Source organism: Osmerus mordax, chromosome 13, assembly GCF_038355195.1.
Source record: "Osmerus mordax isolate fOsmMor3 chromosome 13, fOsmMor3.pri, whole genome shotgun sequence".
Taxonomy (NCBI): Eukaryota; Metazoa; Chordata; class Actinopteri; order Osmeriformes; family Osmeridae; genus Osmerus; species Osmerus mordax.
The window spans coordinates 3,286,975-3,358,593 of record NC_090062.1 but is presented as its reverse complement, the minus strand read 5'-3'; the positions used below and the strand labels follow the sequence as shown (position 1 = coordinate 3,358,593).

Below are 71,619 nucleotides of genomic sequence, written 5' to 3'. Positions count from 1 at the left end.
ATGCTGGCGCTGGGGAACGTGTGGCTGCAGACCCTGCACCAGCCCACCAGGGACCGCGAGAAGGTAGGCGGCCGGATGACGGGAGGAGGGATCGGGGTGCGTGTCGGTTCGTGGGGAAACGAGATGCGGATGACTCGCGCGTGCTTTCGGTTTGTGTCGTCCCGCAGGAAAAGAGACACCAGGACCGAGCCCTGGCCATTTACAAGCAGGTCCTACGGAACGATTCCAAGAACCTCTACGCGGCCAACGGCATAGGTGAGTTAGCCCCGCATCCTCTCGGCCCTGCCCCAGAGGGCTACCTCCGTGGTAGAAGCTGCTGTTGTGCTCCAGCCGGCCTGTGGTCCCAGTGTATCCCAGGGAGTCAGGTGGCTGAGCGGTGAGGGAATCGGGCTAGTAATCCGAAGGTTGCCAGTTAGATTCCCGGCCGTGCCAACTGACGTTGTGTCCTTGGGCAAGGCACTTCACCCTACTTGCCTCGGGGGAATGTCCCTGTACTTACTGTAAGTCGCTCTGGATAAGAGCGTCTGCTAAATAACTAAATGTAAATGTATCTCCCCCCCGCCCCCAGGCGCCGTGCTGGCCCACAAGGGCTACTACCGCGAGGCCCGCGACGTCTTCGCCCAGGTGAGGGAGGCCACGGCGGACATCAGCGACGTGTGGCTCAACCTGGCTCACATCTACGTGGAGCAGAAGCAGTACATCAGCGCCGTGCAGATGGTGAGACGGTCCACGGGATCAGCGATTTGCACCCTCCAGGAGGAACAAGGACGTTTTCGTATCACAGTCAAATGTGTTCGTCTTCTTTTTTTTGTTTGTGGTGCTGTCTTGTAGTATGAGAACTGTCTGAAGAAATTCTACAAGCATCAGAACACGGAGGTGCTTCTGTACCTGGCCCGGGCTCTCTTTAAATGTGGGAAACTGCAAGAGTGCAAGCACACCCTGCTGAAGGTAAGAGCAGGCATTCACATGGAGGGCTCCCCCTGTTCTCTGCAGCGACCGCCAAGCACACCCTGGTTAAAGTTCAGCACCGTGCGTGCTTTTAGCCCAGTTTGAGCGTGTGTGATTGGACTTGGGCTGACTGTGTGTGTGTGTTTCCAGGCTCGCCACGTGGCCCCCAGTGACACGGTGCTGATGTTCAACGTAGCGCTGGTGCTGCAGAGGCTGGCCACGCTGGTGCTGAAGGACGAGAAGAGCAACCTGAAGGCCGTCCTCAGCGCTGTGAAAGAGCTGGAGCTGGCCCACCGGTACGAGCTGCCCCGCTCTGGCCGCTCTGGCACCCCGCTCTGGCACCCTGCCCCCCGCTCTGGCACCTTGCTGCCCACAGTCCCACGCCCTCTCCACTCCCCTCCTCACACCTCTCTCTCTCTCTCCCTGCATCCACAGGTATTTCAGCTACCTCAGCAAGGCTGGAGACAAGATGAGGTTCGACCTGGCGCTCGCCTCAACAGAAGCCAGGTCTGTTTTGAACTCCTCATAATCCCCCTCGGATCTTTGAGGGATTTGGAAGAGGATGCGCCCGCCCGCACTAACACAAGCCTGGCTCGTGATCTGTATTAGTGTTATACTGGGTGTAGGCAGTTTTACTATGTCTCCGAAAGAAAAAAAAAGATATGGTTGTAGATATGGACCGTGTTGGGAAGGGGCTTGTTAGTAAGCTGTGTGTGTGTGTGTGAGGCAGGCAGTGCTCTGACCTGCTGAGCCAGGCCCAGTACCACGTGGCGCGGGCCAGGAAGCAGGATGAGGAGGAGAAGGAGATGCGAGCTAAGCAGGAGCAGGAGAGAGACCTGCTGCGCCAGCAGATGATGAAGGAGCAGGTCAGTAGGATGGAGGAGGGGGGGGGGGGGGAGACCCTCGTTGTTATATTCTAATGAGTCATACAGTAAGAGCGACGCAGAAGGTTTGTTCGTTTTTACAGAATGCACAGTTGTTTGACGGAAAACTGCTCATTTTCAAATAATTTTCTTGATTGATGTTGTAGTGACTGAGCTGTTTTGAGAATATATATTTATTTTCCCTTTATATTATGATTCCCCCCCCCCCCCCCCCTGTAATGGCACGGTCTTCACTGTGGTCTTTCCCCCTCTGGCTGCGTTCCAGGAGGACAAGAGAACCAAGGTGGTGGAGGAGCAGAAGAAGCTGCTGGAACAGAGGGCCATGTACGTGGAGAAGACCAAGAACCTGCTGTCCTTCGCTGAGGGGATGAAGGAGCCGGCCAAGGAGAAGAAGAAGGGCAGGGTGAGCGGAGAGGTGGAGCTGGGGGGGTCACAGGATCCATGGGTCTGTAGCGGAGAGGTGGAGCTGGGGGGTCACAGGATCCATGGGTCTGTAGTGGATAGGTGGAGCTGGGGGGTCACGGGATCCATGGGTCTGTAGCGGAGAGGTGGAGCTGGGGGGTCACAGGATCCATGGGTCTGTAGTGGATAGGTGGAGCTGGGGGGTCACGGGATCCATGGGTCTGTAGCGGAGAGGTGGAGCTGGGGGGTCACAGGATCCATGGGTCTGTAGTGGATAGGTGGAGCTGGGGGGTCACGGGATCCATGGGTCTGTAGCGGAGAGGTGGAGCTGGGGGGTCACAGGATCCATGGGTCTGTAGTGGATAGGTGGAGCTGGGGGGTCACGGGATCCATGGGTCTGTAGCGGAGAGGTGGAGCTGGGGGGTCACAGGATCCATGGGTCTGTAGTGGATAGGTGGAGCTGGGGGGTCACGGGATCCATGGGTCTGTAGCGGAGAGGTGGAGCTGGGGGGTCACAGGATCCATGGGTCTGTAGTGGAGAGGTGGAGCTGGGGGTCACGGGATCCATGGGTCTGTAGTGGAGAGGTGGAGCTAGGCTAACAGCAGGATGTCCATCAGGTGGACTGTGGTGGATGACCAGGGTTTTAACCCTAGCGTGGTTTTGTCTCGTGCTCCCCAGCGTAAGAAGGGAGGGGACTTTGATGAGTTTGTCAACGACGATTCGGACGAGGACCTGCCCCTCAAGAGGAAGAAGAAGAGGAGAGGCAGCGGCAGCGAGGACGGGGAGGAGGGCGAGGACGGGAAGTCCCGCAAGAAGAGGAGAAGGTGAGTCTTGTCGTTTTAGCACAGGTGTGGGGGGGGGGGCAGGAGGGAGTAAGAGGGGCGTGAGTTACGACCTTTGACCTTTGTCTTCCAGACCTGCCAAAGGAGGCGATGATGGCAGTGATGATGAAGAGGGCGGCTCCCGACCCAAGAAGCAGCGTAAACCCAGAGGGGGCAAGAAGATGGAAAGGGTCAGGGTTCACTTTTGTTTCCCTCCTCATTTTCCTTTCAGTGCAAGTTTGGAAGCTTTGAAACCGAAACGGTTTTCGATCGGGTTTGATCCCCCGAGATTTAACGTGTTTGTGTTTTTGCGCAGGCCAAGCCTGAGCGCATGCCACCCTCCCTCAAGGGGAAGATCAAGTCAAAGGCCATCATCTCCTCTTCCGACTCCTCGGATGAGGACGGGCTGAAGATAGCTGAGGACAGGTACGTACAACGTAGAAACACAAGTTCTACAGGAACGTTACCTGGGAAACGCTGGAATAGTGCTTGATCATTGTTGCCGTGCCCTGCTCCGTTTGTCTATCCAGGAACCCCAGAGACAGTGGTTCTGGTTCCGAGGATGAGGGTGGACACAGGAAGCGGCTGGGGTCCGACAGCGAATCGGACGGGGGCCGCGACCGCTCCGGTAGCGAGGCGGGAAGCCCCCAGCAGCGCTCCGGAGGCTCCGGCGACGACGATTCCGGGAGCGACCGCCCGGTGAAGAGGAGGAGAGCGCAGCAGCAGTCCGACTCGGAGCAGTCCGACAACGAGAGCAAGAGGAGCCGCTCCAACGTCTCAGAGGACGAGTCTCGGGCCGGCTCCCCCGCCCCGGCCTCAGACAGAGGCTCAGGCAGAGGCTCCGAGGCGGGCTCAGACAACGAGGGCTCCCCGCGTCGCTCCGACAACGCCTCAGAACCCGAGGGTTCTAACAACGGGGGCTCCAACCGCGGCTCCAACCGGGGCTCCAACCACGGCTCCGACGACGACGACAGCGACTGAGCCTGACTCTGAACAAACAGACTCTTACATCACATGAAAATATGTCCCTTTGACATGGATTTTTGTAGAGGCTCTTTTATTTTCTGTCTTGATTTGCGTCTAAAAGAAGCACAGAATTGTTTACGGGGTTGTCTTAGCTAGTATATGGTTGCCGGGCTGTGAAAAAGGTCTAACGTCGATTGCTGTACCTTTTTATATCCTCTTATGTTGTTGATGGCGAAGGACAATTTGATTGTTAAAAGTGAAAGTCTTGAGGATGTAACCCCTATTTTGTATTTGACATCATTTGAAAAGAACATTGAGAAAACAGCCCCAGATATGAGTTAAATGTATATAATAAACACTGAAAAATGTCTAACATTTACTACTTGTCATTTTAAGAAAACAAATTCAATCAAAACAGTCATGCCAAATGTCCTCTATGGAACTCTTATGGACACTAGGCACTACTGAGTAATTGGACAGCAAGCTTCGAGGTTGCGGTTATTAAAGTTATGCTTTATTTTTAGACTTGATACACATCCAGAGGCTTAGAACACACTGCCCCCATTCCAGAGGTGCCACAGTGGGGTGGACCAAGCACACACGGGCTTGTGAACGCTCCTCAGCACTGACAGCAATGTCCAGACCCCTGAATAGACGGCACAACTCCAGACGACACCAGTTGAGTAAAAAAGACGTTAAATGCTCTTAACTGCTCCTCACAGATACATGCTGATGTGCTGTGGCACTGCAGCCATAGCTGGAAAGAACTTAGACAAGACAGTCCTCCCACAACCTGGGTCTAGTGGGGCTGAATCATAAAGCAGAAGTCATAATAGCATATTCTCAGTATGGTGAGCTGAATAATGGCTTGCTTTAACAGGAACACATTCCTGAAACAAAAGCCAAAAACAGCTCTCTTCCATGGCAACCTGAGGGAATAGGAATTCCTGCTGGACATGCCTCGAAAGCAAGTACAGAAAAACTGTACATTTGCCACTGGAGCTGGGAGATTAAAGTCTAAAGAGCTTTATCTTACTACCTAAGACAATTATCATTAGTTCCTACTTGGACAGTACATTTAATAACCCTTATTCAGTGGCTTGGTAAGAGATGACCATCGAAAAAAGTAAACTCAAGTGTTTAACTTTATTGAAAGTTAAGCAATAGTGGTACACTGACATTCTTAGCACTTACAGTAACACTTGTATATATAAAGTTTCATTGTACAGATTCAGACCTCGTGATTTCATCAAATGGAGTTAAAATGGGAGATTACTTTGTATCATAATAAACTAAATCAATAAATATCTAGGTTAGACAAATATGGCAAACAGGCTTCAAATTTACGCACGAGGTATGGCCACATGGTGGAAAAGTAATAAATTCAAATCTCAAACTTTTGTCCCAATTAAGACCAGTAAAAAAACAGTTGAACTTGTAAGCACCTATGTTGAAAACAGTTGCAACAGAGACCAAGCTTGTGGTAATCTATGAGCATGCTGTGATGCCAAGGAATTCAAGTATCACAGAGTGTGACAGATACAAGGGGAGTATCAGGGATATACAGCAACAAAGGTCGAGAAACTAACAAGGCCGCATCATTTCATATCTCCCAGCAGATGTTACCATACATCTACAAAAAGCACTTAAAAAAAAGGGCAATTTTTTTTTTTTTTACAATCAGGGTTATGTTGTGCAAGTAAACCAGGTTTTTTTTGTTTATTACAGACTTGTGCATCAGTCCAGACTCATCTATGCATGTTCATCTGAAATGGGACATGAAGTAATTCAACTCTAGCACATGATGCCCATAACAAGGAGGTAGAAACACAAGCAATAACTATTAAAGTTATGGTAACCAATGATTACAGTTAAGGGTTCTTTGTAACAATCAAAGGGATGAGTGTGAATATATTGCAACGACTCAGCATGACGTTGAGCAAAGTGCATCTCTACAGTGTTGCTAGTCGGTTAACACAAAAGCAGGAGAGCAGCAGGAAACAGGCCCTTTGCAATACATTACTAATACAGCAACACAAGAGGCCCATGTTCAGAGCTGCTGCATTGATCTCCAACGGGCTCTTTGAACAGATGTAAACCGTTATACGCTTAAGACCTTGAGCTAAATCAGAGCCAAACACCCCCCCTCCCCCAAAAATAAAAATAAAGAGCTAAGAGTGAATATAAAACTAAACATGCATTGGCTAAACATGGCAAAAACTTGATAGCGGAATGAATTGTTGCAGTGGTTAGAATATGCATATCATAATGAGGGGTGAAGGGGGCGGGGGTCAGGTGGGGAAACAAGGAAAAACAAAAAGCTGTATCATATAGCCTCTTCACACCATAAGGCTTCCGCTGGTCTCTGACTCCTCCTCCTCAGTCAGACTCCTCCTCCTCAGTCAGCCTCCTCCTGACTCCTCCTCCTCCTGACTCCTCCTCCTCAGTCAGCCTCCTCCTGACTCCTCCTCCTCAGTCAGCCTCCTCCTGACTCCTCCTCCTCAGTCAGCCTCCTCCTCCTCAGTCAGCCTCCTCCTCCTCAGTCAGCCTCCTCCTCCTCAGTCAGCCTCCTCCTCCTCAGTCAGCCTCCTCCTCAGTCAGCCTCCTCCTCTGACTCCTCCTCCTCAGCTGTCTCCAGCCAGGTCAGCCACTGGTTCACCTTTACACACAGAGAGGCATAAGCTCACGGAGCACTTCATACCAGCAGCACCAGAGGCAGGTAGTAAGTAAGTAAGACTTTATTTATATCGCACTTTTCATACAAGAATTGCAGCTCAAAGTGCTTTACATAAAATCAACAAAAACAATAATACAAGTGTTGATCTAAAACGTTTAACAAACCAAACTAGCCGCAGGTGAGCTATGCGAGAAGCACCAGAGGAGAAAGGGATTTATTTACCTGGAATAATGCTTTTCCCTTTCCAGGAAATTCTTGGGTGATGTCTTCTTTCCATGCGAGGAAGGCTTCTTCTTCAATTATTTCCATATCATAAAAGTTGACAAAGTAGCGCAGTAGCATGCCTGGAGGGAAGCAGAAAAGGGAATTTAGACAGAACTACCTAACCTTGTTTCACATCAAGATCGGTGTGGCAGAAGTCTTCCAAGTCAAGACCATGAGACTCATGAGGATAGGTGGACTGTGGCCGCCAGCCCCCAGCGCTGCAGCGTACCTTTAGGGAAAGCTTTAGCATTGGAGTGGACCTGCAGGGCATACAGAGCGCTGACTTGCAGGTCCATGTGGTCATGCAGGAACTTCTGCATGACGGGCTTGAAGGCCAGCAGCAGCTGCTTCTCCTGCTCCAGCTGCTCCTTCGGTGGGGCCGAGAGCTGGTCCTCGTCCTCGTCAGCGTTGATCTCATGGGCGATGTACTGCAAGAAGCTGGGGGGGAGAGGAGACCAGGCGCTGAGTCAGTCTTCCAATGGCAGACGTTACTCAGCCCGAACGAGGACAGCTACAATTACGTTGGAAAATGGGACCATTTAAAAAGGGAGGGAGAAAAAAGGGGGCACCTGTAGCCGTTTGTACAACAACGTCCTCTCCGTACCTGGTCATGAGGATGTTGACGAATCCTTTGTCTGTGTGGAGCTTGGGGGAGATGTTGTCCTTGATCCACTTGTAGATGGACTGGGGGGAGGGGTCGGCCTGGATCTGCTTCAGAAGCTCCTTTTCCAGCTTCATCAGAGGGAACAGGAAGCTCAGCCCTTTGCCCTCCAAGATCTCCAGCATCCGGTCCTTGTTCTGGTCGATCTCTGGCAATGGGAACAGGCATCGATGAGCGTCACGATCAGTTATAAGGGACGGGCTCTTAAGAACACGGCCAGCACATTCTACTGCAGATTACAACACAACGCTTATTGAATGGATTTCTCATACCTCACTGAAAAGCTCAAAAGATCTGGCCATACATTTCATACTGGGGGCTTAACCACAGTGTATACGACATGCCGGCAAACTGGGGCACCTACCAGGCAACATCTTCTGCATGTTGACCTTGCTCTGCTGGAAGAGGTCGGTCAGCCACTCACGGTCCTTCAGCTTGGCCGCCTGCTGCAGGCAGAGCAGGAAGAGGGGGAAGTGGGTGCCGTTCTCCAGGGGGTGGGCCAGCTCCGCCACGCTGATCAGCTCAGCCATGATGGAGCGCGCCGCAAACTGGGCCAGGTAGGACTTCACCAGGGGGATGTCCACCTCGATCTTAGCACACTGATCCAGGACGCTGAGGAAAGCCTGGGGAAACAGCAGGAAGACGGGTGAATATCAAGGGAAGTGATGCACTAGTGGACAGCAAGATATTAGGTGTACTTTTGGTAGGGAGAGGCAACGTCCTGTACGATATATCCCAGAAGCCCTCCCACCTCCTCCATGGTAGTGGGTCTCACCTGCATGAAGTTCTCCCCAGTGATGAGGCCCTCTGAGTGGAGGTTGTGGATTAGGGTGCTGGCTTGCTCCTTGTCGTCGTCAGAGCGGTCCAAAGAACAGATCACAATCTTGCTCAACATCTCAGGCAGGAAGTGCTTGGGAGCCTTCATCTCCCTCACACCAGTCACAGCTTCATCAATGTTTTTGCCATTCAGGTAATCAGTCACTATGGTCTCCTGGGGGGGGGGGGGTTAGAGAAGTTAGATTCTCTCATCTCCCCCAGGGAAAAGAAACGTGTTTATAAAAAAAAAAAAAAAGGAGCTGAAAGAAGGCAAGAGTACATACGGTCATCTTTAGCAACTCTTCCTTTGCAGGAGGTGGTTTCTTGTTGGTCTTTGGAGGTTTTTCCTGGATAGGAGGAGGGTTGGTTTTCAGACCAAGCTGTGGAGGCTGAGACATGATACAAATTAAGGTTCAAAAGACCAGTTCAGAGACATAAGGACATGTGCTTACCAATAGTTATTTTAAGTGGATTTAAAATGTTAGTGTAATTGCATGTGCCGTTCCCCATACCTGTCCCAGTGGTGGCGTCTGTGTGCGTGGAGGTTGAGCGCTGGGAGGAATCATGGTTGGGATCTGCGGCTGCAACTTTGGCACTTGGTTTTTGTTCAAAAGGAATGACTGTGCTGGCCTAAGACTGATCTGGAAAGGGGCGAAAGACGTATTAAAAATTTCCAAAACGGTTTGATCTGCTTGTGAGTAGCTGGGGAGCGTGCTGAGCAGGGGCCGTACCTCATCAGCGTTGAGCTGTCCCTTCTTGATGAAGCGGGGAGCCATGTCCTTGGACTGGGCCTGCTGCTGCACAGAGTGGTTCTGGTTCTGGAAAATCGGATTCTGACCCTAAGAGGGGGAGAAAGTACACATAACCAACATTATATTCCTTGCTATACTTGTGCCCCTTATCGCAAACCTTCAATATTGAACTGAAGAGCGACGTATTTCTTACCGGGTTCGATTTCATAAATGGCTTGCCTCCCATGTCAAACTGGGACTGCGGGGCAGGGGCGGTGTGCCCACTGTGTCCGTTGAAGAGCGGATTTGTGCGATGACGCCCCATGGTTGGGGAGTAGCGGTCCTGAATCACCCCAGGGCCGGTGCCGATCCCACTCCCCACTGGACAGAGCAGGACAGAAACATTAGATGACACCAGCTAAGACCTGGCGTGTAGTCTAGGACAGAGGCAGTACAACAATAGATGAGTGGGAACAGCAGCACCCTCAATCATCCTAAGCCGGTTATTACTTGGCCTCACCTGGCATTTGTCCAAACATATCGGCCAACCCCCCAACGGTTTCCCTGTCAAGTTTCATTCTGGTTGGCATGAAGGAGCCATCCAGAAAGAAGTCCGTCCTCATTCCCTGGGACATTGGTGGAATAAAAACTCCCAAATCCTGGAAAGGTACAAATCCATTCAGACCCGAGCAGGCACTTATGAGTAACGTCAATTGCCTGCACAAGAGGAAAAGGTACACAAACCTTTACTGCTTCCTGACGAATCTGGTTAATCGTCTTTGGTCCGTTGTCGATGAAAGCTTTGCGAGGCACCCAATCGTTCTCTCGCAACTCCACCGTATCCTGCAGCAGGAAACGGATCCGCGCTGGCAAGTCCTTGTTGTTCATTAAGGACTGCATACGGCCAAAGTACTGATCCATTAAAGACTGGGAGAGAGAGCAGACAAACGTTAATGCCCAACTGGATCCTTGACGAGTGCGTTAAGACAACCAACAAAAAAGAGGTTCAAACGGTACCTTAGCTTTCTCATGATCTAGTCTAGGCCCCACTGTTCTCATTATCTGACAGAGGCACTCCAGATCCTCCCCCATATCTTTAAGTTGGACTCTCTTCTTCTTTTCCAAAAGCTGAAGGGGGAGACAGAAACTTTAAGAGGCGATTCCCTTCGATATCAAAGTCACTGAATGGACACTGCCACTTCCAAAGTCAACTTACTGTTTTGATGCACTTATGAAGGATAGATTCATGGATAAGATCAAGCTTGCCAAGTTCCCCAATGAATTTGATGTTGCCCAGCATTTTGATCTTGGCAATGGCACGCTGCTCCTCCTCCTCAGAGGTAAGAGGGTTGTCATGTTTGTCATAGACTGTGGCGAGACAAGCAAGTCAAGGTTAAGAGAAGAACATTTATTTTCAAAAACAAATCACAATAACCAACATTAAAATAAAAACAGAAACTTAACTCACTTTCAACATTTCTGGCACGGTTCTCAAATTCATCTTGGAGCTTAGAAATCAGAAGTCTCCTGAATGTCTGGGAAACAAGAAATGTCAAATATCGTCACACTTCCAAAAAACCTGATCAGAGACATGTACGCCACAGTATAAACAGTTTCTCATACCATCGTACGTGAGGCAGGTGGCCAATTGAAAAACCAGACACTTACGGTGCTCTGCTTTTGTGATGTTTGGATCTCCGGTGATGGGCCGTCAAAGTTTGGTGCATCCTCTGCCAATCGCAGACATAGCTGAGCATATAGGGAGCTATACTTGGGCTCTTCAAGGGCTTTGTCAACGATCTGTTGGACAGAGGGGCCTTGACTTGGTAAACAATGTTGTTGATCTTCACGTTTGAATAAATGGACAACTTGTGTGACAGTCTTGGTAGGCTGGATCTGGGGAGAGTTGGACAAAAGAACTCACCAGCAAGATGATTCCTTTTAGGACGAGTTTTGAATCTACGCCCACATTCAGGAGCTCAAGGCATAGCTTGTCAAACTTCTCGGGGGTCAGCTTATTAAGTATGCTAAGGGAGGGGTACAAAAATAAAATAAAATAACATTAGGAGACATAGTGCTCTCTTTGGCCGACAATAGCTTGCGTTTGTTTAGAAACCACAGAAGTGAATAAACACTTACAAAACAATCTGACCCTGGGCTCACAGACATTTTAAACGAAGGATCAACGTGCAGGCCAGACAATACATTTTGGAAACATGTATGAAACAACTCTAGGCCGGTTGACAGCCTTTAGGGGGACACATACCCTCTCACTTTCCTGAAGATTGCATCATGTCGTTCTTTTTCATTGGAGGCGTTGACATCTCGTCTAGTGCTTCGTGAAGGTACCCATCTCTGAACGCTAGATCCTGGGGGTTTCCCCAGGAACTCGCTAGAAGACAAACAAAAGGTGTAAATCTTATGTGGACGTAAACGGAGCTTGTGCCCCATAAAATTACAATTTTGTTAAAATCCTGAAAGGGGTTTGAAGATTCAGATTGTGGGGTACCTGTTGCCGACAGTCTTGGGATGGTGCTGAGGTGCACCCCGACCTCCTCCCCCTCCCGAAGAAGCACTAAAATACAGAATATACAATGTGACATGAGTGTCAATGGAATCTCAGTATTGTGATTATGACTGCAGGGATGGGAGGCATGGGGGTACATCATCAAACTGCAAATACCTGAAACGAGAAGCGCCCCCTTCTGCAATCACACTCTCCACTTTGGCGGCTGGACAACGAAGAATTACCAAAAAGAATAATATTCACAGGAAGGGGGTGGGCAAAAGCTACCTGTAGGAAGAAGATTGTCACTTAGAAAATTATGATTCTAATGACAATTTTGTTCAGTTGTATATTGTGTGGCTGTTTACCAAACTAACGTCAGACACTCAATATATAACAAAGTAATTCTGAATAATATCGGTAAACATCCCACACGAACGACTAGAACAACTAGCTAGCTAGACTGGCTAACAAAGGGTTGTTAGCTAGCTAGCAGGGACATGCAAGCTAAGAAGAAATTGTGTTAGTAATGGCTAACTAGCTGGTAAGCAAAAGTGTGGCCAAGCCAACCTTGGTTTGGCAATTGATCACGTAGCCAGCTAGTTAATCGTTTGTGGGGGAAATGGTAGCTTAGTATGTATAAAATGCGACACAAACGCATTTACTATGTTCAAAGTAAAAAACACCGGTTCAGTGAGAATTGCCATTTCTAAAAGACGCCATTTTCTGACCATGGTAGCTAGCTTGCTATCTGTTAAAACAGGTTTCGTTAGCTATGCTAGTTAGCTGTGCTACGCAATGTGCCAACCTCCATTGGAATGGCATTTAGATAGCTTGGAAATAGGATCGCTAGCTAGCCAGCCAGCTACTAGCGTGGCTAACAACCAGAAGCCATTTTAGAGGCGGCTAATAGCTAACGTTAGCTAGCTAGCTGGCTTAGCCAGCTGTCAGGTTTAAAAACTACTGAAAAGAATGGCCGTCCATACCTTGACAAAGGGAACTTCAGTTTGTTAGATGCTGTGGTTTCAAATAAGAAGAAAGAAAAGAAAGAAGAAAAAAGCAACGAGGTCGCAATTAAGTGAAAATCCTGAAACAGAGGCAGTGAGTACCAGGGCTAGACCTCGCACCGGTACAGAGAAGAATGCTGACTGTAATTCTACGTCATGCGATGATGGGATTTTATTTGCTGGGGGCTGCCCCGTTTTGGGACAATCTGCCTATGCGAATGAGCGTCAGTTTTTTATTCTAGCAACTATCAATCATACAATAAACTTTCTGACAAAATACGAAGAAAATGTTGTAACAAAGGTTGTAAAAAACTTGAACACAATAGAAAATGCGCGAATGCTTGGCTACAGTAATTAAAAAGGTGTGCAATTATAACGATACAAATATCTTTCATGTTTAATATGATATGCAACTCCTGATAAATGCAATTGGTATCTAAAGAAGGGAGTGGTCACGCTTACTGACATGCAAAAGTCAGTTCACATAAACTAGCCTACATTATTATTTGGATTATCATTTTAATTAAAACGGATAGGCTACCATCCTTTTTCAAAAGAGTGTCCCATCAAACAGATGGCAATCCTTTTGCTAAGCTCTCCAATAGTTAAGTCATTCATGGGTAGTGTACATGTGGCCAAAAATATTATGGAGGCAAGGCATCATAGTAGTGAATCAGTCAACCATGGAAATGGGCTCTTTGCCAGAGCAGCACATTGATTGACTGACAGAAGGCCTGTGCCTGGAGGCTGTGTGTTTAGGAGGCTCACTGGTCAATCTCAGATAACAATGTTCTATGTAGACTGTTCCTGTACCTCTCAAATTATAGTTGCAAAGGACTGCAGAGGAGTAACAGTGATTCAGTTAGATAGGTTGTTCTCCTTTCATGGAATATATTCAACTTTGTTCATGTGAATCTATATACAGACATTATTATACTATTGTACGTTGTCATTTGTCATATCATGACTACTACTGTGTAGAACAGATCTCTTACATAAACTGTAACTGAGTCTTCAGTGTCATCCTCACTTGTTGTAACAAGACGGACATAATTTATAATTGAGTAAATGTTTTGTCGTTTGTTCGTGTACAGAACGTGTTTTATAATTGGTTTGTGTACAAATTAGAACATTTCCTACTTGGGGTTGTATGGTTACAGAAGAGGGGGGACGTCCTTTTTGAAACACTGTGATAGGAAGTTCCAGGAACTGAGTCTTAAGAAAGTGTGATGTCATCTGTTCACGACACGGACCCTGTTGCTCACATTTGATCTGTCATGCTGAGTCAGATTTATGCCTCCAGCAGAAGACTTCTAGGACAAATGTAGACACGTTAAGAGTGCAGTGCAGGTTTCTATCTCTACACACCAAATGGTAGGTACTGGATAGCTTTGCCACTTTTAGCATTAAACTTTTGAAAAACCGAGGGGTCTACACTAATCAACACCTTTAACAAATCAATTCGTAGACTTCGTAGTTTGAATGTTCAACATGATTATTGTTAAATGTTGAAATTAAGATAATTTGTCCAAAAAAATCCTTTGATCTATTCTACCTTGTGTATTGTATGCATCCAATTAGTTTCACAGTATGCACTGTTTATGAATTTACATTTTGTGGAAGCAGAAGTCTACAGCCTGTATTGGGCAATTGGATCAGCCTGTACCTGTCATCAACTGTCTGTCTCACTGGAAATGTGTCATACCAAATCACCTCACTGTGGTGGAACAAGGCAACGTATACCAATTTCTCAACACTCACAAACACTGATAAATTAAACGTTTACTACTTGTATTGTAAATACAAACATACTGAACTCAGATTTCTCGACCACATTGGCTGTTAATTAAACCCATGCTCCTGTCAGTGGTAAGATATGGAAAGTGATTGCATGAGGTTGTAGATTTGGCTGATATAAAATATTTTATTGTGGACAGGAAGACCCTGGCACAGTGAACGGAGACTCCCGGGAAATTAAATTAGTTTAATCAGAGATTGTCTGTGGATTATTTATACACTGACAAACAATGCTTAATATCTACTGATATTCTCCAATTTCCTGTCTGTTGATGAACCCATCATTTTGAGTTGTGATAACCTTTTCAATAATAATAAATAAAGATCCCAAGAAAATACATTTGGAACAGGAATGAGAGGCATTGAGAGCTACTGCTATTTTAGTTAGTACTAGTTACTGTACTGTACACACACAAATCTATGTCATGGAAGACAATGGACAATAATGAGTTTAAAGAACACATGGCTTTCGCACATTAAACTCCAATGTCATCTCTCTCAAACCCAAATTGGGAGTTTGGTTGGCTGGCTTGTGCATGATCCCTGGCTTTGGAACTAGCTTTTTCATAATCAGTTCTCATTATCCGCCCCGTTCTTCTTCATTATCTGCCATCAAAGCAGTTGTATAGATTTTTCTATACCCCAAGACTCCTGCAGCTGTGTGTCTGGAGGGTGTTCTTTAATCATTCATCACTGGAAAATGAGCCCGGCTGTCTGGCTGTGAGCACCCAGCCACTCTAAGCTAATAAGGCCCTAAGTGACAACCATAATGGCATGTATATTAGCTCGTTACGAGAGCAGATTTATACATTTTCTGTGCGTGCTTGTGGTAAGTATTTGACAATCTGGTACAGGTTTTGATACATTTGAGTATTGATTTTAATCCGGTAAATATTTAAATCAGATGCCTACATCGTTCTCACATAAATCCAATAATGTGCATGTGCAGCTGTTTTTGTGTCTGAAATCACCACCTGCCTCACATCCTTTCTATCCCTCGATTTTATGCTGAATAGGACAGTGTATTTCATGCACAACTATTAGGAACTGGAGCAAAATCATACAGTTAAAGGATAACAAATTCTATTTTAACAAGTGAAATCTCCCGAGTGCTTTGGTATATCAGCTGACCGACTATGCAGTATGCATGTATGCTGAACAGGGAGTTCTGCTCTACTAGACATGAAGGTCAGAACTTATACAGCACATAGCAGCCACAATTTAATTTGTTGTCATCTTTGCGACAAACTACAAAAATCTGCTGTTTTACACATTACATTATACATTATATTGACCCTCATATGAGAGACCTTGCTGTTTAAAGGAGTAATGTGGGAGCCGAACATATGCAAATGTCCTTTTGCTGCAAGCCAAGAGGATGGAAGAAACAGGAAGACCGATGATAGAGACTTTTTATGCTTATCAGCAACATACATCAGTGCTTGGCTAGGACAGACGCTTTATCTTTACTCTCCAGCCCCAGAACAGACGTACTAGATTAGGAACATTAATGAATAAAAGTATAGTCAAACGTTAGATGTCTAGAACATCAGAAATACTTATTTGAAATAATCTCAAGCAAGAGTTACAAATTGTCTACATTGGGAGTTGTCGGAACACAGTTTGACCTTCTGAATCACCAGTAGATGGTGCTGCAGTGTTCTCGATGACTGTATGTAGCTATTGGTGACTGAATGCAGGCTTGCACTTGTATGAACACCTCAAGGACAAGAGGAACTCAGCAGAAATAGAAGTCACAAGATGGATCACAGACAGTTTGGGCACTTATGTCCTTGTAACCCGCTATGGTTTGAGATCTGGAGATGGAATGATTTTTGTGTGGAATGAGAGTTTGACAGTGTGGTGATGGGAAGGCTGTCTGACGGCCTGTGTTTGCAGAGGTGGAGATCCTGTCTGGGCCCCAGGTCAGTGGGTTTCACACTCCCCTGAAACACTTGCAGGGAGAACGTGCAGGAACACAGTTGTATTTTCCAAATCACCATGCCCCCCCCCCCCCGTCTTCAACACTCTTACTCTCTCGTTCTCTCTTCCTTTATGTCTCCATCCCCCGCTTTTCCTCTCTCAAACCCATGCACACAAATACAGTGTACACACGGCAACTCACAAATATGCAAGTAAACACTGTGCTAAACTTTGAATGAGTTTTTGTGGTGTGTGGTCATAGAGTAGTCAATTAATCCATGGCAGCATGGAAAAACACACAAAACCAAACTCCTACTTGACGAAGGTCTCAGCATGAATAGCATAATTACTTTCAAAACAAAAGCCAGTTGTGCTGTATAATTAATGTAAAACAGCTCATTGAAGTCCCTAGACATAGATTCGAAATTCACCTACACTGAAGTGGCCAGATTCAGTTTAATTGGCTTCTACTGTGGGTATAATTTTCTCCCTGGAAAGTCACCTCATAGCCCTGACCAACTTTTATTCAATGGATGTTTCGTTTGTGGGTCACCTTGCAGGGCATCTAATTGTCTCTTCTTTAATGGCATCTAGTGTCGCCCACACATGTTGAGTTGCAGGGAGGAGAGGAATTGAGGGCATGGGGTCATAGTTGACAGACAGGAGCAGTCGTCACCATGCTCCCACTGAGAGTGTGTTTAACATTCCACACACTCACACAACCACAGCCTGGATATGCTGAAACAGAGCACTGGCCAACATAAGATCTACAAATTGCGTTGGGGTTCAGGGACTGTCTGAGCCATCGTTGGCAAGTCTTGAGGCTGATTCATACTCTGCTCACACATACAGGAGCCCCCCCCACCTGATGGCAAGACTGGACGAGACATTTGCTGGACCTTGGCATCGAGAAGAATTACTTGACTGCACAGAGTTTTTGTGGCCTCCTTCTGTGTCCCCTGTGGGCGAGGTTAAAATGTTATAAAACAAAAATATAGAAAGCTGAGTTTTTCTTTTTTTGGACATTGGAACCCACTTTAATAGTGCCACAGCAGTAATTGTAATGTTATTTTCAGTGTTGTGCTACATCTCCAGAGTTGCAGTGAGGCCCATTTCACTTCCTCTGCCAAACACTGTTCCTGGCAATTTACCTGAACCAACCAGAAAAAAATCGGTGCCCTTGTACTGAAAGCAAAAAATCGGTCCTTCTTGCAGTAAGTCTAACATTATTATCAGGTTGTTACAAACCATTGATTCTAAACCACAGGACATGGAACACAACATCAACATCATTCATTGATGACTGCAGCAGTCTTAAAGGTCCATTCCTATTTGGAACAGGACAAACATGGTTGAGAGTAGATGCATTTTATCAAATGTTAGTGCTATAAAAAAAGAATACAGTGCCATTACCCAGTGTTATGGTCAAGCTATATTATACTAACTCCATATTATGGTCCCCCTGGGCCGCATACTCTGTTCCTACTGAAGTCCAGACCGATTCCAATGTTTTTTAAACTGAGAGTGTTTCACACCTCCGGCAGGCTCCAGCTCCTCAGCCTGTAGAGTCTGGAGTGAGAGATTCCCTCACCTCAGTGTCATTTCCACAGCACATGGCATTTAGCGCATCCTTGAGCACTTTATGTACTGTACCAGACCTTAAACGCCTTCAGCAGGTTGCCACTGTTTCAGCGCTCCACACTAGGGAGGTCTAGAGGGAATCCTCCCTGCCAGCTTGATCATTTTGTCGGCTCCCAGAAGTGAATCATCACCAGCGGTTCACATACTCCATGTGCCAGAGTAAATCTTTCAGGTAAGAATGATTCTAATTTCACCTTAGTATTACATGGAAAGCTATAATGCATAAAACTGGTTTAAAGTCAACCACCCGCTGTGACACAGGGTGACCACTGTCACATGACCACTGTCACACTCGTTAGTAAATAGTAAATACATAAATATCAGTATTATCATGATAAACATGCAAGATCCAATTTCGGTGTTAAGGAGAAAGTTATCAACAGGACTTCGACCAGTACAACAGCCAGGCATCTGTGGGTGCAGGCAGTGAAGCATCTGAGAACCGTGGTGGTCAGTATTCTAGTCTGTGCTGTTCACCCCAGCCACTGACCTCCTGTCATCTCTGACTGGGAGACGCACACCTGAAAATGCCCCGGACAACAGGCGGTCTGTGTTTGTGTCGTCCACAGCTCATCGATCAGATGTACAGCGATTTATCCTGCTGCCCAGGCACCGGCTGTGACACGCTCTGTTTCCTGACGATTATATTTCACTGAGGCTCTAAATCACTCAGCTTGAACTAATCTAGATGGGGGCAGAAGTTTTCCAACAGAGATGAGATTTCAGGCCATGAAAAGGTTCTCTTCTCTTTTTCACTTTCTTTCTTGGGCTGACGGCCCTTCTCCTTTTCCTAATTGCGAAATATTCATCATCCATACAGTGGGAAGATTAGAATCCCCAATACTGCTGATTCAACAATACAGCCAGGACTGAAATAGCCAGCATTTTCCATTTGAGTAATTTGATCTCTCAGCATTAAACCACAGTAAGCTTATATGCTCTGACATACCATTACCCTACAGTATTTCCTTAAGATTATGTTAGAAAGCGGTCTCTGCTTGTCGTCAATTAATACTACCATAAACACTCCAGAAATTCGGGTGATGTAGCATCTTTGTATCAAACGATTTCCCCATATACATATTCATCAGTATCTTAGTGACAATCTAAAAGAGAAATTAGATTATTTGACCACTGTGCTTTCTCTAATGTAAGTATATTTGCTGACAAAATGTCTTTGCCTTACGTAATATCTCCCTTAACCCCCATTCTCATTCTTTATCCAAGACACCCTCCACCTCCCCGTCTCAATCTCTCTCTCCCTGGTAGAAGCTTATTGCCGGTGATAGCTGGCTCCCACATGGCACAAGGTTGGGTTTTGTTCCTGGAGCGTGCTAAACATGTTGACAGATGTCACCCAGCGTCTGCCCAGGCAGGGGCCGATCCCCGCGGCACAGGGCGATAGGATGAGGGATCAGCTGAACGCTGGGGGCCATGGGCTCCAGTCAGCCTTGAGTAATGTGACCGTGTTTCCCACCGCCTGTTCACCTCTAGAGGGACTCGGACCACGTCCCTCGATCCCTGGCTGCACGGTGTCCAGCCCGGCCCGCTTATGGGGTCTGCCAGGAGAGACGAGCCTCACCCGTCCTGGAACACTGGTGCTCACACTGATTCAGCAGAGCCCAGACCCGCCTCATATTACGGAAGTGAAGCCAAGTTTCCTTTCTTCTGCCACCATTCCTATTTCAGGGTGAAACTGAGAGGCTCAGGTGGTACGACATGACAGTCATAAGGGAAGAAGAACATGGGAACAACATCTGTTAAATCAAGCTGCTGTTTTATATAATTCATCTCAGGTTGAGTCAAGCTAAGATGAAATATACATTTCAGAGTTGTTTTTCCCCTCTCTCGTCATCCTTTAAGGCTACGCCAGCACCGTGTCAAATATTTTTCTGTCACCGTTAATTGGTTGAGTCATCAAGGCCAGTCTGGGCATATAAGTGGCGTGTAATCAAAGAGCTGAGCGACTCTGACAATCAATCCCGCATCTTCAGACTCCGAAATCCGGGTCCCACTAGGTGACTGAGAGAGACAGTTCCTTTGATGTTCACTGCGGTTGGGAACGCGGCGGTTCAATATCTGCTACCAAGAAGGAGTGAGGCTGCTTAATTCTCTCCTTCAGTTCTCCACCATAACTCAATGTGGAAGCAGAGGACAGAACTGGAGTCAATGTTGCCTGGTGAGAGAAAACACTCTATTCAGTCTCTTGAAGACATAAATCACAGATGGCGTAAACAGAAAAAAACAGGGAAACATTAAACACAAAGACAATTGTTCAGCCAGAGGCTTTGTATCAACTCTTTCCAAAATGAGGAATGGACATTTCAGTAGGTAAACAAATCTTTGTGTCTTTGAAACTGTGATGAGGCTCTATCAGACGGTAACACTTCTGACATCATTATATTCTCCAGCCACATTGTCTGTTTATCTTTTCTTTTGAGGATTGAAGGTAAAACGCCAAACTATGCAGTACGGAGCATACATTTGTTGGCAATCTCTCTTTTGTTCAACAGAAATTGTTTGCTTCACAGTGAGAGGAATTTAACAGGTGCTGCTATCTAACATTGCATGGGGCTGTGAGGGGGAGAGAGAAAAGATAGAAAACAATGAAATATAACTCCTGAGAGTCAGAGAAGAAGGGATTATCCTTCCAACTATTATCTTTCTCCTGTCAGGAAATGTTCTTACATCGGTGAGCGTAACCAAGCAGCCTGCCACCTATCATGGATAAATGATTCTCTATTCAGGGCAAATTGTCATTCTGCGCCATAGTAGAACATTGCCTAATCTTAGAATCTTAAAAGCAGGTGTTGGGATTAACACTGTATTTTCATTACAGAAAATATGAATTGCCTGCACCTGATTTCCAGAATATGATGGTGGATTGTTCCTCTCATTTGTCTGTGTTATGCTCAATGATTCAATCTTTCCTGTTTGTGCTTTCATTCTTATCCCCTAATCAAAGTTTTCTTTTGGAACCCCAGTTTCACAGGGCACTCCACACAGAGTGCTCTTCTCTTTAATTATTAAGTAAGGTAATCAAGTTCCCATACTTTCCCTATGAGGAATGGAGAGGGCTATAGTGAGGGTCAGGTTCTGCAAGAATCTATTGTTGATAGTTCTTTGATTTATTTTCAGTCACTGAACACAAACTTCAAGCTTAGTGGAGCAGTATGCAAAAGCGAAGCAAAGCTTCGAAGACAATCTAACCCTCCTCTGATTCAATTTGGCTTGTCCGGTTTCGATTGATTTTGTTTCTCGGTGATAAAGACCGATGGGCATATACTGAGGTCGTACTCAGAGGAGATGGTTGTGGACAAGTGTGAAAAGTTTTTGTTTCCTTGGGTGGCATGTCTTTCACTTCCTGCTCGGCCCTGTGCAGTCACTGTTTAATTAGTTTTATTTACTGTGTCAGTTTCCTGAAAACAATATACTGTGGTTCACAGACTTTTAACAAAGTTGGTGAATCATCATAAATACAATTTTCTGTGAATCTCAAATAAATAGTTCTGAAGATGCTGAATTAAAGAACATTTAAATTTATTGGGGCATATTACTCGGAAGGCAAACAACCACAGGCTGAAAACTGAGAATTAAGCTAAGCAGCTGTTTTCTCAGACTGTGGTAGCCTTGGGACTCTCAGTGCTTGGCTGCATGTGAAGGACGCTAAGCATCCTCAATAATGTGTCTATGAATGTGACGACCTTGATATATGACACTTTGTTGAGTTGTTTTATTGATTTCAGAATTTCAGAATACAACATGTCTAGAAACACTGTTTCATTTGAGGTGCATTTTCCAGAGAATTTTTGTAACTCGTGTTCTTTTATGAGAAGCTTTTTGTGTCACTTTGATTCAGTTCTTTCATACACCCCCAAACTCAGACTCACTCATCTATTAGAGTTTATTCAGAACAGCACACATTGTTTGACAGTATTTGAAGTTGCTCTCAGTCGTGCTGATGTTGTTGGAGTGGTGTGTCACTGAGCTGTCACACCCCTGGCATTGGCCTCATTTTCTGGCTGCTCAACGGATGGTGACAGGCAAGACAGACTGGCGCTAGAGGAAGAGGAGACTGCCGCCTCCTTTAGTTGCAGTAACTACACACACACACACACACCCACACAGACCCACACACCGAACAAAGGCACGCACACACAGGAAGAAAGAGAGAGGGGGGAGAGAGAAAGAGGCAGAAGGAATACAATGTCTATCACAAAATATCAAAGCTCTGCCACAGGACAGAGATTACACCTTGCCCCTACCATCAGAGAGAGAGAGAGAGAGAGAGAGAGAGAGAGAGAGAGAGAGAGAAATAGAAATAGAGAAAATAGCCTTGAAGATCAATTTGTTTGGTAAACTGCTGGACCACTCAAATTGAGAATCTGACTTCTTTAAGGTTACATAAAATCCCCTTTACTGAGAGAAGTACTTTGAATATAACTCTTAGTTGATTGCCCCAAACAGTGGCCAAAAAAGTATTTCCTTCTATCATTATTTTCTACCATGTTGTCTGAGTGCTGAAGTAAGGTTGTGATGGCACTAACAGAACCGATTCTTTAGTCAATGTTTCTGTCTCCTTAACTCTTCTTTATATCAGCTGGCATGGATCAATGTTTTCTACATGTAGAGAGTGTGGATGTGTGGGTTTGCTTAAGTGCTTGAGTACAACTCTTTGTGTGTGACTGGATGTGTGGACTGGATGTCACCCTATAGGTAAATACATGTGTGTGGGTTTGATGTAGTCCCCTCCCCTGCAGTATCAAACTGTAGGTGAGACCGTCTGCGTGTGGATTTGACCTTGTCCCTTCCTCTGCAGCATCAAACTGCCTCCTTGTTTCGCTGCTCTCCCCTGACTCATATCATTAGCATATCAAACGATTCCTGCATCTGTCGCATCCATGTTTGCAGCCAAAGAAACAACATCAGAGATGCTCAGCGTTAATAGCTCAGCTCTCATGCTGTTCAGGTCAATTGTTTTCAGTGAGGAAGATAGTGTGAGTGGCATATCAAATAACTGACTTGTGAACACTTGTTTTTGACACGGGTTTCGATGACTCCTCCTACCTCACTCCATTCTGTAAAACAATGGAATGGTAAAAAGGTGCCATCTGAGCATGGTGAACAAACTGCTGCACTTGTTTCTGGACTCAAAAGAAATTGGTAATGAATCAATGCAAATCCATTAAATCCCATTGTGTATTTAAGATGTACACGCTCAGATGACAAACTCCTGCAAGATATCTTGATTAATCAGCAAGAATATCATGGGTAAATCTCTTCTGTGAATCAATCGTTTATGTGGAACAAATTTTGCACGTGAAAAAGGGCTTCATTAACACATGCCTATGCTTGCTCGCTATCATTCTGCTCTGTGGGTGTCTTCCTCCTCTCTAGGTGGTGGTCTGGAACAGTATCTGCAAGGTGCTAGTTTGCCTGCACTGCAGGTGTCCTAATCAGTTGTGCGGCCCAGTCGCATTAGCAGGGTGAGGTTGATAAGACCTGCACTGCGGAGGGTAATAGCATCCGCCGGGCGTGGAGCTGATATCACACCCAGTTCTATCAGAAATATTAATACAAAGGAAACTCAGGAGCGCTCGGTGCCCCAGTTTTCCCCATTGTGCTCAAGATAGTGAGCAACAGACATTTGTTGAAAGCCAGGTAAAACAATGGCAGGGCGGTGCACACACACACACACATACACACACACACACAAACGCACACACCCACACACACACACACACACACACACACACCCACATATACATACACACACACACACACACACACACACACACACACACACCCACACACACACACACACACACACACACACACACACTGCCTCTAGGATGAGGAATCTGTGGAATATTTGATCATGGAGCTTGACAGTGCAAAGTACAATATTAGAGTGATTTATGTGTAATGTGGCAATGCATTAGACAGTTTTCACAATTACTCAACGATAGTCACACGGGTAACAAGACGTAGAAAGTCCTACACAAAGGTGAACTGCCCTTCTCCGTATCGATTACGTATGATAGAACAATGTATTTTCTCATTGCCTGACCAGCAATTGAAGTCCAGTGTGGGAGGACTCGCCAGGCTCTCTTTCCACCTCATATCCCTGGCCCCTTTTTGACACCGGCAAGGAAATGTGCTGACAAACATTCTCCTGACATTTCCCTGTTTCACTTTCCAATTAGAGCACACCTTAGCTCAGCTCAGCTGTATGAAAACACTGGGTCAGAGACCAAGCTGTCTTTCCTTCCGCAGTGGAGAAAACTATCCTTTTTAATAGCAGGCTGCGCCTCCTGTAAATGTAAGTAGCTAGTAGCAATTTAAACTTCTCTGTTGAATAGATCACATGCATTAACCAGACCAGCCTGCAAGATTATACCTACAGTATTTTCCACATTGTTGACACCAATTCAGCTGTTTGGTTCCTCATGAATGAGATGTTTACCAACCATATCTTATCCTGGGAATTAACACTGAAGAGATAAGAATGATAACTGGTAGATGTGATAAAAAGGATTTCATGAAAGCATAACATCCTATTAAATATTGATGACTTCTGGACTGAATTCTAAAGCTAGAAAATGTTATTCTAGGCCTGTGAGACGTCTTATCTTTGGAACCTTGAAACAGCTCCTAATATTTTGAGGGATAACACTATCTCTCTTTCACAACGTGATATTTCAGTGTGGTTTGGCAGGATTAGTTATATTTTTGGATGATTTGACCAAGAATCAAGCAGACGAGAATACTGGAAACTGAGTGAAAACAGATAAACAACCCTCATTCTAGAGAGTTAGTTTGATAATTTAAGGATTTCATTACACAGACCAATAAAGCACACAGAAAAATAATTTAGGCTGAGACACTCTTTAAAAGCATATTAACAAGCCTAAGAAGGGTACAAATATGACATTTGGTCATGCATCTGTTATTGCAAAACTGATGGGGTTCCTATTTTACAAATGAGAAATATAATTTTCACCTTGTTAAAAAATATGTATATAACAATGTACTAAACCTCAAAGTCAAAACCCCACTGTGAGTGAGTTTTAATAGCACAAGAAATCTCTTTTATGAGGCATATCTAATTAAGTCATATTGGCCTTCCAAAGCATTGATGGATTCCTACTGCAATATGCTAAAGCTTACCTCTTTTATTGTGTGTGCACCACTGAGGAAAGCTTCCAACCAGGTGCTAATAAAATGAGTCTTTCTTGCAACGTAAATACCAGTGACTTCAACTTTAAAGGTGCGGTTTGCCTGTGAGGTAATCTATGCTTAACTTGTATTTAGGTCAGTGTCTTTGATAGCAGGTTTAACATCAAACAAACCTCGGCAACATCAACAAACCTCCCATGAGATATTCTGCATATGAAATATTCAGTTCTACTAATTTGAATTAAAAATATCAATTCTGTTGAGAGGTTTCTCCTAAGCTGTGTGTACGTGACGTTTTATTCAAATAAAGCACTGTACTGTTTTAATAACTATTTCGCTCAGGCCTCTGAGAGAGTCTAGCCCTCTCTAGCTTTGACAAACTGAGTCTAATCACAGAATTGACTCTCCTCATGATTACTCCCCTTAGTGTCTAATGAACAGACTCATTTACAGACTTTATTCCAAAACTGCTGGGGTCTTTTGATCAAAACGCCTGTGTAGATACCAGGTAACTTGAGAGAGGGCATTGAAGGAAAATGGACAGCAGAGGATATTTTCACAGCCATTATAACAGCCTGAACCTATGGAGCTTTTTATAAGAGGGAAGTCAACACTCTTGAGAGTTGATCTGTGTTCTAAAAACAAACGTAAACTATCGGAAAACATGGCCAAAAATATACCAGTCGACTAAGAGAATGGCCGTTACGTAAGAAAAATACAGGATGGACTATCAAATAAAAAGGATGGTTGTTAGTGATGACAGTCAGTGAAATGGGTAGTCACTGTAATGGGTTCATCATTTTAGCAGGCAGTAGCCATTAGCAAAAAAGGTGATATGTGTGTTGAGGGCTTGTCCTACGGGAATATCTGGGGTCAGGGGGTCAGATGGCTGAGCGGTTAGGGAATTGGGCTATTACAGTTTTTCTCAATTGCTAAAACACTAACACCTAACCCTACCCCTATCTCACTTAGACTTTTCAGCAAAACTCTAAACACATTCTCATTCTCAAAACACATTCTGCACTCTAATGCACATGTCATCCATACTGGTAAACACAAGTAGCAACAATCAAATACAAATAGAGAAAACATGTCATTGATTAAACACAAGCACTCAAAATTGATCACTTGTTTCAAATGATGTGACACAACCAATATAAGCCAGTTCAGAGAGCAAACAGGTTGTTGAAGGTGGGAAAATATTGATTGTGATGTCGACCAAGTGCTCTGGCCTGACCCAGCCCAAAGACAAGAAGAAGCACATTGATCACATGTTTACTCCTTTGATTTTTGTCCCTTTCAGTATTGTATACTGTAGTACAATGCATTGTAGGCTGTATACTGTACAATGAACAAATTGTATGGCCCTGAACATTGTGCTTTCCATTTGTTACAGTAAAAGTACAGACTGCTCAATAGATTTTGACTGGTTGCAGGTTCATATCAACAAAGAACAAGAATTACAGTATCAGTCCCTGTACTTACTGTAAGTCGCTCTGGATAAGAGCGTCTGCTATATGACTAAATGTAAATGTCTGCACAATTGGTAAGAGCTCTTGAGGTCTGGTTGCTGTAAAGATCATTCTGTTGATGTTGGAAGCCACATAGAAGATTAGTGTATAGGTTTGTAAGGAACTATTTGCTATAAAAAAATAAAATAAAAAAATAAAACAGTTACCATCCTTTTCATCTCTAGAATGTTCTATATAAAACTGTGTTCAGGTCAGAATGAACCATTCGGGGTTTGCTGTTTACAGTAATAAGGGTTTTGTCTAAACACGGAACCCTGACGTTCTCCCACTGTAACAAATGGTTCTATAAAGATCACCTCATTTTAGGTCAGAAACTGGAACTGACTGGCTCAGTAACTGGATGAATCAATCATGAAGCAGAATCCTTCTAACATCACTTGGAGTTGGTTTGATATTTCAGCAGTTGGACTCCACTGAAATGAACACAGTCAAAAAAAGAGACTACGTAAATATGAAAAGAGTAGAATGACACTTCACATATTTAAGACTTCACATACGCATGCTTGGATGAATCAAGCCAGAGAAAGAGGTGCCTCACTGATGTTTCCCCCTCAAGCTAAACATTTTTCTGTCCTTTGCAAACCTCCGACTAAATATTCTGTGTAGATTTCCAGGCTATATTTAGTAACAACAAAGACTAGAACACATGCAAGCAGATATGACGGTATTTGTCACATAGTCCTTTTGCATGACTCAGAGCTCTCAAGCGTGGTATTAAAAGGTCAGAGATTAATCTTGCATTTGCAGGAAATTAGATTTTGTCAGCCCTCCTCTGTTTGCACGTGCACCTCTGCTAGGACTCATGGGAATGTTTGAAAAAGCTGTGACTTAGTAATACACATTACCATGGCAACGGGAGAAACGTGGGTTACAGGAGAAGCGTGCTAACATATACTCTGAATCTAATAAAACAACTAACGGTGACAAGTAACACAAATTGTGCTTGTTTGTTTTAGTAAAGTAAAACACAACATACAGTATATGTGTTAGAAATTAATCCATGGCTTTAGCACAGCAGTGGTATCGCTGGGTACCATGGATACAGGAATGATGAACTTTTTTTTGGGGGGGGGGGGGGGGGGGGGGGGGGGGTAGGATTTTGATTGCATTTTCTTTCGAGCTGGCTGGCTGTCACCAGGCCCAGATTCATATGCCTGGGTCCCCGTGGGGCCCTCTAGGTTAGGGCCCCCTGCTTCCCTCTGCCACCTTCAGTTCACATGCAGGAGAAAGAACAGACCCAAGCTCCTGTGGGACATTCACACAATCTCAATTTGAGAGTAAACGAGAATCTGACTGCCTCCGTATGCTATCCCAACCTCTCCTGGTTCCCTCGATCATACCAAGCTTGTTTTCTGCCTCGGATATATATATATATAGCTATATTCCCCCTCTCTGTTTTATTGCTGTGTGTCTGGGAAGGGAGGAACAGTGAATGTGCATGATTATTGAGGCGCTGCCTGTCTCCTTGCCTTTCTCTCCTGAGACACCTGAATTATAGATGTGGGCAAGGGCAATGGGACCCTCTTGCACACACACACTTTCTCTCTTTTTCTCTCATACACACACACTTTCTATATCTGTCTCTCTCTTTCTCACACACACACACACACACACACATCAAGGACACTGGTGCATTGGGTTGGTGATTCAATTTTTTACTGAGAACTCAGGAAAACATACAGTATTAGGTGTGTTCACTCAAAGAGACAATCCTGAGAATTTGAGAGTGTAGGAACTTCTGTGTCGCTTTATGAAAGACTTCTAAAAGCAGGTGGTGTCCTGCCATTATGATAATCTTGACGGTCCGTACCTTTAGAACCCTGGGTGATATGCCGCGGCGTCCTGTGAGAAGGGCTATGAATTTCCAATTCTCTAAACAACACCTTACATGATGTGATGTTGGCCGAGACAGGAGGAGACACTGAAGCCTGTTCCTGGCTGTCCAACCAGACACAGCTCCGCTGATTTGAACTTGGAACACTGTAGTGAGTGTGTGTTTGCTTGTGTGTGTGCTTGTGTGTGTGCTTGTGTGTGTACTTGTGTGTGTGCTTGTGTGTGTGCTTGTGTGTGTGCTTGTGTAACTGCTTGGAAAATTGACATATGGCACATATGAATACTGAGTACGAGTCTATCAAATGTCCTACCAAAAAAGAATCAGAATTCAGAATGTGAGCACACACAAAGGGGCCCATATTGCGCATATTTAAAAGTGTTGGTGCAGGGAGCTTTTTGATGAAAGTGGGTTTCCAATGTATATTTAATGCCATGTGTCCCCTGGCCCAGCATGAATGTGGATGCTAATGAGGACTGGCATGTTGAAAACAGAATGTGCCACTCGTCTCCTCCCCTGGTACACACAGCCATCAGGAACACTCGGCCCACGCCACCACCACTCCTGCTGCCGCCTCCATCAGGAGAGACTGGGACCACACTCCCCACACTGGTCCTCCATCAGGAGAGACTGGGACCACACTCCCAACCCTGGTCCTCCATCAGGAGAGACTGGGACCACACTCCCCACACTGGTCTTCCATCAGGAGAGACTGGGACCACACTCCCCACACTGGTCCTCCATCAGGAGAGACTGGGACCACACTCCCAACCCTGGTCCTCCATCAGGAGAGACTGGGACCACACTCCCCACACTGGTCCTCCATCAGGAGAGACTGGGACCACACTCCCCACACTGGTCCTCCATCAGGAGAGACTGGGACCACACTCCCCACACTGGTCCTCCATCAGGAGAGACTGGGACCACACTCCCAACCCTGGTCCTCCATCAGGAGAGACTGGGACCACACTCCCAACCCTGGTCCTCCATCAGGAGAGACTGGGACCACACTCCCCACCCTGGTCCTCCATCAGGAGAGACTGGGACCACACTCCCAACCCTGGTCCTCCATCAGGAGAGACTGGGACCACACTCCTCACACTGGTCCTCCATCAGGAGAGATTGGGACCACACGCCCCACACTCCCCACTCTGGTCACACTAACAGGACACACGGTTGCCTGTCCATAGGACCTCTAAGCAACGTATTGTATATGCATAAAGAAATTACAGTTCAGTGCAAAGACAGCCTTAATTGCATAACATTACATCCAGGACATTTACAATTAGTCACCGTACAGTAGGACACACCAGCATGATAGTCTGCTGGTGTAAAAGAAAGATCACTCAAGTCAACAAAATACACTTCCACACATTTATTTTATCATCAGTTCTTTTACTTTCATATATTATAAATATTTGGAATATTTACATTTAGAAAATAGGTCATTATTTTCAGATATTCCAACACGTTGGCATTTTCACCCAAAACTGTGCAGCCGATTCTCATAATAAACTTAACCTACAAACCTGAGACACTAGAATAAAACCATTACAGCAGGGAACAGCTCTTAATTATCGCTACACAGTAGCAATCATGTACAGAGTACAAAAACGAACATGTTGGACCCAGTAATACCATCAAGTCAACGAAAAACAAAAACAATATAGCCTATTGACCCTACAGTTCACAAAATATACTCCATTACATTGTAGTATCTCATAATGCACATTATAAACCAACCAACTATGGCTGATCCCGTAGGCGAAAGAAAATGTTTAACATTTATCATGTGATGTCAACTGGTGAACAAAAGACATCGTGGTGCAGCAATGACTGTCATTAACCATGCACCATCAACCCCTCGCTCTCTCTCTCTCTCGCTCTCTCTCTCTCTCTCTCTCAGGCTGTCAGTCCAGTGTGCTACCGTGGAAAGGGCCAGTGTTCTCTCTGAAGGTCCATCAGAAGGAACTGCCAGGCAGTACGTTGGTGATGGACCATTTCTGTCCAGTGCATTTTTGGAGGGCTAGCTGGTAGCCAAACTCATTGTCATTGCTCGCCACAAGCTCAAGGCATCGCTTCGATTTCCTGTTCTGAATGGAGCCTCCCTGGAAAACACAAACAGGTAGATCAGATTATATAGCGAGGGAACATGGCACCGGGGATGCGCTGTGTCGTTTCACCTCCTGAGACCCATTTCGACTGCAAACGGACGGACGGGGATGTTTGTCCACAATGACAATTAATGACTCTCTTAGTGAGCATAGAATCCATGATTCTGGAATATGGCAATGTTAAAAGTGAATGAGACAGAATTCAAAGAAACCACTATTCATACAACTGAGGATAAAACACGGCAGGTTTGTCATGGCAACATTCTAAATAGGGCCTCCATGATATATTTCTTCTTCTCCTCTGCTGCACGGCATATCTCTCCATCTCTTCTCCTCCTCCGCTCAGTGAGTTTGGAGTGTGTAACATTGCTATCAGATAGCCGACTGTCTGCGTTTGACTTGCAACAGAAAGCCATTTCCAATGGATCTCAGAGATGCGATCCACGCAATAACACGCACAGCGCTCATGTGGGCCTTGTAGCGTGGGTCTGAGGCGGACAGCAAAATTCAGCTCAACAGTCAACACGATTCCCCAAAATAAACCTATTCATTAGATCACACTTTAGATTACATCTACAGATTAAGCATGTACTTTATGTAAAACCACCTTTAGGCATTTGTGATTACAGTCACTGTTTAGTGCATACCTCACATTGGTCAGGGTAATCTGGCAGGTCATTAATCTAAATCATAACAAGAAGTCTGGTTGATGACGCTGTCTGATTGAGATTGTGATAGGATTCCATTAGTTCTAAATGTTGTCTGTTTAGTTAGATCACCTGCCAGGTCTACCATGCCTAAGAGCTATGGAATGAAACAATTATCTGCTTGAGTGCACTGTGTGAAATACATGAGAGAGTGCTACAGTGTACATGCTCCCAGTAATTGTTTTCATCAGTAATTAACGTCTCCTTTTGTAGTACAGTTGTCAGATGTAGCATAAAATGGAGAAAGTGGATCCAATAATTTCTACCCAATTAAAAGAGCATTAGCTATTTAGATTTGATTTACACAAAATATGGGTCTAGACAAGCCTAAATTGTTCCAACAGATAGAACATGCATGAATTCATTTGGCATTGTGTTGTTACCACAACTTGCCAGAGGCACTCTGAAATATTGAACAGTTTGAACTGAGAAAAAATGTTGCACTAAAACATATTTATTCACTGACAATATGCAAATGTTCAACCTCATTTCATTTGTGTTTGCATTACCAAGAAAAGAAGGGACAGGCCTTAACCAGCTGACGTGACCTCATCAGAAAGGCAAACAGTCACATTCCTGTGGGTGAGTTGGAAACTTTGAGCATTTTCACACAACAGTGGATATCCACAAAACTTTTTTGCACTTGAATCTAACAAGTCAACGCCAAAAGGTTATCTGAGGACACAACAGGAATTACCATATGAAGCCCCTTCAAAGTCTGATGTGTTTTTATATGAGTCGGCAGAGGTAAGTCAGTATACTGGCAGTCAGCTGGCTTGATATCATGAACGGCTGCCAAACGTATCGATCTTCTGTACTGAATGAACCGTTGAGGCCGGATGATAATGGCTCTGGGTTCAGAGCAGTGGTCGGAAGGTTAACTAACTTGGCATAGTCCTGTCATCTAATTGATCCATCAGGATTATATGAGTGTGTGTTTGTGTGTGTGCATGTGTGTGTGGGAGGGGGGGGAGAGAGGGAAGAATGTTGTATCTGCTGTGTAGGGCTTTTCCTCAAGCAAAACTAGTAACAGATTATTGTTCTCTATTCGTGCAGGCAGACTTCCATTCTTTTCCCCTCCGCTACATCAAAAACAATTTCCTTGCTCTGCTGTGGAGAGTGGATAGAAATTCTACTATGACGAAGCTTTTATGCAGAGGAAAATCACAGAATTGTCACGGACATTTACACCCTGACAGCGATTCATTTATTGCTGAATCCTTCCACATCCTCATCCCAGGTCGGCAGCAAAGATTGTCTCTCCTCAGGACTGGGCTGTTATCTCGTTCATGCTTGAGTTGTCCTGATGCAAACTATTCCCATAAGGGATTTCACATACTTCAGTGTCAAGCTGAAATCAAATTCATAATTGATCGAGTTTGACTCCACAGCAGTAAAATGCCAAGTCTCTTCCTTGTGGAATTGAAGCAGGTTAGTTGAATGTACAGTAGGCACCATCAGAGGAGAGACGATGAACACGGAAGAGACAATGAGAGAGACATAGCACAGAAACCTCATCCTCAATACACATGTACAGTCCAGGGGCGTAGCCACGGGTAGGCCTGGGTATGCACAGGCCTAACCAATTTGTTCTAAGGCCTACCCAAAGACAAAAATATCTTTGAAAAATTATGCACGAGTGCACATCGCAAAGTAAATAAGTAAAAAAAACTGAAAAGATGCCTATCCATATTTTTCTAGGCCTCTAGCCTGGTACAGTATAAAATACATGCAGTGTAACACACACACTGCAAATCTGCAGCCAGTAAAATCCTGTACCGTCACGTCAAGTTCTCAAAAGCATATTGTCTCCCCAGCAGTTTCATTCCCCTAGCATAAAGCGGTCATTAAAAATCACATATAGCCAATGATTCTGGAATTTCATCTCCAAATCATAAAACATTTATCCGGCTTTTGACAACGAATAGAATTTGGAGCTTCTGTAATCCCAAGTCCTTGAAGTTGGTCCCATTGCATACCCATTGATGAAGATGTGAGAATATTTCTATTCCCTTTCCCCTTTGTCAAGGGTTTTTTGAAGAGTGTGCTCCATGCCCAGAACTGTACATATATAAAACGTATTAATAAAAGGTGGTAAATGTACTGAAGGTCAGGAACACTTTTAATGAGTCCTTCCAAACCCAAACTTTTTGTGCTTTCAATGCCTCTCTACGCCACTGTGTGAAGTAACCTGGGTTATGGGGAGGAGGTCCCTGGTAATGAAGACAGAGCGCATCATTATAATGTGTTTACTGTTCACGTCTAAGGGCTGGAGGAATGCGGCGAGTTCCATGCGCCGTGAAACTCCCCGCTTTCTAAGTGTCCTTTGACACGCCCTAATGAGCCTACCTCCATCACACGGAGCAGTCAGCCATGGATCTGAGTACCAATGAAAACCCCTTCGAGTGGACCCTGGCTACCTGCACCCTCCCCATTACTGCCGCGCTTGCTAATGACCTCACTCAATAGCTACACATAATGACTTTGATCTGTGAACCCCTCTGTTTCCAGTCCTTTGTCATAGTTCTGTGTGGACTAGGTGTGTGTGTTTGGCCTGTTCTTTTACCTGAGTGAAAAGCCAGTGGAGCTTCATGCGCTTGGCGGCCGCGTAGCTGCACTCAATGAGGCGGGGTCTGCTGTTGACATCCACCAGGCACTTGTTGTCATCGTCGTCGATGGTGGGGCTGAGGACTCCGACGTGGAGCTGCTGGGTGCTGGTGTAGTACACATTCTGGAAGAAACACACCGTCATGGATTCAGATTAGTAAGAACTCTGAACCCGGGGCTAAATCAGGTATGCAGTGATGTATACCTCTTATGCCTCGCAACTGAGGCATAGAAAAATGACTCAGACAATATTGAATAGGTCTTTGCCTTACTGTACTTCATCCGGCCTGAGGCAGTTAGATAAGATATATTGTGTAATAAGTTCTCTGTAACCTACTGAGAAATGGCAACATTTATAGAGTGTGACCCAAATGTGGGTTTGTTTTTGGGTTACCCTAGAGCAGACATTTCCAAGGCCGACACAGAGCAGGATAGGAGGATGTAGCCCAGTGGAGGAAACGGCTCATTGTTTATGGAGAAGAAGGGTGGATATGAGTTGACCAGCCAACAGGAAACTCTACTAATTGCACTCTCTAACGCAATCCCTACAGCCAACTTATTCCAAGGGCACTTCTGTGCCTGTACTTAGCTAACAGGCCGTAAACACCAGCGGCAGGAAAAAGCATCTGTTTGAACAGAGTGGAATCCGTGGGATGTGTGTGTGTGGGTGGGTGGGTGCGTGTGTGCGCGTGTTAAAGAAGACAGCTGCATTTGCTGGCAGCTGTAATACAGACTATTGAATTGCCATGTGGGTTGGAAAAGGCTTGTGCATGCAGGTGTGGGAACCTGAGACCCAGGGGGCTGGGGTGGTGCGGGCTGTGGGGGATCAGCTGGAGGGGATGGGTGCATCCCAGTTGGATGGAGCTAGGTAGGGAGGGGGTGGGAGCAGGACTTTTGGTTGTGCTGGGAGGAGTTATTTATGTTAAACATGATGGAACTGTTGAAACAACCATCATTCTCATAAACCTCTATAGTGAGGGAAAGGCCTTTATAAAGAAAAACGAGGATGCTGAATTCAAAAGAACCTTAGAAATCGGTTGACCACGGCTTTGCTGTGTAGCAAGTGAAGGTTTGAGAGCTCCAATGTTGTTCCTTCATCTAACATTGTTGCATTCCTAACTAGTAAGCTCTCTGGATGCGCGACTGGGTGTTAACAAGCTTGTTTTCTCCGGAGTTGTTTGTTAAGGAAAATGTGAGTGGTCTAGGGAATGATCCTTTTTAGAGATCACGGTTTATTTGATGTGTTTTCTGGAGATCTCTCCCCAGATTTCACGTGTAAAGTGGCATAAAAATGAAGGTGCAATGAATGTGAACTGGTAACCACAGAGTTGGTCGAAAATCAAACTTTCTAGTCACTAGTAAGGATAAGATTACACTTACTTAACATATTAGGTGAGAATTTGCTAGGGCAAATTATTAACACAGGGAGTCAGGTGGCTGAGCGGTTAGGGAAGCGGGCCAGTAATCTGAAGGTTGCCAGTTCGATTCCCCGGCTGTGCCTAATGACGTTGTGTCCTTGGGCAAGGCACTTCACCCTACTTGCCTCGGGGGAATGTCCCTGTACTTAATGTGGGTTGCTCTGGATAAGAGCGTCTGGTAAATGACTAAATGTAATTAAAAAAACATTCAGAAAGTGCCTTAAGATATACCAGGTGCAAAAAGATAAAAGTTGATATGCAATTTGGAGAGAGAAAATAATATACAAATTGCAGAATCAGCTCTGGAAAGTTACGAGATCTTTCATTTGAACCTAATATTGACTTTTGCCTGGTTTTCAATATTACCATACAAAACGTAAAGACATTCTACTTGTCAAAACATTATGGTAATTGCCAGTGCAAGTCTGTACAATAGTGCCGAGCCAGCACATTGTGCAGAGATCGTCTTGTATCATGCTGGCAGCATGACCCAGATAGACACGGTTACTAGAGTTGCTGTTCATAACTCGAGTCTACTGCACCCCCCAGGAATGAACTCCTAATGGCTGCCTCTCTGCTGAAGTCTTAAAACAGTTTGTAAACATTCTCTAATAAATAATCTCTCCCTCTCTCCCCCCCCAAAAAAACTTGAAAAGTTATTTCCAAGGAAACTTGAAACATTTCCCTTCTCTGACTACAGGTATTGGATCGTACTGAGCTGTCCATGCTGGGTCAGAGCAGCATGAGCCGCGCACACAGTGAAGAGACAACTTGGACAGTGAAGGAAAACAGTTTGGAGCTGTTCCACCGCTCATCTGTCTGTTGACGACTCGGGGAAGCTGGTGGTTTTAGTCGGTGTGATTCACCGTGTGAAAGGCGTCCACTTCGTACTAGATTTCCTACTCTTTCGCCGAGTCCATCATGACACATGAATTTCACTGGTGGAACCAGACCAGACAAGGAGAGGAGAAGAGGCCTGCAGTACACATACATGGACGGGAGGACAGGCGGATGTTTTGAGAGGATGGAGTGAGCAGGGCATGGTGGTCAGGGGGGAGTGTGCTCTGACCTGAGGTGTCATCCCATGACAGAGGTACAGGATGGGGACGTTGTCAGTGTCAGGGCCCTGGTCCAGACACAGGTCATTCTTCAACGAGTTCTTCAGCTGGAGGATGACAGAGGAAAACAGGATTTGAATTGATCTGTCATTCAAAAAGGGTTCAGGGTTAGGTGAGCAAAGTGACTGCTGATTGACAAGGTTGTGATATTATTATGGCACTACTACGTTCACGATCTGTGGTAAGCCCTCTATTGGCTTACCAAGGATAATCTTACAGGAATGTTCAAACAATGACAAAGTCTGACGGTAAACATAATTATAAGTTCTTTCAGGTTTCATGCTGTGTGGTGAGAAATAATAACGCAGAACACTCCTCTCTCTCTAGAGGAGAAGAAAACTGTGGCCTGGCTTGTGACCTGACATGCTGCTCAGAACATGTAATGATTTCTCAGACCTTCATACATGACTGACAAGTTCATCAAATGCACCTAGCACATACTGAGTAATGAGGACAAGTTATTTCAGAACCCCCTAACTCCTAGAATTAATTTTAATAAGGCTGACCTATTTTCTCTCGTTAGCCATCTAGCCTTTGTGGTTTTATGGAAATACATGGTAGGAAATCAAGCGGAAAATGAAAAAAGCTCACCAATGAAACCTCTGTTTGTGTGTCACTGTAGATTTAGGCACACTGCACTGATGTACGGAGGCCTACATAAATAAAGCTGTTTGGGCTGAACATGAACAGCGAATATAAATACTGCCGGTATGTTGGCGTTGACTAGCATGCAAATACAAAGCCGTTTGTCTTGCATTGCGGAGAATCCCATTGAGCTACAAAGCCAGCTCTGTTCACCAACCTTACCCCTTAAGAATAAGGTACGGCATCCATACAATATGTGCATGATACGGAAAACATACAGTAGCTGCTGACACTGTATGTGCGCAGATTACAAACCGGCCTCCTTCTTTGTGCTACAATTTATGCAGAAACGTACATGGCTCCTCATGTGGAGGGGGTCGACAATAGATTTCACGCTAGATGTGCATACACAATAGAGCTCTCCCTCCTGTGCGTAATCAAAGCTTTCACACTTGGCCAGGTGTCTGTATAATCTCTGCCTTATCCCTGAGTCAGAGCTCTCGCTCTGCTTGCTCCATTATCATATCATGCCCTGGCTGTAGGGAGCAGACAGCCTGGCCACAGGGATGGGTACTGGGCTGGGGCTGGGGTTAGATGTGGGGCTAGGGCTGGACGTGAGCCTGGGCTTGGATGTGGGCCCGGAGCTAAGGCTGGGCTAGCGAGCAGCACTGTATCCAGGCTGCTACAGGAACTCCCAACTGTCGTCAACCAGACCATTATACGATGCATTGTGATGATCAAGCGGTGGTTTATTCAGTGGAGGCTTTAAAAAAGACACAGGGTTCCTCCCAGACGGAAGTGTGGGGCTTACCACTCCGTATGCCACGGTGTCCGTGTACATCCTCATCTCAGGGTAGATGTTGACCAGATACCAACGGAACGTCTTACACTGCAGCCTCTTCCTCAGCGCCTTCCTCTCTGAGATGTCCCCGATGTCTATCCCTGAGTCCTACACACACACACACACGCACACACATAGACACACCCACATAGACACACCCACATACATTTAGCCTGTAATAGCATTGAAGATACAAAGCCGTGTTGATCTCGCGCACAGGAAGTGAAATAAGTGCATGGCTCGGTGGTGGAAAGGGAAATCAGATAAGCCCTAGAATGGATTCCCTGCCTCTTCGATGAAATGATAGAGCAGGCCACTTGGGAAACACTTCCCCCCGACGTTTTCGATGTGCCAAACCCCTGCGATCCCTTCATGTTCCCTGTACAAAGAACCACAGGACTCTAGCACCATCTGCCAGTCCCTCTCAGTCCTCTGAGCGTCGTCCTCGCTCTCTGGCCCCGGCGCTCGGCAGCAGACCGGCCTGCCTGTCCACTCGCTCCCAATTATCTTAATTGCTGCCTCCCTTACTGACTTAAAAGGCTGAGCCGCACCTGATAAACTCAAGATAAACGGCAATGCAGGCGAGCAACAGGCCACCGAGGCCCTGTGAATGGCCTAATGCGAGTTAAAGAGGTAGAAACAGCAACAGCTGTGGATTTAAATGAAGGAGGTGGGTAATGCGTTTGGACAAGGCAAATTCATGAGGCTAATCCTGAGGCCGAAATAATGCCTCCAGCTCTGTGGGTTGAGTGGTTGCAATCGTTGCTTTGTTTTTGGATTCGATGATGCAGCTACTGGTGCTCTTTTGGTTCAGGTTGAGTCTATACATATTCATGCAGTTTATGCAACAACAAAAAACATTTACTCGACCAAGCTTTGACCCATCCAACATCAGACGTTGGGCATCTGAGTCAGTCTGTTTGTTTATCATTCAGGTTATGTGCTTACATTATTCATTAAGCCTACACTATTTGCTTATCTATGCCACATCCACTTAGGATCTGCTAATAAATTGGACGGTCTTCAAACAGAATGCAATATTCTACCAATCTTTATTTATAGATTCCACACTAAAGACCCTTATCATGCCTGCCATGGTTCACGTTGGTCCAGATCCCCCCCTCCTCTCCTCTCCTCTCCTCTCCTCTCCTCTCCCCCCTCACCTCCTGAGGAATGTTCCAGGCCATGTAGACGTGGCTCTTGAACTCGTCCATCCACACTTCTGCCACCCTCAGGGCGTTGCGTCTGACGTGAGATGTCAGATCCTCGGTGTAGGGCTTGTGGGCACGCTCTATATGGGCTATGCGGGCACAGGGCAGAACCTCCACACTGCCCCCACACTGCCACACCTGGTGTCACAGAGAGAGGAAGGATAGAAGGGGTCGATAGATGGAGAGAAATAGAGAGAGAAAGAATGAGTGGGGGAGAGAGAGTAAGTACATGTTGGACAGGTGAAAGCATAAACACAGATCCAGGCGTCTTCAGGAAAAAGGTCATTGTCTGAAGTCTCTTTCTCAGAAACAGATTTCCGGCAAAGATCTCCTCCACTCCTCCATTCTTTTATCTTATGCTAAGAACCTGTCAAAGCAAGCAGATAGAGACCTGGGCATTGAGGACAACTTCACTCTAGTTCCGATCAAAATATAAAACTCACATTGGATGGTGTCAAGAGAACCTTTCTAATTGGGGGATTTGAGAGAATAGAATAGAGGAGAAAGACCAGAAGGGAGAGAGGGAACCATATTCTTACAGTCTGAGACGTGTTCCATGTGCTCAGCCTTCACTGAGACTGGACTGTTTGCTGTCAGCTAAAGTTGAGTTCCAAGAGTATATTATCTCACAGATAGACTCTCTCTGTACCTAAAGCTTTCACCACCCCTTTCTCCCTTGAAAGGTCAGCTGGCATCAAATCAGAACTTCTCTTCTCTTCTCTCAATCCATCCCAGCTAACTGGACTTTAAACAAGTCAACACATACAATCCTTTCCACTCCGGCACACACACCAATGAAGTAACTTACACTTCAAAAGCATAATCTATTCTGGCCAGGCACTGCTCATTCCATGTTGCGGTTTCCTCTCTGGCTGCCCACAGCTGTGTGCAGAGGCTGGTCTGACATGGGGAGTCCTGTTTATCTGCTACTGCTGTGTGTGAGGAGACTGCAGAGTCCTCAGAGACACGGGGAGAGCAAAACAAGATCCCCTCTTGATTATCACTGGCTGCTGCCAAACCAACATATTGATCCGCTTTGCAGAATGAACCGGCGAGAACCAATCATAATGGTCCTGGGGTTCAGGACCGTGAACCAAACATGAACGTGTCCTGTCACCTGTTCGATGATGACGTATGTGAGGAGGCTCACAGGACAGGGAGAAAGAGTTGTGACATAACCAGGTATGAAGGTAGGCAAAGAAGGTGTCGGAAATTGCGGGGCGAAACCGATGGCTCCTGTGATTACACCTCGCCATCGTTCAGCCTTGCTTTTCCACGTTCACGACTCTCATTTGCACTGTCGGTTTCTCAACGGCAAACTAACCAACTGGCAATGTCAACACCCTGAGACTACTTCATCTCGAAGCCCCTGGCTGAACACACATAGGTGGGGGCCGGGAATGAGCCATCTGGGAGAAAGTCACGTCTGTCAACATTGCCTCTTGACCCCAGCCAAGAGAGTGAACAGCTCTAAACACACCAAAGTGAAGGAGTCATCCAGGGCTTGAAGAGACACTTTGGGGTCCACAACCCCAATCCTCCTCTTCTCCCTCATCTGTACTCAACCCTCCTCACTAGGATAGAGGACGGAAATAAGAAATGGACACGCACGCATACACGCTCGCGCACGCACACACACACACACGCACACACACACGCACAAACACAGACATACACACTAACACCTTTCACTTCCCTTCCAAATTCCTTCTCCGAGCAAAACACCTTCTGTGGTGAAACATTTCTCACTCCCTCTCTCCAGCACGTCATGAAGGAATCGTATGATAGTACACGGGAACATCGTATCCCTGCACCCTTAGTGTGTACAAGACAAGCCAGTCTGTGTTAGAAAAGGCTGTGAATATCACATGAAGTTTGAAATCGTATACAAATATGAATATATATATATACACATTTTTCGGTACACGTATTCTGATTGCCAGGTACGTTGTTCAGATAATTGTTTCAAATAAGCCTTTGATATTCATGATGATTCACGCCCTTTGTCTATTATAAAAACATACAGGTTCCTCCGAGCCCTTAATGAGGTCAATTTCATGAGCTAGGATTGTCTGTGGCTTATCTATTTGAGACCTACAGCTGCGGTGGAAAGGGCCGAGTCATGCATGAGGACTGCTCAGTACTGTGACAACCCCACAGAGACTTCCCAGCACGACGGACAGCAGCCCTCTGGGACTCATTTGCCGTTCCTGGCATTTGTTGATGATGCATCCCTGACTACAATGGTTCAGCTCAAAATGGGTGAAAACGCACGGCTGCGACTCGTTCAATAATCAACTTGACTAAATCAACTTCAATCCACTTCAGCTTCAACAGGGCTCAGATATGGAGAGAGCCTTGAGCCAGAGGGTTTGAGAAAGGGAGAGAGAGGGCAAGAGCCTTGGATGAAAGTGTAAAGTATCGCTTTTTTTTCTACTTCGGCCGACCAGAGTGGAGGTAGGCTCCCCCGAAGGCCTGTTTTTCCAGGTTGAATTTTTGTTCTTTTGTTAATTAAAACACACGTGAGTGCAATTCATCCTTTTCTGTCTGAACTGCATGCGTCTCAGCGGTCTGAATCTCTAGGGTAGTCACGGTACACATACACTCCAAATGCTTTGTTTTTCAAACAGAGCTTTGTTTTCCACCAGAGAAGACAGAAACAAGTTGAGTCTTAAAGCCCCAATAACACCCAGCAACACTGCATATCTCCTTCCTTATAAACAGACTGGCAGGCAGTACAGTTGGCAGGACTATGTAACACATACAATACAGCCAATAAGCGAATACCCATCATTATACTCTCCCTATTCTGGCTTTAGCAATGGAAGTCATTTTGGGGATTCATGTGGAGAGAGGGAGGAAGGCACCCAGGAGGCCCAGGTTTTGACTCCTGAGGTTCCCTGCAGCTGTGCAGTGTGCTGGCCTGGTGGGTCAGAGTCTCTGGGAGAGTCCCTCAGCACTGCTCTGCTGTCAGCCAGAGAGGGTCCAGGCAGGAGGCCTGCAGGCAGGACCAGTATGCTGCAGGCAGGCAGGCAGACATTCAGACAAGAGGACCAGCCTTGCTGGAACTCATTGAGGCAGCTAATTTGGGTCTACATCCAGGGCCACAATGGTCTCTAGTTCAACAACTGTCAGCCTCCAATCACTCCACACATCCAGGACGCAGGGCCCATATTAGCCTCCCAACCAGAGGTCACTTCCTGCTGGGCCGTAGCCCAGCGAACTGGACCTCTATTTGCAAAGCATGGGCTCACAGAGCTCTGGGCTCACATGCAGCGAGACATTTCCTTGACGTCTACATCAAAAGTTAAAGAAAGCCAAAGTGATTTGTCAACTGTTTATACAGAAGGCCTGCCTGAGACACTGAGTTATTATGTGTGAGATACAATCATCAATGTTTTCCACAGAAAAGCAATCAGCGGGTCCATTATCGAGCCTGGAAATTCTAAACGCAAGTCATTTTTGGGAGGAAAATGACTTATGGGACTAATCTCCTGCTCTTTCCTGAAGAGTGACTGATGATTACATCTGTGTCATTAGTGAGGATGGATATTTCCCACATTTGGCGTCCTGTCATAAGCTCCTCTCTCTCTCTCTGTCTCTCTCCACAGTCTAATCCCCACAGCACAGCACAGCTGGAGGGGAGGCGGCTATGTGTGTGTTTGCGGCCTGCCTCTGGGTGTTATTGTAGCGGCTGATTGCTGTATTAGTGGTGTTGCATGTACGCTGGATGCTGGTGGGTTATTCTTAGCCCTCCCTAGGGGGAGAGTGGAGTCTTCTCTGGTCCATCTGCTCACGGTGCTACTCCCCCCCCCCCGTGCTGCGGGCGCTCCTAGCCGCCGCCTGCTGCTGCGCCTCCCAGCAGTGCTGATGCAGGGGAACGTGCAGCCAGCCGGCCAGTCATGCAAGGGATAAAGGCTACCGCTGTGACTCCCCCTCTAGAACTGGGCTTGACGTAACAAGTTGAGAGCCACACTCGGTACCACTCATGGCACAACTCAAGGCAGCCTTCACAGAAATCAGGACGCTGACCTGATACTCGAAATTGCTCTGTTTTTTCCCCTGGTGCTCTAAAGAGGAGAGGGGGCCTTTCAGAGCTGTTAATAGGAAAACAAAGGGACCTGGAGGTTGTTCAGCCTAGCGGTCTGCTGCTACAGCTAGCTAATGTGTTCCAAGTACACACAGCACATTGCTTCGAGCCAAAAGACACCTCTGCAGTAAGTCAAGTTAACCTCCTGAACAGAAGAACAGAGGGGATTCCATAGACCCTGGCTGCCAAAATACCCCGAGTCATTATCATAGCTAATTCCGGGATCACAGCCATTACCTGAGTATGGCCTCCGGCGCAAGGAAGTGACACCATTACTCACCCTGACACCAAGCTCCACGTTCTCTCCCCCGTACACCTCCATCCCCTCATCCAGTAGACCAATCTCCTCGAAGTACAGGCGGTCCACCACGAAGCAGCCAATCAGAGCAGGAGTCCTGGCGGATTCAACGTGAGACATGAACTCACACAAAGCTCTCATACACATTTCCTTCGTTTAACCGAGGCTTTCATCCAAATAGAAACGTCTTTATTGTCCTAGCTCTCAGGTGTGTGTGTACGGTACTTGATGGGGGCGCTGTTGTTGGCCTGGTGCCACCAGGACTTGGGGGGGTTGAGGTAGCGACACCACAGCTCCCAGTCGAAGCCCTGGGCAGACAGCGGATACTCCTCAATCTCAAAAGTGTCGTACTTGATGTTATCGAACGACGGAGAGATGATCCGCGTTCGGTCCTCCTTAATTCTCAGGAGGACAGGCTCAGCCCTTCAAACACAAAAGGTGGAACGCAATTAACTGCGAGCAGACATGAAACGCCAACCCACACCGTAATCTCAATATCCTCCTCTTCTAAATTGGATTGTGGCAGATATGGCATCAGCAATGTGATTAGCACAGGCGGTTACGCAATAGGACGTGAGATTAGTGCTCGTCGTTTATTGAAAAATAGACTGCGTGAATTAGTACATTTGGGCCGTGAGTAAATGAGCACATAGGTAAATGAGGGACACAGACGAGTCTCATTTACATCGCACGGCAGACGCCATTTGTATGATTAAACCTGAGCTGAAAACTGACAGTTCTCTCTAAACTATTCCTGTGTCCTGATAATACTGCAAAGTGTTCCACTTGAAACATTAAGTGGCTGTAATCAATTCCCATGGCCTGTACCCGGAAGCTTCCTAGGGGGAAAATGTTTGCCCACCGAAATTTTAACACAACACATTAAAAAACTGAAATATTTGGGATGTTGTTCAAATTCCCCTGACAGATTTGGGTCAGGCTGTTGAGAGCACAATTAGATGCAATGAGAACTCTGGCAATGCGATGATCATTGCAGTACCCCTTGGGAACCATGGGTAGTGTTAGTCTTCACACCATGAAGATGTAGCTTATCTACCACAAGCCGCCCACCCTGTCAGGCTGCCTGGGTCATCTACAGTTGATGATCAGACAAGAGCTCCTTTAGGTTTTTGGAAAAATCAAGCAATCATAACAGCTTTCTCACCCATGGCTTTATGTGGGCGAGGGCTTCTATTTGCGCTTCAAAAGCCACGTACCGTGGATTGTATTGCATGTTGAAGCAGTGCGTGCTCATGTGCAGCGACTCACCAGCCGATGTTGAACTCCACGTGGGCGTCGAAGAGGGCTACGACGGGAGCAGTGGCTGCCCTCCACCCACTCACCCTGGAGCGGATGAGGCCCTCCTGTTTGGAGTGGCGCACCATCTTGATGAAGCCCGGGTGCTGGCTGTTGGTCTCGTCCACAAAGTCACGCAGCTTCTCCTTGAGCTCATCTGAAAACACAGACAGGGAGGAAGTCAGATAAACACACACAATGTATGGCTCTCTTTTTTTCACGAAACATTAGTGGCATGGAGTGGGAATAGCTGTGATTTAGTAAAAACAATATTTGGCTGATGGGCAAGAAAACCAGTTGTAACTGCAACTGCAGAAAGTGTTCCGGAAGATTGAACAAAGTTGTTTAACTGAAATAATTGCTATGACTTACATGCTTAGATAACATCCTTGTACAACAAGTTTTAAGTATTAGACATACACACACACCATTAGTGTTAATATTACATTAAACTCAGAGAGTTACCCCATGATCCCTTGGGAGATGAATAATTGTTAAAAAAGCCATGTGAGCATACTTTCACCCAATAAAGCCTGTCTCTACAACCCAGGGGGCAGTACCTAGAAAAGTGGCAAAGCCCTCATGCTCCAGTGCTTTGATCACTGGACCAAAGAGCCTTCTGTCTGAATCAGAGGTCTCCATGGGGCTTTCTATGTCACATGGGGGTACTGCTATGTAGTCATATCAAAAGCCTGCAAGAAAGGCAGGAAATGGGTGTAGTTTTTGCCATTAGGCAATTCCTTACTCATTCACTGGGTTGGTCAAAACATCTATGAAGGAAAGCGGCCAATATTGGGCTTAAAAGTCCTGCAATCTTTTATAGCGGGTAAAAGTGAAACTGGTGGCCTCATGCCCAAGTATCTCACCTAATTTCCTTAATCGTTTAAGGCAGAGAGACAGAATGGATAGGGGAGTGCTTTGGTCTTTAACTATGTCCAGCTTTTCAGGAGATCTACACAACACCAAGCCGACCAAGTCGACCGTCTCTTTAAGTGCAACTCTAATTCTGAAGCTTTTTGGGAGCAACTCCACAGGACAGGAAACATGATGTCCAGCGCATCCCCAGTTTGAGTCAGGACTTCAATTAGGCAACACTTTACTTTTTTTTTTTTTTTATCATCCTAGAAACTAACATTAGGCAACAGCTACATCATTCCAAAGCATCTCCTAAACTGACATCAGTATTTAGTAGAGTAGTAATTAGCTTTGAACTACCCCTTTGGGCGTCCGCTTGTTTTGATGTGACATGCCATCAGTCATCTCTCACAATACCCACCAGATGGTGGGACAACAGCCCAGAACAGAGAGAACGTGAACGGTACCACCCAGCTGGGCAAGGCTGGCAGCAGAATCCAACTATCACAGCACTGCCTACGTAATGTGGAACACTCCTCCACGCTACAACGGTTCAGAACAGGAAAGTTGCTTGACACGATTATAGACAAATACAATTGGACAGGAGAGATCCATCTCCTGAAACAAAAAGCCAGCGAAAGTTTATATTGACTTCCACCATAAGTATGGAAAACAATATTCCATAACCACTCCTATTAGCTTCAATACTTCTTAGTCAAGACTAAGTTTATGAAGCAAGACAGCAGCGTACAGATCACCTATCATCGCTGTATGTGACATCCTTTTGTGGAAAATGAGTGCAGCAGGTATCATTACACACGCATTTACCTCATTGTAACCTGAGGAGAGGTAGGTTGAGAGCGGTGTTAGCATTAAGAGCACTAGGGCCATTTTGTTTTCTCATTATGTTCCACATGCAGCTGCAGTTTCCCTCTAGCAGGCTTCACGGTAATCCTCCACTCCTTCCATACACAACAGCAGAATACTAAGCAAGCTCTGAGGAGGAGAAGTTTGTAGCGTCGACAGAATCTCATTGAATAAAAAAGAACCCTTAGGAGTTAGTACAACTCCCAGGTGCTTGATGATATACAAACATATCAGAACGTCACACTGGGGGGAAAAAGGTGAATAAAGTGTTGCACGCGCAATTAATCATTACAGTAAATCTTGACTGGGAAAGGTCAACACTTTATTTATGTTCCTTTTAGGTGTTTCACAAGTCAAGGTTTTCTGAAGAGGTTTTATAGCCAGCCTTGAAGCATACTAGCAAAGGCCTGAAAGCAGTTTTGCTGTTTGGTTTTGATTGTTTTACCTGAAAAGACTGGATGTAGTTTATCCTTGATAGAAACTGGTATGTCGTTGATCATTGAGAAAGTTCAATTGCCCAACTGAATGCGTGATGAATATCCCACTGTTATAAAATAGAGAATGGATATTTGGCAACGAGCAGCTGGATGTTTCACAAACTATGCTGATGCTTTCCTGGTCTCGCACATGAGTTCAATAATGGAACAGTCAAAGCCAAATGAAATTTCCACCGTTGAAATCATTCCCTCTTTCGCATCAGCCCTTCTCGTTTCCCCCCTCAGGAAAAAAGAGCTGCGGGCTCCTTATGAGCACCTGCTGATGAATTTCTGTCAGGCACATTAACTCGTCTGTAATTTGTTTTAGACAATTAATAATTAGGGGATTCAGATGTGAGTGTATTGAGAGTGAGAAAGATGAAGTGTAATGGGGTATAATGAATCATAATAAAGCACATTGAGTAACTGGTTTGTTAGCTCGAAACCAGCTGATGGCCAAGAACATCAATCTTTTATGTCCAATATCCCACCAGTGGTCTGCCCAGAAGTAATTGGCTCATTTTACACTTTGATTAGGAGTAATTGGCAGCCAAGTAAACAACACCAACTTATTGTGCTCAGGTGTTGAGTACCAAGGAACTTTTTTTTTTTACATGAAAACTCAGAGAGCTGCTCATTAATGTAATGAACTTTGAATAACAAAGTAGAAAACGAACTGCAGAAGGGTGGACATGACCCTGTTAGAACACATCCTTTGTATGAAAAGTACACTGTTCGTGCATCAGCATGGCTGAAGCAGTGCGCACAGCTTTTTCATCATGATACATCACAAAGCCTCTTTCTTCATTCTAAACATGTCATTCTAAATCTGGCACAAGTGAGAAGATCACACTCCATGGGGCTGCAACGACTGGAAGGACGTGTTTTGTAGTCCTGTCTGTGTGTGTTTACTAGACTGCAGCTCCGGGCCTGCAGAGACGAAAACACAGGCTGATGTCCGTCACTCAGTCTGAACCTGGGTGGGCAACTCAGAGCTGAGAATGTAGTACATGAACAAAATCCCTTCCCCTCCGCCTAAACAGAGAAAGCCTTGGGAGAGACGAGGAGAGAGGGGTGGGGTGGAAGAGTAGACATGAAGATATCTGAAAAAAGGATAGGGGAGGAGGGTGTGTGTGTGTGTGTGTGGGGAGGTGGGGGTGATGATAAGAGGCCAGGGATAGGGAGGATGAGGCTGAGGGGAAAGGGAGAAGGCGGACAGAGAACGATCCTCCTTCATGCCTGTGATGTACGACCCCTTTTCTCCGAGAAGGAGAGTCTGTGGATAACTAGGCATGACATCCTCTTAGATATTCTCCTCTTTGTCTGTTAGAATTTGCCTGAGGGGGCTTCTGCGCCTTTCGTGAGGAGAATGGAGCCAGAGCTTGACTCTCAGATACAATCCTGACAGATGGACATACTGCACACACACATTTACATGCACACACACGCGGCGACAGATTCGACTGACAAGTCTTCTTTTTTTTCTTTCTTTCTTTCTTTCTTTCTTTCATTTTTTCATTTTTTTACATTTCTTTCTCTGCTGTCTACAATGAACTTCATACATAGAAACGGTGCTTAGCTTGGTGCGTACAACACTTTGGAGAGCTGGGATGAATATCAAATCAGGCCCCGCCTTCCCTGCCTGTCGGTCTAGTGAGTGAGCCCCTGTCAGGGAGACAAACCTTCCTCAGGTCGAAGACATCATCCAATTAGTGGAGGAATCAGCCAGGTCAATTTGCCCTTCTCCCCCTCCTCGGTCACACCCTCCCTCCTCTGCATGCTAATAGCAGGAGGAGGTGAGCCCTGCAGCACTTTCCCATTACCACGGGCCGACGCCTGGGGCGGGAGCAGGTGACGGTGACCCCTGGAGACAGCCCCGTGCCTGGCTGCGGGTCAGCGGGCTGACAATGGTTAGCAGAGATAAGATTAGCAATCATGGCAATAATGATAAGGGTACATCTGTCAGAGGTGAACCTGACAGAATGCTCTCGCAAACAGGTTGGAATACCATTAGCGAAATGTCAGAGCGTGACTGGGGTTCCCGAGGGACCTCGAAAGGCTGCTGTCTGCCTCCCAATTATGTGATAACATCAGAGCCTTCATGGGACGTGATAATCCACTTGAGCTAGAGGAGGGCCGAGGCAACCTTTTGGATTGTCACCTCTTTTAGGACACTGGATAGCATCACCGAAAAGGGACTTGGCCTTCCCCTACCCAAGGCTGGTAATGGTATGTTCCAGGGGATGGCTTGACCTCCCTGAGGTAATACACAGTGTCTCAGGGACCCTGGGATTAGCAGGGGAGTGGGAGTGTGTGTGTGTGTGTGGGGGGCTGTGGCGGGGGGGAGGGGGTTACATGTCCACAGCTGGACTGGGAACAGAGGAGGGGGGAAATGCTGCAGGGGTGTCTTTTGAATGAGTTATTATCCCAGCAGGATAGAGTGTTTGGTCCAGACTGACCCATCCCACTCATCTACCCTACAGTGTTGACTGGATTCAGACGGCCAAGGCTGAAAGAGGAACCTTGGTCTCTCTCGCTCATCCAAGCAGGCTGAGGAAAAGCTCCACCAAGACGCGTCTGCCTACATCTCACAGATGAAATCCTCTGTAATCAACAGCTCAAAAAAAATCATCAGCCTGGGTGACTGTGGCCATAATTAGCCTGCATCGGTTGACAGTCGAGCCAGTCCTCCCCCCTAAACACATCGATGTTGTGCTAAAAACAATCCCTCTGGAACTCCACACTAGGCTTCATGTAATACCTAGAGCTGGTAAGCTGTCCCAGAGCTCTGAGGTTTGAAACATAGACAATGCATTATCCAAACCCTTCATTACTCCCCTGGATGCCTCTCCACCTTACAGACGATTTCCTGGCTTTTCCTGCTAATTGGTATTCTTTTACCTATCTGGTAAATCCAATGAGCACAGCCACTAATTAAGAACATTAAAGAGCCAGATTAAATAGGGAAAGTCGACAAGAAACAGAGGAGTAATTGCTAAGACTATAGAATTCCCTGCTGATTAGCTGGAGGCCAACATTGTTGCACCCAACGTGATAAATAACACTGATCCAGCCCTGAAAGAAAGACAGGAGGCAATCTGAATGGAAACCACCGGTAACTCGTTGCATCACAAGACACTTCCAGTGCTGATACACCTCTTATCCTTGATGGGGCGATTCCCCTTTTCATTCTATGGTGCGTTCTTCTTACCACTGTTGCTGTTGTCATCCACCAGGATAATCTCCTTGAGGAGGTGGGATGGCGTCCTGTTCATGGCCGAGTGGATGGAGCGCAGGATGACGGACAAGGCCTCGTTCACAAATATAAACACGATGCTCACTTGGGGAAGGTTGGAAGGGTAGGAGATGTTCCGACACCTGGCGGGTAAAAAACAGACCAAGATTTGAAGCGTGTGTCAATAGTAACATCCTGTCAATGCATCAGTAAGAAAAAACCCCAGCCTGGATTTCTCTCATGCCAGTGCAATTAAGTCTCTTTTCTGTGGTGTTGGTCAATGTGCCAATGCTCTTGGCTGACTCACGAGCCAAACACCATAGGTGTGGCACTCACACAAATGTGTTTCGGTGTGATCCGGCCTCTGTAGTAAAAGCACTGGTGAAAGCATGAGGAAATAGCACTCTTCTGCAGCCCGTGAGAGTGTCATACAGAGTGATGAGGTCGAGGTCTGATCTTGTATGCTGTTGCTAGACAGAAGGGGTCATTACGGCAGATTAAACTGCATCGCCTTTGTTTGAAGATACACTCTCCTTATTCTCGACTTGTCAAAACCGAAAAGGTGTCAAAACTTTTGAGGCACACACTCTCAGGCTAAAAACACATTAGAGGAATTTCTTTCTAAGGGAGTCAGGTGGCTGAGCGGTGAGGGAATCGGGCTAGTAATCCGAAGGTTGCCAGTTCGATTCCCGGTCATGCAAACTGACGTTGTGTCCTTGGGCAAGGCACTTCACCCTGCTTGCCTCGGGGGAATGTCCCTGTACTTACTGTAAGTCGCTCTGGATAAGAGCGTCGACTAAATGTAAATGTAAATGTAATACTTTTCACAGGAAACTGCCCGTATTTAATCAGTTGATTGTAAATAGTGTCAGCTATTCTGATAAATACAAGGCACATTACAAGCGTCTGAAATAGTCTGTTGCGTCAAACAAGTTGTACTTCATACTGTTTCACACTAGACTTTGTGGAGCTGCACTGCATAATGTGAGTGGCGATCAAGTTTCCCTCCAACAACAACTCACCCATCGGGTCTGAGGTCTGGGATTGGCCGGTCCAGAGAGAGGCGGTCGCTGAGGTAGCCGTTGTAGCCGAAGTACTGGAACATCTTCAGCGCCACCCTCCGGCTGTCCGGACTCAGATCCTGACCCCAGTGGGCGAACAGGGAAGAGTCCCCGAAAGATCTGTCTGCCTGGCCGTCCTCGCCCTTCACCGGGGCCTCTGTGGAAGTCAGGAGGATGACCGATAGCATGAATATTAGCATGGGGGCCCACCCAATCAGACTCAGAGGTGAGAACAGGTGACAGAACTCTTAAATAACAAGGTCAAAACAACCTACAGGAGAGCACTCAACAGAGGAACACAAAATGTGTGTGTGTGGGGGGGGGGGCTGCTTTTATCCACGCTGCAGTTTTATCACGCAGTCCGATTTTTATCTTGGCATTTACTCTATGTGTACTTAACCGCTAGTCATGGGAGGGGGGTTCTGTGCAAATTAAAAAGAGAAAAAGTCAAGCCTTGTTAGGGTTGAGAAGACTGTGAGTACAGCCAGGGGGTGAGACTATGAAAAATGAAAGATACATTAAACAACGTAGCTAGATGAAAATGAAATGATAATCTCCAGAGAGTCTGATAGCGTATTAAGCATATTCAATCTCCATGGCTCTCCCCTTGTACATGTGATTACAGTGTTTACCTCAGCAATCCAATCAAATTTAAATAGATCCTCCATTCACAGCCTTCCTCTATGCCTGTTATAAAAACACACCCACTGTGGTCCGCCCAGGGCTGTCATTTAGCCTTCTCATTCTGGTATCCCAGTGTCTGCTGGGATATTATGCGGAGGGATTCGACAGTGTGTCAGAATGAATGATGAATCTAAGCTCTCTCTCTGAGTCTGAATAAGGCCATAGAGTCGTTTCAATGTTACATTGTTGAACGGCTATGTGACATTTATGATTCTGCTGAAGACACACAGAAATGTGTGCAAAGCTTGAATGTCATCTCATCATAAATTACCCTCGCACTATAAAAGAAGATCAGTGACAAAGGTTATCTGGGATATGACAGTGCATCGTCACAGGTCTACGATGATCCAGTGTATACTAAAAGGCTCTAGCAACAGTAAAAACGCCAAAAGCGGCTTGCCAAAATCAAAAGTGAATGATTTATTCCTTTCCTGTAAATTCATTAGCTAGTGTCATTCAAAGGTTTTATATACAAACTGTTGAAAGACAATAATTAACATTCCACAGAATGAAACATTGAGGGAGCAGCACGTATACATAGGTGGCTGGGTGGACTGCAGGCCTACTCACAACAGTAAGTGTTGACAAGGCATGTACTAGAATGTTCTACATGGTATGGATTTTATCAGGCGCACACAGTACAAACATCGCTTCAAGGTTACGCGTTAAGGTTAACGCTCAACAAAAAACTAGGTAACGTTATTTAAGACTTAAGCCAACCACATGCAGACAGCCCGTGCTTTGTAACTGTTTACCTAAGGTCTAATGGTATTCCTGGACTGTGACAGAGAGGAAAGAGCAGAGTGAATCTCTCCTCCCAGGAGATTAGAAAGGTCTCACTCTGGAACACAGCGCAGCATCATAAATCAGACCCACGTCCCCGCATCACGCTATGCTGATGAAGTATGACATTTCATCTCTCTGCCTTGGTGGCACACGCAGGGAGGCAGGCTGGGGGTGTCAGACTTCTCGGGGAGACAAACAACCGTATATCACGGGCACCAAAGCTGCCGGTGGCATTTAACGAGTCCCAGGGAATACTCAGGGAAGTACTGGGTTACCAAGTCACTCAACCGTCTGTCTGTCTGTCAATGTCTATGGACATGCTGCAATGCACACAATTTCCAACACTTAAAAGAACACAACCGCTGTATTAATCAATAATTAAAGCATACTGGCCAACCAACAAGCACAAAATCAACATTTTGGGGTTTTCACTGATGCCAACTTTTAGTTCCTGGGGCAGTGTGTTCGCTAAACCTCCAATACAGCACCACGGAGCTTTGATGAAAGCAAAGTTGCATCCATTGGTAATGGCCTATCATAATGATGAGAGCACAGCAGCAATACGGCTCCTCGGTCTGGGAACACAGGCCTGGGGGCTGATTCATTTCCACTGTCTGCGCTTCTGATTAATTAGGCCTACTGAGACCGCTTCGTCAGCTGGCGACACGTTTGAGCACAGCCAGGGTCAGGGGTTGCTACTTTGTAGACAAAGTAACCTAGGCAACGTGGACATTGCGCCGGCTGCAGCGTTCGTCCTTTCCAAAAGGCTCTTTTGTGCGACGCGGAGCTGTTAGGCATTGTTCGGCAGAGCAGGCAAACCACTAAGCTACAGCATATGTCCCGAGTACTTTGGCAGATGTGCTACACTTATCCTCCACTAATGATGTGCTCAGGTATTAACATGTCTTAGATCGGATGCAAGATACCGGCTCTGTTTCTGGCATGGTCCTCCTGGGACCGTGTGGGCAGCACTAGGTACTAAGCACCTAGGTGCCCTGACCTACTGAGAGGTTCTACTGAACAGGTGTCGAACGCCCACAACCCAGAGCGGGCTACCCACCCAGCTGCACTCAGGAGCTCTCACGGAGTCAAACACACGGAGAGGCTCTCCCAGGATTCAGTCCCCCTTTTCAATGTTCAACAAATGAGGGTTATTATATAAGCGCCAACTCCTTGCACTGACCTTTCAAATGTTGAGCTAGAAAAAGTCTCAGTTGCCTACAACAAGGCCCTGAGGGGATGTAGAAAGGAGAGTGGAACTCAGTGCCCTGCAGCAAAAAATATATAAAGAATTATCCCTATCATCATAATCGTGCATCTCCTTTATTAGGTGACAGAACAGCCTGGTACAGTCTGTCTCCTGTGGTCTCCCTGGGTGGGAGGGTGTGTGTGTGTGGACCCTGTGCCTCTGCAGGTGGTAGTGTTTGCGTGAGAGAGAAAGGAGAAGGAGGGAGGGAGGGAGGGGGGTTCTGAGGGGCTGATGAGGGAGGTCAAGTGGCCCCTGCCTTTGAAAACCCAGGGCCCCCATCCATACCCGGGGAAACTCTGCCCTTCGGCTTATCAGCAGCCGCCCAGCCCGATGATGCCGTGAAGCCAATCAGTGATGTTCTTCCATTGTGTGCATATCGGGACAAGTCCTTTAGGCCTGTGTGCTTACCGTAGCACATCTACAGAGGGGCAAAGCTGAGGACACTAGGGGCCTTTACTCCTACCTCAGGAAGCAAGCAGCACTGGAGTGCCGTGATAATGGCTCAAGGAAGTGGAGGGTGGTGTAGGGAAAGACGCCCCCCCGCTTCACCCCCCCCTCCCCCGCCCCACCACCAGGGTTGAGAGTGGACAGTACCGCACACATCCACTAGCCTCTGCTGTGTCATCCAGGACGCTGTGCTGTGTTGTGAGCAACCACTGATCTGATTTCCTGTTGGCTGAATAAAATCCAGCCTATTGCACCATACAACTCCCCCATCACTATTCTTCTCAGTAAGGTTCAGAGGCATAAACAACCTCTCTTGTTCCAACATTCATTGGTTTCATCGGCACTCTGAATCACTGCTTCTATGTCGGGTCATCTGCTGTACGGTAGCTACATAGCTGAGAGACACTAGAACACTCACAGGTTTCTATAGCATCTCCTGTTGTGATTCCTGTGGTACTCACATTAGCGAAGAAACCCTACAATTAAATGTGAAGTTCATCGTTTTCCTCCGTTCATCCACAAGTGGCATTGCAGAAAGACACTTTCACCCACGCAACGTTTGTCTTTCCGACACTTCAGAGGAGTGTTTTCTGACAGGACATGGCAACTCTGAGGGGGGGAAACTGGCCATAAATCTGTAGCTGAAGCGAGAGAAAGAGGAAAGGGTTGAAGTGTAGGCTAGCTCTCCTTCAGCATGGCTCTTCATCACCGGCGGTCACTCGAGGAGAGGATGACCGGCCTCGCCGTGCGGGTCTTCAGGTGGCTTGTGGAGGTCCATCTGCGGTCCTCTTACTCTGGTGCAGTGTGGGGAAGGAAGAGTGATGGTGGTGTTTTCTTTCATTTTCTCTCGCCCCTCGAGGAGCTGTGGTTTTGTCTCTGCGACTCGGCGGAGCCCCATCCCCCGACGTGTAGCTCCTTCCTGCACAGACCTCTTTTCCAGGAGCGCCTATCCGGTGCCATGTGTTCCCAGCTCGTTTGTTTCGCTTGCCGGTGGCTCGCTGACCTCCCTTCACATGGGTGGTGCAGGATCTGACGGGTGTCGGACTTGAGAATGACATGGCCTGTCACGATCCTCAGAATCTTCGCTGAAGATCTTTGGTGGTGTTCCCGGGCTCTCAGTTGCCTGCTGTAAGTACTCCATGGCTGGGCTCCATACAGCAGGGAGGGGAGGACAACCGCTCTGCAGACCAGCTGTTTAGTTTGACCCTCACGGTCTCAGTCTCAGGCACATACACACCCCCCTAGACACACCATAAATTCCCCTCATGCTTAAAGGAAAAAGAACACCTAGTACCTGGAAAACACCTGGGCACTTCCAGACTCATGCAACATTGATGTGGCGAGGGTGTTTGGCGTTTGGTGAGGCAGGTGTGCTTCTGAAAAGCGTTGTCGAAAAGACACAAGTAGAGACAGGACTGGAAGTGGGCTGTTCTGTGTAATAGCTTAAGAGAACCGTAGAGTGTGAACAACCCGCTGAAACCCTGACAAGAATGTTCATGAAATACTTCAAAGAGTGCAAATATCACGTGAAAATCACCCCTAACAACAAAGAACCAATGTGGTGAACAGAGGGGAAAAGTGCGACTATTTTTTATCAGTATGGAAACACGCTGGGAGGTGTGGGCCAGGAGGTGTGTCGCACCTCTGCCTCCACCATTCCACACAGAAAGCATACACCTCTAAATACCTGGTTACATAACCTCCATCAGTCAACACTCGTCTGTCAAAGATATTTACAGAACAAGACTTTTCCTGTATACCAGCATAATGAGCTGACACTCCAATCCCACAGGACTGGGCTCAGTTACAGAACCATACCAGCGCTCTCACTAAATGTAGTTAGGACTGTGCCAGCCAGCACATGTTAGCTTGACAACACATAATACAGCTAATAGCCAATTAGTGTTTCTCACAGGTTGAGAGGCTGTGGGGTTTACTATGCTGCAGAGTTGTCCATTGGAGATCTGAGTGCTGCCACTGGGTCATAGAAGGAGGCTGGCTCTCATTAGAGCACATCAGTAAATGACACGTCTTCTTGACATTGTTCACTTTCCGAGAGTCGAGCTGTGGAGGGTGTGGAGGGGTATAAACACACACACACACAAAAACCTCTACTCCTTCCGTCTGTTTCTCCTCATTACATTAATACAATCACAAATCCCTTCAGGAAGGAACGGAAGTTTCAATTTGATTCTGCATCCTGAAAAGCTTTGGGTGGTTCAGGGATGTTATGCCTAATCTAACAATTCAAGTTTGGGGAATGTGACCACTGCCAAAACCTATGGTCAGCTGAGGTGTTTCTCTTAGAAATGTCCTTAATGTGGATCTCACTCCCTGAGCACTGGGCCTATAGAAGTACTACTCTCTTCCCCCCCCCCCCATCTCCCCCCTCTCTCAGATGTGAAAGAGGTCTTGTTTTTGTGTCATGGGAGTCTCATCTGTGCTCAATGTTGCAAACATGATTTCACCTGAAGGGTTGCTGTTTTCTGTGTAAACCGGTGCCTAGGGTATAGCCTTAGCTCAGGGAAAAAAACACGATCCACCGCAAGAAATAAATCAAAACATTTCAGAGGGTTCACTTCAGAGTGACTCAACCTACAGAACCTGCCAAAGGCACGCAGAGACACAGGCAGGAGGTTGACATGAAAATACTGAGGATCCATTCAGCGCAAACTCTTTTATATTCTCCAGCTCTTGTAAACTTCAGCTTTTATTTCTTTAACACTCCACACTGAAACCACATTCAGTATTTACTTAAAAACAACTTGATCAATGTTTGTGAATGGGATGCAACAATAGGTGAGCACTTACAGTAGAGTAGGTGGACAAAAGCTACGATTGCAGATCGATTCATAGTGGCCGGGAGTGACTAGCAGGGCCAATCCAGAAAGGCTGATCACTGGAGATACAGCCTCACGACTCGCCAGTTAAACTCACTGGGCAATGATTTTTCACCCAAGTTCCATCAGCATTTAGAAAATTACAAACAAAACTCCACAGATGATGCTTTCATCAATTCTGAGAACTAAAGAGGATTTCCTCTCTCGGTAATTGTAAAGGGCAGTTCTCAAAAGTAGAATCCATACACAGCAGCAGCTTACTGTTTCGAGAGACAAAGCCACGTCGAAAGCCGTCGCATATCAAGTTCACGTATGGGGCCTTCAGAATCTGCATGGTGGACGAGAGGAAAACTGCTTTAAATGAGCGATGATGAGCTTAATTTACGGTAGAGTAAGTGAGGCGTATGTTCATGTGATGCCTGTGTGCGAATCACCTTTTCAAGCCTTTTGTATGCCTCCACGTATCGTAACGACATACTGGTGCTGGAGCAACACAGAAAATGATGATCGCTCCCAGAACTGTTCCCCTCCCCCGATCATTCAGATGGGATCACCAGATTGGGGAAATAGATACTGGAGCCCAGTGAAATAAGATCAAGATGAAAGCATTTTATCTGATGATACTGGTCTTTCACGAGCATAGTGTAAGAAGATCATTCTGAATACTGAATACTGTGACACATTATTGAGATATATGCACAAGGATCCTTCCTTTCGTTGATTAACGTAAAGCCACTCAGGGTTAATTTGATTGGCTTCTTATAACAAAACAGATCGACTGGAATATTTTACACAGTAACATGAGGAGACAATGATATCTTTTTTAATATCATTTCTTATGGCAAATGTAGCACATTTGATTGTCATGCAAAAAAACAAGGAAAACAGACCTAACAAAGAAACACCTTCCTTGACAAAGACTACAGATGATGTAATGCGGAGTCAGATGGCTGAGCGGTGAGGGAGTCGGGCTAGTAATCAGAAGGTTGCCAGTTCGATTCCCGGCTGTGCCAAATGACGTTGTGTCCTTGGGCAAGGCACTTCACCCTACTTGCCTCGGGGGAATGTCCCTGTACTCACTGTAAGTCGCTCTGGATAAGAGCGTCTGCTAAATGACTAAAAATGTAAAATGTAATGCCAGAGCCTACGGTGCTGTTCTACAGAAGCTGAACCAATCCATAACCATGTGCTTTGGTAGAGTAGGAAGGGTACGGAGAGGTGGGAAACTTTCAGATGTGCTCCGTTCAATGTTTCAGTAAGAGGGTTGCCTCTCCTTAAACAGCCATCTCACAGATGGCATGAAAACCCCACAGGTTTTGCACGAGTTTCTCACCAATTGCATCTACAACATCCTTGACTGGCCTATGTAAGAGCAAAGAATCTGCATGGACTTTCCACCAACACCCTTCATCCAACTGGTGCTGGGCCTCCCATGGATTATTCATGCCTCAGCCTTTTCACTGAGTGAAGGCTGATGGGGAAACTGTCACAGGGCTCTTCCTCTCCAGCTCCTCACCCAGGGGCTGACGGCGCTCTCCTAATGGACGAGACAGCACGTCTCTGTGTGGCGGGGGGGGGGGCAAAGACCAAGCATCACACCCTCGCCTCTTCCGGTCGATCAAGTAAGCGCGTGGTTTTGGTTTCCCCCCCGGCATGTGGTCTCCTTCGTCCTGCTTGGATGAATGGGCCGGCGAACGCCGGCGTAGTGTGAACGGCCCTGCCGCTTCGCAGGGGGATGGAGTACGATCTGTAGCCCGAGGAAGCGTGCCACTGTTGTTGAAAGGCTGGAAGACAAGCGTCACTAACTGGAGCAGCGGAGGTTGCCTGCGCCACCCACAGCACCCATTCAAGGTGGGAAAATCCGCCTCTGAGGCTTCTAAGTCTTCCATAACGAGGCTGGTGGCGCATGATGGAAGCAGGGTGCCAGCCAAAGGCCTTACTCGACACAAATGGGAGGACTGAAACCACAAGGCACGCGGAGGGCCTTGTCATAAGATGGATCGTTTTCCATAGGCGTTCATAACGGAGGAGGGGATCGTTGCCGAAACGGTTTGCTAATCCCATTCCAATTCAACAGAGCCCTCCCCTCACATCTGTTCATAGATAAAAGATCCCAAGCAATGTGAAGAACTAGAGCAATAAATGGAGCGATAGGCCATTCCCCCACTAACGTTCCCCACGTCTTGTCATCCATCCCACTACCGTTCCTTTACTCATCAGAAACATGCCAGTCCTGTTAGTCTGCATGATGCTTCCTATGTGCTTCACTTTGGTCACGCTGAATGAGGTCTCTCTCTTTGCTCATTTAGCTCTCGGTGAGGATAGAGAATAGGTCTCGGGGAGGCAGTAAGGAAATAACGCTCCCCTCCTCCCCTCTTCAAATGGACCTGTCACGTCCATCCCCTTGCCCTCTCTCTCTCTCCCCCCCCCCCCTTCCCTGGCTCCACTTTACAGAGCTGTAACCATGGACAGCACAGTAACTGGATCCGTGGGCACTTCCATTTTCTCCAATGAAACTCCTCGTCCTTCTCAATGAGCCTCAGGGCCACTCCTCCAGAGCCCATCAACCCCTGACCAGAGGGAGGGAGGGATGGTGAAGGGAGGAGGGATAGATGGATTGAGGTATGGATGGGTGGAGGAATGGATGGATGGATGGAGCAGGCTAGAGAGGGACTGAGGAGGCTGCAGGAGGCCTGCTATTGGCTGGATGATGCTGGGCTTTAAACAGAGATGACTAGAGGGTGGTCCTCTGAGGATGCTAGCAGGCGTTCTCAGCCAGCCTGTGAGCAGCAGCATCAGAGACCTCCAGCTGGGAGCTTCAGAACCCTCCCAGAGGGAGACTACCTGGTGGCTGGTCTATAGGCCTGACCATAGTCTGTTTTCCTCAGGTAATGACTACTCGATAAAACTAAAAAGATGTGCATTCAGATGGCTTATATTTATTTCATTGATGTTTTCTCCATGTGAATAATTTAGGCCAGGTTAAAGCTTTCTCACTTGAAGTAAACACCTCTTCATGAACCTCAAAGTGCAGGAGTGTTCAGTTCATACAGTATAACCTGTACTGTGCAAATACACGGAGGTCCACTGAGATGTCATACATCTTCATTAAGATGTGCTAAAAAGGTTTTTGGCATGGTGCATGAAGTTCTGAATAGTTGGCTCATGATTAAATTTAATGTACTTTTTACACATGCCCAAAATGTTTCAAACTCCAACATCATCACAATGTGATCAATTGAAATTGAAAAGAGGTGTGTACTTGGCAGTGTCAATGACACTAATTCTCACAGACTATCTGAAACTGAGTTTTTGATTCCAAGAAACTGTCAGAAGCTGGCGCTAGGAGCCATCCTGAGCGAATAGCTGCTTGGATCTTTAATAATTCCAATACTTATAAACAGGACAACATAGCATTTGCATCCTACTCACACTACAGAGTGTGTGTATAATACTGCTCTCATTTTGAACTCTTTTATATCAGTCACACAACAGCTGCTGGAAACCGAGAACTTTAATTCCACCCCACCCCCTAAAAAAAGTGCTGTGAGAGATTTAATTGACTCAAAACAGTTTGCCGTGGTGAAAGCAGCTGAACCAGCTGAAACAGTCCGGTCCTTATCGTGTGGGTGCAGGAGCCGGGCTCCTGCACATGAGAGGGGACTTCTCCTCTGAGCTGCTTCGTTAGCACCCCGGGTCAGAACCACAGAGGGGGCTGGCTGGCTGCTGGTGGCAGCCGCTGCCCTCTGTGCCAGACTGACAAAGTGCTGCCTGGTGGCTATATCCCTCTATCGTGTTTTGTCAGAATATCCGTTTTCCACAGCTTCAAACGGCATTTTTTGGGGGGGAAAGGTGTTGTGGGAGCATTCATTTCGAGCTTTCAGAAGACACATATGACACCCTGTGGCCTCCCAATTTGAGACCATTCTCTTTGCTATTCTTTCCAAACTGCTTGTGGCAGGACAATATTCCCAGAGACTATTTACATCTGAGACAAAACAAAGAAGCACTTCTTACTGCTGAATAGCTATTCACTACATTGTTGTTGGTTGCATGATGAGTTATGTATGTTCATTCTATTTAGTAGTTTACAATATACCACCGTCTTACATTGGATATAATGGTGTTAACAACTATGCCGTTGAATTCAAATGAGAGGATTTATCCAGATACACTGCACTAATGTCCTTTGAATATCCCATCAAGTGTAGGGATTCGTGGATGACACCGTTTAATGATACTTGTGCTGAACACCATCTAATCATTTGTGCACTAAAGAACCACACAATAACACAGGCCTCAAGATTTCTGTCTTCTAATGTACAGTAAAAAAAGATAAATTACACCATTTCACACAAACGAGTATAGAGGTAACCATTTTGCAAATACAGTTATTTATTCTACCATAACTAAAGAGAGTTATGTGGAGGTAACAGGTAGAGTCGTATGGTTCTAAACATAAGATTTGCTAAATGGGAATGTGCCAGAGCTCATTCTTATTATTGTTCCATATTGTACAATGGCTTGTGTTATGATGCACAAACTGTGTTCAGTCTTATTCCACACACTTCTGTGGAGACGCACCCTTGCAAATACAAACAGCAATATAAGCATCTAAGAGAGTGTGTCATGACTTTATTTTTCCACCTTTAAAAAGGACTTAATCTATTTTTACTCTGTGAATTTGCATTCTAAAAGGCAGGAGTGAATATTTGATGGCTTGCACTTGTCTTGTGCAGTGAGGAAGTGGGTGGAACAGAGAGACAGAGATAGAGAGAAAGAGAGATAGGGAGAGAGAGAAGAGAGAGATAGAGAGAGAAAGAGAGAGTGAGAGAGAGAGAGTGAGAAGGAGAGAAAGTGTGAAAAGAAAGATCGTTTTCAAGGCATACTTTCCTCTATGACCACATGCTGCAGTCTGCTGTGGAGCTTGTGGTACTGTTAACACCAAGGAAGATCCAGAATCAATACAGAGGGAAGATGCCTCAAGGATGAGGTTTGGAAGACTAACACAAGGCATGCAAAAGGTTGGCGTGACACGAGTGACTGGAATGTACAGCAGTGTAAGGAATGGCCTAGAAGATACAGTAGAAGTAATAATTCTCTAAGATCTCATATTGTACAGTTGACAAAATGTTTTGTCAGCTCTTCATCTCTGAGGCCAGTCTCTCAGGTGTATCCTGGTGCTCATGTAAAAATAAAATAAAAAAATAAACAGGCTACAAGCATTTTTCAAAGACAAGGAGATTATTTCTTATTCAGACTGAACTGAAAGCCCAAACTAAAACCATTTCCATCTTGAACGTTGAGGATAATGATCTATAGGCAAGTTTTTCTGCTGCCAATGTATCTGCATCAAAGGCCTGATAGGGGGAAATTCCCATGTACCACTGATGTAACTGGGCTGCAACCTTTGCACATCAAAAAGGTGCAGATATCTTCACCTACTGCAGCAACACCTCATGGAAACATTCAATCTCCTCTCTGCTGGTTCCCGGCGTTCGGGTCAGGACTTTTCCTGGAACACTCCGTGTCTGTGGCCACAAACATGAGGCATCTGACACCCTGGGTGTGAGGGGAGACCACAGCACAGAAGAAAAGGCTCACAGTGTCCTTGGATCGGCCCCAGGCTAGAGCAACGTCTGAGCCATGTCTTCGACACAAGACACACAGAAGGGCCGTAGGCAACGGGACGGAGAGCTATAGGAGCCGGTGGCAAACGACCAGGGCGTTGCGCCCACAGCACGGGCAAATACGGACTGTTTGTTTACCTCCCCCTCGGATGCTTCAGAGGAGACTGCGGTGACACGGATGGGGGCTTACCAGTGCCCTCCACCACTGGTGGGCATGCACCTGACTGGGGGGCTGCGGAGGAGTGAGCACAAACCATAGTGCCCACAGGACACGACTTGAGTGAATGCATCATTGTTGCCTGATTTTAAGTGTATTCATAATTCAGACAGATCAATGACATTGTACGAATCAGTTTAAGACTTTTTGGGGGTTTTCATATGGATTGGACATATATTTTCGCACAATACATGCCTGAGGCACTAGACTTCTGTCCCTAGTGTGCAGCCTCTATCCTTACGGACTCTGTCTGAGGTCGTTGAACCTGGCATGGCATTGCTCAGGTGTTCGTGAGAGCCCAGGTGAAGACTCACTGGCAGCCACTGTTAAATCTCCACATGCCGTTCTAGCAATCCATGGGGGACGTTTAACGCCTCTCCATAAATCATACATTTTCTCTCTACATCGGTGAACCTCCATCTCAGCCTCGTGAATTAAGGATGTCTTCCCTGCTGCAACGTCTGAATAGATGCTTTTCACCCAACGTGTACCGTCGGGTTATTGATTGACTTATTTGGCTAGCCCCTATAACCAATCAGAAAATGTTCCCACCCACACGTTGGAGCAGGTCTCACCGACTTCTGGGTAAATTGTCTGGGCAAGTAGATGAAGTGTCTCCCCATGTGTCTGTAGTTCCAGAATATTGGCCAAAGTGTGTTCAGTACTGAATTGTTTCATATAAAACAGTCAGAAGCCCAGCCCTAAGCTTGGAGTCTAAACAGTAGTGCATGACTGGAAATAAGCACAGCCATTCAGCTTGCTGTCTCTCCCATCACCTCAATCTCACCATTTACCAATTCACTCAAAGTGAGAAAGGTAACCACTGTTATCAAAAGGGAAGGCTTGGTTAGAAGAAAGAGAACCATGACAGTTTTGAGGGATGGAATGAAGGCTGGATTTCGTTTACAAAACCTGAATTTGATTTTTCAGTTGCGAGATAGGCTCCATTCAGAACACCAGAGGCTATCCCCAGACACAAGAAATGGCAGAGTTGACACCGTGGAGGGAACACTTCAGCATGCAGAGCGATAATAGCCAACATGCGATTACTCCAATCGAGTGGTTTTCTGCAGCTAAAATCTTGGCTTGTGAGATGATTGGCACACTACAAAAATGACTAAGCATCTGTCCCTTACCCGGTGGACAGAATGGGCCTACTGAAATCGTACATCCATGGCTGGCCTCCCTCTGATAATGAGTTCAATCTATTGATGCTCATCGCTCTGAGTCTTTCTGTGGCTTACCCCAAGAAAACAGTCACTCCTGAGACAGTCAAGGACATCTAGTTTTCCACTTTGCACGCTTCCCTGGCTTCCAGAGAAACATTCACCTCTAGGCGTAGTGCCGCATGCACTTTTTTTTTATACCCCAGTAACAACAGTTCAAAGGACATCGATGCTGGCAAAGGTATATGACTGGGGCCAGGAACTCTATCTGACACAATGAGGCCAGGGTGTCTCATGGAGCCCCTAACACAGTCTTGTAGTCTGGCCTTCAAACAGACACGGGGGGGGTGCTGGCTTTCCCTCTCAGCTCAACAGAACCACAGGTCTACAAAGCAATCAATGGACAAGGACACGCACTCATTACAACGAGTCATTATCAGTAATGTGTGGATTGGCATGCCTTCATATTCTCAGGACAAGACAACAATCCATTGTTTACAGCTGTTGAATAATTGCCACTAAGCCCAAGCTAATGCGGGGGCTGCAATTTGTTTTAATGTTTAAAGACAATCTTTTGGAGAAATACTCAGCAGGCTGTTTGTGAGAGGAAGCAGGTTTAAACCTTGTCTTATGGAAAAGTACTTAATACTCATTGACTGGGAGACAAACAGCCATGGGTAATTACACGGGAAAGGAAATGACTAGAACTGATATGCCTTCTAATCAACACTATTAGGTGATCACAGCATTATGAATGGGGCATGTCCGTGCTGCACACTGGCAAACATGTTTTAATGGCTGGGACTTGTGGTTATTAGATGGCCTTGTGACAGACATAGTGAGTGACAGCATCTGTCCCTCGCCACCGGACAAAGGTATTCAGGTGGTGGTTGCTATGGTGATATTAATAAAAATTAGATGATGAAACGTTCATATGAAAGATAGGATGCTTTCCGCCCTGCAGGTGTTTCTGCCTGGAACAAAGCTATGAAAAAAACAACAACCAATATTTAATAACTGCCGACTTCGGAAGGACAGAGTAATTAAGTTCTCTAGTAAAAGTAATCAAACAAGACAAGGTGATAATTGAGGCTTGAGATGCAGGATTCTGTGGATGGTATGCCCTTATGGCTCTCTCCCTATTCACCAGCACACATGTCGGTAGAAGAGTCCTGATTCCTGTCAGGTTCAGGAACTGTTGCTGACTGGGCGCGCTCTGAATTCCTCAAAGGTTCCCACCACTCTGTAATTAATTGGCAATTATATCCAAATTCTGCTAATTAGAGTCCCTTGCCCACGATATGGGAGAGAACTGAGCTTTCAATCTGTAATTAAATGCTTTATATACATAAAATTTGAAGGATGACACTGCTCTAAATAATAAGATCAACACTGCAGCAGGGAGATATTTAACTAAAAGCCATAGAGCTCATCACACTGAATCATCGACAAATGAAAGATGGCCATAGAATACTGCTGGACAACCGACACAGTTAGATATGTGGGTCCATTAACAGTTAATCCAGGATGGATTATGGATGTGCAAGAACGAGGAGGAGAGAGCGTCAGATATGATGAGCCGCATGCATTCAGATCAACATCTCAATTAGGGTGAACTGGGATGGATCCCAGGGACACTGCTGATGCAGTCTTCCATGTGATCCCGCAGAGCATCTCCCCCTTCTCTCCTTCTCCACCCCCCTCACCTCCCCACACTTCCTCCTGTTCATTCAACCCCCCCCTCCCCTCCCCCCCCCCCCCACACACACACACACACTACCTTGCTTTCTCCCGGCCTACTCACATTTCATAACTTACTAATCAATTGAGGATTCACATAGTGGGTGTAAGATCATTACTTCAGGAAATAAACCATGACGTGTTTCCCATGTTAAACGCCTTGAACTAACAGTATAACCTATGGAATAAGTCATCTTAAAAAAAAAAAAACGTCGTTTGGGAATGCAGTCATTGACCGTGCTGCACTCTGCAGCAGTATGACCTCGCTGTGCACCAGCTCTGTGCCAAGCCCTACTATACTGTTGTTCACTCTCAGGAATTATTAACTCATCAGTAAGGAAATATGTGCTTTTCCCCTATGTACTGCAGTTGCTGGTACTAATACCAGTATGTTCTAAGCTCTGCTGTAGCATTCCTCTAAGCTAAGAGGAATGCTACAGCAGTGGTCTGCATTAAAGCCATGAATGTTGTGATATGCGGTTCTTAGATAAATACACAGAAGTTTGGTTTTTGAGAGAGAAAGGGAGATAGGGAGACAGAGACGAGTCAGAGAGCGAGAGAAAAGGAGATTATAATTCAACTAAGGGCCTTGCCCGCTTAAAAACAAAGCTGTGCTTCCTCGGTCTGAGACATGGATTATAAATAATAAAGCACTGAGGGACGAAACGTGGTGGACAATTTAGAAAGCATGTCGAAACAAAGCACTCCAATTTGTCTGAGGCGCTGTCAGCCTCCCCGTATCGTCACATGAAGAAGAGGGGCCCACCCTCAGAAGACGGCGAGTGGAACCTCTCTCAGTGCCCATGTGTGCACTTAGCAAATAGAGCAGCCAGATATGAGTGACTGAGACAAATTGCTGTACAGGATGTGTGCGACTGAGAAGAGAGGGCAGTCATGGACCCGGCTAATCAGAGGGCCGTCTGGTCCCAAACACTTCTTGAAGTAACCTGTTCTAAAGACTGCTTCAGGATTATTTTGTCACAGAGCTATGTTAGTGGACTTTTATGAATATAGAAAGAGGAATGCAGTACTGTACTATAAATGTTTGTTATTGTGTGAGGGACTGCCTAATATTGAAACATAGGGGTTAATTTGCCAAACATTAAGATTTTCCTCATGCTAGTTTTGCCCTCTGGATTCTGACTAATTAATTGTTTTCACTACCTTCTCCAGTGGATTTATACCCGTGCAATTCAATTCATTTTCTAATTCTTTATCTTACACATTCACCAGAAGTGTGTTATTTTTTTGTGGCACTCCAACAGGTGATGGCTGCGTGCTGTGCATGTACACAGCAATAACAACACTACAACCTTGTTGCCGTGGCACCACTGTTGCTGTGGCATCCTCCACCAATACCTATCCGGCTCACATAATTCAATTCTGTAAAGATGATGATAAACAATCAATGCGCTAATGGGGCGGTGAGATAGTTAAGGATCTCTCCATTTTACAAAGCAGAAATTAAACAGTATGAATCCAAATTACATTACAAATTGTTAAATGTAATTTAATCCAAATTAAATTACATTCATCAGGTGGAGTTTCAGGAGTATGTTGTGTAATTACAATATGCAGCCCTGAAGCTAAATCAAATAAAGCACTTGTTTGTAATTAATACTTAAACTGTACTCGACACATTTACTAAACTGACACTACACCGAAAGCAGATTGCAGTTACGTCAGTCGATACATTATTGAAAAAAACTTACTTCAAATGGAAAATTACAGAGGAAAGACTTTTTCTGAGCAGCAAGGTACGTTCATGTGGGAAAGTGAAAAACCAGAGTTGTGAAAGCTTATTGGCTGCTCCTTTCTTCTTCACTTAGGGGGAAACAGTAGTTTCAATAAGCACAACCACACAAACACACACTGCTCTCTCCCCACCCCCCTTTTCATCAACATGAGTAAATACCCATGGTGATTTAGTGGCCTTTTCAACTGATTGACCAGCAGATTTGATTGAGCTCATTCACTGAACTAGCATGATCGTCTCAGCCTGAATCAGCATATTAATAAATATCCCTTCAGTGTTCTTGGTGGTTCAATCAGAAAACCGAAAAGCTAAATACACCCTGGAAGAACAACATTAGAGGTGCTACACACTTTCAGTAACATTTTTGTGAAGATAAACACAAGAAAACATCCTCATAGTTAATTTGTATCCTTCTAATCATACTACAGTAGTGAAAAGGGTAGTCATGGATGGTAGTTTGTGACTGTAGACAGTTATGTAATACATATTATTCTAAAGAGCGTTTTAGCTTCACAGAGTCCAGAGGAACCTTCACACATGTATTTTTGAAAGCTTTCAGGAACACGAGGCGAGCCAGAGAATGCAGTCACAGCGTTCACGGTGGGCGTGTGTGAACATGTCCTGTCAGCTTCCTCGCCAAACCTCGTTCATTGACTGCACTTGATACAAGCTAAAGTTCAACGAGGAGTGAGTGTGCTCTTCTGCACCCTCGTCTTTCTCACTGACCACATCATAAAAATGGTCACAGTGGAGTGGTGTACTGTATTTCGGTCGTACGGCACACAGTAGGAAGCTGTCACTAGCCATATCTCTCGGAGGACATTCTGTGTCTGCCACACTGCAGCCAAGTGCCAAGTCTGCCGTGTTGCCCATGTAAATGTCTCATTCCCTCATGTACGAATGCTCTGCAGGGCACCAGACTTTATGCTGCCTTTCAAAACTCAGCGGAATGCTATTTTGGTGGTGGTGGAAGTGTGTGTGTGTCTGTGTGTGTATGTGTAAGTGCGTGTACCCCTGCATGCATGGTGTGACTGTGCAGGTTTGTAGGGGAGCACGAGGGACGTGTGACACAGTACAGCAAATGGCCGAGAACTCCAAAAAAGCATGTGTCTGTGGCATAATCTCTGAAGCAGCAGTCGATGTCACCCACTAATCTTAATGCTCCAATCGATTCATGACTCCTAAACCTTGCTTCCCACCTGAGAGGTACACTCAGGAAGAGGATGAGAGGTAGGGGCTCACAACATGCCGGATTCTACCAGGCACACGAAGGAGAGAGCAGGGCCATGGAGAATGTTCTGCCCTTGTTCTGTTACTAAGACTTTGAAAGTGTGTGATATACTGTTGCTTTACTTAAGCAACTGAGATGTTCTTGTTGCACTGCAGTATTGTTGTAGCATTATTGTTGCATTGTAGTATACTATTAAATGTAATGTCATATTACTCTTGTTCAACGTGCCTGTTAGGTAGGATGTGGTTACTTTGTGATGTGTCTAGAGAATACAGAGTTAATTTTTCACTCCTCCAAATACTGACTACTGATCCTTGATCTTCTACTGTATTTTCTGTTTGCACTATTTGTACGTCGCTTTGGATAAAAGCGTCTTCTAGCATCTCCTGAATAAAAAGCAATATGTAAAGAAAGGGTATTCAGCTTTATAACAAAGGGATTCAATGCTTCAGGGAGTCAATCAGTCTTAATGCCAGAACTCCATCTTTGAGTAGCACAAACAAAGCCTGTCTGTGCCAAACAGTGAAACGTACAGCTGGCTCCAGGAGGAATGTTTAAATGACCAACCAAGCTCAGCTCCAGGGCCTCATCTGAGTTCCTGTCCTGGCCCGGACCTAACGATGAGAGCCTCTCTCTGTCTGCATGTAACCAACACTCAACTGTACCTGTGAGCAAAATTAGGACCTGGCTGAAATGAGTTTCCTGGTGATGACAAGATTAGAGCTCTAGTGATGACACAGGAACAGGGACATGTACAGGTTGCATAGGGACTGTTACAATTGCACAAACTAATAGGCTCTACGTTTCATACTCTATTATTATAGATGAATATAAACATAAAAAGCGCTTCATTAGTAAATGTGTTTTTGTCCTGTGTGTGCACCAGTTACAAAGGAGGATTTTGCAAAAGAAATGGGGGGAGGGGACAACCTTGAAGAGAGTGAATTCCATACATTCCCAAGAACACAGAATCAACCATTGAAGGACTGTATAAACTAAATGTGAGCTATCTTGATCAAGTTGATGAACCATGCCATTTCACTTTTAAATAGACAATAATAAACGTTCAACTTTAAATATCACCAAGTAAAATAAGAATTATTGCTTTTAATTTCTCTTTGTGAACAGACAGATATGTGAAAAGCCAACACACCTGCAGTGTACCAACAGCCCTCAAAATGGACATCAGCAAACACATTACAGGTTTAGGGCTCGAAATAGACAACCGTGAACCACCCAAAAACTGTGTACACAGTCTACAAATCAACGCAGAACATTGTAACAAGCTATTTGACAGATTAACCGAGACACAGAGATTCAATAAATTTGCAATGTAAACTGGTGGCAGACGAAACTCATAAAACAGGAAGAAAAGGCTGAGGAGGGATTTTTGGAAAGAGTGTTTATGCACACATTCATGAGCTGGGGACATACCACTGAGGTCAACACTGGTCTAATTAGAATCCTTTCCCAGGACGAGTCTTTATCACTGACAATGAATAGGCTTTGCAAAGCTCTATTGTAATTTGCCCTCTGACACACCCTCCTGCCCAAAAGTGAAGGGGACTAATGAAGTGTCGGCATACAATAAATAGTTATGTGTGAATGTGCAATATACAACACATCAACAATGTTTGAATTCAATGTTATATTCAGTGACTTATGAAACGGTGAATCAAAAATCACTTGAAGTCATCAGCCGTACAGTGGTTACTTCAACATCATCATCACCACATCACATAAACAACTAACAAATCATAGTATTTACCTTGTATGTGCTGGTTGACAACATTCTCGAGTCGATCAAGTCTCTCTATGATCCGTAGAGTTTCTCCTTTCTTGTCACTTTCTAACTTTTTCTCTGGGACAGGCATAGGGACTTTGATGTATACATTCGCGATATAATTAGTGACCCACCCAACATACAGCAGACACACGATGTTGGTCATGCCACTCAAGATCACGCATGTAGACACCAAAGTTTTAGTTCTCCTGGTGCAAGCCATGCCGACATCCCTCCATGCAGTAACCTACACAAAATTCCGTTCAACAGTGTACAAGTACGACTGTCGCCCACCAAATCCTGGAATGAGCTACGCGCGTCACTTTAGAGCAACCTGCATGAAATCCTGCAACTCTCCAACGATGCGATCCGTGCTTCGAGCGCGGGTTATCAGCGCCTTCGCCTTTACAGGTCCATATAGGTAGGTATCTCAAACTGTAATTTGAAAACACATCAAACACAGAAAAACCGACTGGATGCCGACCGTTCCTTTTTTCGATCCATGGCAAATCTGAACAAGTTGAAATTTCACAGACCTTGTGAAAACGATCAGAACAAACATTCAGCAGCTGTAGCCAATGAGGTGCGAAACTGGAGTTGTACAGTAATCTGTGCATTCACTTGGTGGGCGGGTCTAATTTGCTAACATTTAATGACAGTACATTTGATGTATCTAGTATGAAATAAAATAGACTTATCCATTTTTGTGTTTTGGTTTACATGC

General features: G+C 45.7%; 3 protein-coding genes across 4 annotated transcripts in view; 1 reads left to right on the top strand and 2 right to left on the bottom strand.

Annotated features, from left to right (window-relative positions):
* The window catches only part of ctr9 (CTR9 homolog, Paf1/RNA polymerase II complex component), an 8,172-nt gene extending 3,785 nt beyond the window's left edge, over positions 1-4,387 (top strand). Inside the window, exons 12-23 of the mRNA XM_067249393.1 lie at positions 1-63; positions 168-255; positions 569-717; positions 832-948; positions 1,099-1,244; positions 1,384-1,455; positions 1,679-1,814; positions 2,098-2,235; positions 2,914-3,059; positions 3,151-3,247; positions 3,373-3,482; positions 3,587-4,387. The exon at positions 1-63 is cut by the window's left edge and continues 123 nt beyond it. Coding sequence (XP_067105494.1) covers positions 1-63; positions 168-255; positions 569-717; positions 832-948; positions 1,099-1,244; positions 1,384-1,455; positions 1,679-1,814; positions 2,098-2,235; positions 2,914-3,059; positions 3,151-3,247; positions 3,373-3,482; positions 3,587-4,037 — 1,713 coding nt within the window. The 3' untranslated portion in view covers positions 4,038-4,387. The remainder of the gene's footprint in view (positions 64-167; positions 256-568; positions 718-831; positions 949-1,098; positions 1,245-1,383; positions 1,456-1,678; positions 1,815-2,097; positions 2,236-2,913; positions 3,060-3,150; positions 3,248-3,372; positions 3,483-3,586) is intronic.
* A 769-nt stretch (positions 4,388-5,156) lies between these two features.
* On the bottom strand, positions 5,157-11,928 carry eif4g2a (eukaryotic translation initiation factor 4, gamma 2a; the record flags this gene model as incomplete). The annotated part of the gene is made up of 21 exons (XM_067249242.1): positions 5,157-6,439; positions 6,486-6,681; positions 6,922-7,043; positions 7,193-7,401; positions 7,568-7,772; positions 7,989-8,247; positions 8,400-8,615; positions 8,725-8,829; positions 8,953-9,081; positions 9,172-9,279; positions 9,386-9,552; positions 9,692-9,830; positions 9,916-10,098; positions 10,189-10,299; positions 10,388-10,539; positions 10,640-10,706; positions 10,840-10,971; positions 11,096-11,198; positions 11,438-11,563; positions 11,681-11,746; positions 11,855-11,928. Coding segments are annotated over 20 exons (2,739 nt in total), but the record flags the coding sequence as incomplete, so codon positions are not given.
* An 18,043-nt stretch (positions 11,929-29,971) lies between these two features.
* On the bottom strand, positions 29,972-71,383 carry galnt18b (UDP-N-acetyl-alpha-D-galactosamine:polypeptide N-acetylgalactosaminyltransferase 18b). 2 transcript variants are annotated; one of them, XM_067248693.1, is made up of 12 exons: positions 57,807-57,936; positions 57,634-57,700; positions 51,328-51,523; positions 50,282-50,448; positions 44,846-45,029; positions 43,802-43,999; positions 43,559-43,673; positions 39,141-39,326; positions 37,948-38,085; positions 36,503-36,598; positions 33,975-34,139; positions 29,972-30,695 (listed from the first exon to the last, which is right to left on the bottom strand). In XM_067248693.1, the coding sequence occupies exons 1-12, from the start codon at positions 57,846-57,848 to the stop codon at positions 30,549-30,551; spliced, it is 1,701 nt and encodes a 566-aa protein (XP_067104794.1). In that variant the 5' UTR covers positions 57,849-57,936; the 3' UTR covers positions 29,972-30,548. The 2 variants fall into 2 exon arrangements, with proteins under 2 accessions (XP_067104794.1, XP_067104793.1); XM_067248692.1 differs by lacking the exons at positions 57,634-57,700; positions 57,807-57,936 and adding an exon at positions 70,881-71,383.
* Between the last annotated feature and the right edge of the window lie 236 nt (positions 71,384-71,619).

Coding starts and splice junctions, on each gene's coding strand:
- galnt18b (XM_067248692.1), bottom strand. CDS start 71,118: ATGGCTTGCACCAGGAGAACTAAAACTTTGGTGTCTACATGCGTGATC. Junction 44,000..44,845: donor GTGGAGTTCAACATCGGCTG/GTGAGTCGCTGC, acceptor TTGTGTTTGAAG/GGCTGAGCCTGTCCTCCTGA. Junction 38,086..39,140: donor CCTGGAACATTCCTCAGGAG/GTGAGGGGGGAG, acceptor GTGTGTGTGTAG/GACTCAGGGATAGACATCGG.